This window comes from Maylandia zebra, linkage group LG3 (genome assembly GCF_041146795.1).
Source record: "Maylandia zebra isolate NMK-2024a linkage group LG3, Mzebra_GT3a, whole genome shotgun sequence".
In the NCBI taxonomy this organism is placed as follows: domain Eukaryota; kingdom Metazoa; phylum Chordata; class Actinopteri; order Cichliformes; family Cichlidae; genus Maylandia; species Maylandia zebra.
Genome location: NC_135169.1, coordinates 64083646 through 64155734, shown reverse-complemented (window position 1 = coordinate 64155734; position 72089 = coordinate 64083646). Strand labels below are relative to the sequence as shown.

General features: G+C 43.9%; 2 protein-coding genes and 1 pseudogene across 3 annotated transcripts; all 3 read left to right on the top strand.

Moving 5' to 3' along the window:
• The first annotated feature begins 12939 nt into the window (after window positions 1–12939).
• On the top strand, window positions 12940–33291 carry LOC112431021 (rab3 GTPase-activating protein catalytic subunit-like; annotated as a pseudogene). The gene is made up of 14 exons (XR_013097029.1): window positions 12940–13001; window positions 15667–15796; window positions 16056–16123; window positions 16876–16949; window positions 18639–18727; window positions 18905–19070; window positions 23894–23948; window positions 24258–24608; window positions 25772–25909; window positions 27509–27736; window positions 28860–28956; window positions 31747–31850; window positions 32671–32786; window positions 33084–33291. The product of XR_013097029.1 is annotated as a rab3 GTPase-activating protein catalytic subunit-like (transcript).
• A 6659-nt stretch (window positions 33292–39950) lies between these two features.
• LOC101480494 (kinesin-like protein KIF1C) lies at window positions 39951–53276 on the top strand. Its single transcript, XM_076882084.1, is given in 19 exon segments — window positions 39951–40037; window positions 40168–40316; window positions 41115–41231; window positions 41364–41491; window positions 41861–41940; window positions 42515–42590; window positions 43622–43701; window positions 44238–44332; window positions 46239–46322; window positions 46554–46734; window positions 46878–46954; window positions 47023–47123; window positions 47291–47452; window positions 48544–48638; window positions 48640–48838; window positions 48918–49007; window positions 49082–49115; window positions 49118–49318; window positions 49502–53276. Coding segments are annotated over 19 exon segments (2781 nt in total). The 5' UTR covers window positions 39951–39978; the 3' UTR covers window positions 50275–53276.
• Window positions 53277–56614: 3338 nt separating this feature from the next.
• On the top strand, window positions 56615–64350 carry LOC112431026 (programmed cell death 1 ligand 1). Its single transcript, XM_024799566.2, has 4 exons — window positions 56615–56769; window positions 58431–58772; window positions 63293–63349; window positions 63577–64350. Exons 1-4 carry the CDS (start codon window positions 56700–56702, stop codon window positions 63660–63662), a joined length of 555 nt encoding a protein of 184 aa, XP_024655334.2. The 5' UTR covers window positions 56615–56699; the 3' UTR covers window positions 63663–64350.
• Window positions 64351–72089: the final 7739 nt, after the last annotated feature.

Sequence of the window (72089 nt, the reverse complement as noted above, 5' to 3'; positions counted from 1 at the left end):
CAGACCAGACCAGCTGCACAACACAGACACTTCAAACCTGAGGACAAATCTAAGAGAACAGAAAAAGGAAAGGAAACTTAGCTTAGAACCATGCAGCGCTACAGGAGACGGCAGCACTGCAGAGGTGAGGACCGGCACCTGTTTGAAAGAGACAAATACACACAAACACACACAACAACAGACGAGAAACAAACACAGAGAGAGGAAAAAGTGGTTATACAGAACTTGAGGACATTACCTACATGTAAATATATAAATAATTATACATTTGTTGGGTTTTCTTTAACAATGTCAGAAGGAGAGAGGCACTGAGGCACCGTCTTCCGCCCCCCGACGCTCCTGCTGTGCCTCCTCCTTCTGACAGGAACTGCCTACAGAACAAGTATGAATGATGCCTGAGTGGACACACACAACTCACAAGTTCCTGGCTCTGTCAGCTCCTCTGCAGAGGGTTTCCCTAAGAAGGTGGACCTAGCAGGGTCACCGGGGGACGGGGAGCTGTGCCTCACGGCCCTCACTTCGTCGGAGAAACCCTCATGCAGAGTTCAGAAACTTGTGTGTTGAGTATGTCGCTGTGAGCCTCCACCATTTACTGGTGGGTGCAGCCTGAACTGTCTAGAGACAGACCAGACCAGCTGCACAACACAGACACTTCAAACCTGAGGACAAAAACTAGGAGAACAGAAAAAGGAAAGGAAACTTAGCTTAGAACCATGCAGCGCTACAGGAGACGGCAGCACTGCAGAGGTGAGGACCGGCACCTGTTTGAAAGAGACAAATACACACAAACACACAACAACAGACGAGAAACAAACACAGAGAGAGGAAAAAGTGGTTATACAGAACTTGAGGACATTACCTACATGTAAATATATAAATAATTATACATTTGTTGGGTTTTCTTTAACAATGTCAGAAGGAGAGAGGCACTGAGGCACCGTCTTCCGCCCCCCGACGCTCCTGCTGTGCCTCCTCCTTCTGACAGGAACTGCCTACAGAACAAGTATGAATGATGCCTGAGTGGACACACACAATTCACAAGTTCCTGGCTCTGTCAGCTCCTCTGCAGAGGGTTTCCCTAAGAAGGTGGACCTAGCAGGGTCACCGGGGGACGGGGAGCTGTGCCTCACGGCCCTCACTTCGTCGGAGAAACCCTCATGCAGAGTTCAGAAACTTGTGTGTTGAGTATGTCGCTGTGAGCCTCCACCATTTACTGGTGGGTGCAGCCTGAACTGTCTAGAGACAGACCAGACCAGCTGCACAACACAGACACTTCAAACCTGAGGACAAAAACTAGGAGAACAGAAAAAGGAAAGGAAACTTAGCTTAGAACCATGCAGCGCTACAGGAGACGGCAGCACTGCAGAGGTGAGGACCGGCACCTGTTTGAAAGAGACAAATACACACAAACACACAACAACAACAGACGAGAAACAAACACAGAGAGCGGAAAAAGTGGTTATACAGAACTTGAGGACATTACCTACATGTAAATATATAAATACTTATACATTTGTTGGGTTTTCTTTAACAATGTCAGAAGGAGAGAGGCACTGAGGCACCGTCTTCCGCCCCCCGACGCTCCTGCTGTGCCTCCTCCTTCTGACAGGAACTGCCTACAGAACAAGTATGAATGATGCCTGAGTGGACACACACAATTCACAAGTTCCTGGCTCTGTCAGCTCCTCTGCAGAGGGTTTCCCTAAGAAGGTGGACCTAGCAGGGTCACCGGGGGACGGGGAGCTGTGCCTCACGGCCCTCACTTCGTCGGAGAAACCCTCATGCAGAGTTCAGAAACTTGTGTGTTGAGTATGTCTTTGTGAGCCTCCACCATTTACTGGTGGGTGCAGCCTGAACTGTCTAGAGACAGACCAGACCAGCTGCACAACACAGACACTTCAAACCTGAGGACAAAAACTAGGAGAACAGAAAAAGGAAAGGAAACTTAGCTTAGAACCATGCAGCGCTACAGGAGACGGCAGCACTGCAGAGGTGAGGACCGGCACCTGTTTGAAAGAGACAAATACACACAAACACACAACAACAGACGAGAAACAAACACAGAGAGAGGAAAAAGTGGTTATACAGAACTTGAGGACATTACCTACATGTAAATATATAAATAATTATACATTTGTTGGGTTTTCTTTAACAATGTCAGAAGGAGAGAGGCACTGAGGCACCGTCTTCCGCCCCCCGACGCTCCTGCTGTGCCTCCTCCTTCTGACAGGAACTGCCTACAGAACAAGTATGAATGATGCCTGAGTGGACACACACAACTCACAAGTTCCTGGCTCTGTCAGCTCCTCTGCAGAGGGTTTCCCTAAGAAGGTGGACCTAGCAGGGTCACCGGGGGACGGGGAGCTGTGCCTCACGGCCCTCACTTCGTCGGAGAAACCCTCATGCAGAGTTCAGAAACTTGTGTGTTGAGTATGTCGCTGTGAGCCTCCACCATTTACTGGTGGGTGCAGCCTGAACTGTCTAGAGACAGACCAGACCAGCTGCACAACACAGACACTTCAAACCTGAGGACAAATCTAAGAGAACAGAAAAAGGAAAGGAAACTTAGCTTAGAACCATGCAGCGCTACAGGAGACGGCAGCACTGCAGAGGTGAGGACCGGCACCTGTTTGAAAGAGACAAATACACACAAACACACAACAACAGACGAGAAACAAACACAGAGAGAGGAAAAAGTGGTTATACAGAACTTGAGGACATTACCTACATGTAAATATATAAATAATTTTACATTTGTTGGGTTTTCTTTAACAATGTCAGAAGGAGAGAGGCACTGAGGCACCGTCTTCCGCCCCCCGACGCTCCTGCTGTGCCTCCTCCTTCTGACAGGAACTGCCTACAGAACAAGTATGAATGATGCCTGAGTGGACACACACAATTCACAAGTTCCTGGCTCTGTCAGCTCCTCTGCAGAGGGTTTCCCTAAGAAGGTGGACCTAGCAGGGTCACCGGGGGACGGGGAGCTGTGCCTCACGGCCCTCACTTCGTCGCAGAAACCCTCATGCAGAGTTCAGAAACTTGTGTGTTGAGTATGTCGCTGTGAGCCTCCACCATTTACTGGTGGGTGCAGCCTGAACTGTCTAGAGACAGACCAGACCAGCTGCACAACACAGACACTTCAAACCTGAGGACAAAAACTAGGAGAACAGAAAAAGGAAAGGAAACTTAGCTTAGAACCATGCAGCGCTACAGGAGACGGCAGCACTGCAGAGGTGAGGACCGGCACCTGTTTGAAAGAGACAAATACACACAAACACACAACAACAACAGACGAGAAACAAACACAGAGAGCGGAAAAAGTGGTTATACAGAACTTGAGGACATTACCTACATGTAAATATATAAATAATTATACATTTGTTGGGTTTTCTTTAACAATGTCAGGAGAGAGGCACTGAGGCACCGTCTTCCGCCCCCCGACGCTCCTGCTGTGCCTCCTCCTTCTGACAGGAACTGCCTACAGAACAAGTATGAATGATGCCTGAATGGACACACACAACTCACAAGTTCCTGGCTCTGTCAGCTCCTCTGCAGAGGGTTTCCCTAAGAAGGTGGACCTAGCAGGGTCACCGGGGGACGGGGAGCTGTGCCTCACGGCCCTCACTTCGTCGGAGAAACCCTCATGCAGAGTTCAGAAACTTGTGTGTTGAGTATGTCTTTGTGAGCCTCCACCATTTACTGGTGGGTGCAGCCTGAACTGTCTAGAGACAGACCAGACCAGCTGCACAACACAGACACTTCAAACCTGAGGACAAAAACTAGGAGAACAGAAAAAGGAAAGGAAACTTAGCTTAGAACCATGCAGCGCTACAGGAGACGGCAGCACTGCAGAGGTGAGGACCGGCACCTGTTTGAAAGAGACAAATACACACAAACACACACAACAACAGACGAGAAACAAACACAGAGAGAGGAAAAAGTGGTTATACAGAACTTGAGGACATTACCTACATGTAAATATATAAATAATTATACATTTGTTGGGTTTTCTTTAACATTGTCAGAAGGAGAGAGGCACTGAGGCACCGTCTTCCGCCCCCCGACGCTCCTGCTGTGCCTCCTCCTTCTGACAGGAACTGCCTACAGAACAAGTATGAATGATGCCTGAGTGGACACACACAACTCACAAGTTCCTGGCTCTGTCAGCTCCTCTGCAGAGGGTTTCCCTAAGAAGGTGGACCTAGCAGGGTCACCGGGGGACGGGGAGCTGTGCCTCACGGCCCTCACTTCGTCGGAGAAACCCTCATGCAGAGTTCAGAAACTTGTGTGTTGAGTATGTCGCTGTGAGCCTCCACCATTTACTGGTGGGTGCAGCCTGAACTGTCTAGAGACAGACCAGACCAGCTGCACAACACAGACACTTCAAACCTGAGGACAAATCTAAGAGAACAGAAAAAGGAAAGGAAACTTAGCTTAGAACCATGCAGCGCTACAGGAGACGGCAGCACTGCAGAGGTGAGGACCGGCACCTGTTTGAAAGAGACAAATACACACAAACACACAACAACAGACGAGAAACAAACACAGAGAGAGGAAAAAGTGGTTATACAGAACTTGAGGACATTACCTACATGTAAATATATAAATAATTTTACATTTGTTGGGTTTTCTTTAACAATGTCAGAAGGAGAGAGGCACTGAGGCACCGTCTTCCGCCCCCCGACGCTCCTGCTGTGCCTCCTCCTTCTGACAGGAACTGCCTACAGAACAAGTATGAATGATGCCTGAGTGGACACACACAATTCACAAGTTCCTGGCTCTGTCAGCTCCTCTGCAGAGGGTTTCCCTAAGAAGGTGGACCTAGCAGGGTCACCGGGGGACGGGGAGCTGTGCCTCACGGCCCTCACTTCGTCGCAGAAACCCTCATGCAGAGTTCAGAAACTTGTGTGTTGAGTATGTCGCTGTGAGCCTCCACCATTTACTGGTGGGTGCAGCCTGAACTGTCTAGAGACAGACCAGACCAGCTGCACAACACAGACACTTCAAACCTGAGGACAAAAACTAGGAGAACAGAAAAAGGAAAGGAAACTTAGCTTAGAACCATGCAGCGCTACAGGAGACGGCAGCACTGCAGAGGTGAGGACCGGCACCTGTTTGAAAGAGACAAATACACACAAACACACAACAACAACAGACGAGAAACAAACACAGAGAGCGGAAAAAGTGGTTATACAGAACTTGAGGACATTACCTACATGTAAATATATAAATAATTATACATTTGTTGGGTTTTCTTTAACAATGTCAGAAGGAGAGAGGCACTGAGGCACCGTCTTCCGCCCCCCGACGCTCCTGCTGTGCCTCCTCCTTCTGACAGGAACTGCCTACAGAACAAGTATGAATGATGCCTGAATGGACACACACAACTCACAAGTTCCTGGCTCTGTCAGCTCCTCTGCAGAGGGTTTCCCTAAGAAGGTGGACCTAGCAGGGTCACCGGGGGACGGGGAGCTGTGCCTCACGGCCCTCACTTCGTCGGAGAAACCCTCATGCAGAGTTCAGAAACTTGTGTGTTGAGTATGTCTTTGTGAGCCTCCACCATTTACTGGTGGGTGCAGCCTGAACTGTCTAGAGACAGACCAGACCAGCTGCACAACACAGACACTTCAAACCTGAGGACAAATCTAAGAGAACAGAAAAAGGAAAGGAAACTTAGCTTAGAACCATGCAGCGCTACAGGAGACGGCAGCACTGCAGAGGTGAGGACCGGCACCTGTTTGAAAGAGACAAATACACACAAACACACAACAACAGACGAGAAACAAACACAGAGAGAGGAAAAAGTGGTTATACAGAACTTGAGGACATTACCTACATGTAAATATATAAATAATTTTACATTTGTTGGGTTTTCTTTAACAATGTCAGAAGGAGAGAGGCACTGAGGCACCGTCTTCCGCCCCCCGACGCTCCTGCTGTGCCTCCTCCTTCTGACAGGAACTGCCTACAGAACAAGTATGAATGATGCCTGAGTGGACACACACAACTCACAAGTTCCTGGCTCTGTCAGCTCCTCTGCAGAGGGTTTCCCTAAGAAGGTGGACCTAGCAGGGTCACCGGGGGACGGGGAGCTGTGCCTCACGGCCCTCACTTCGTCGGAGAAACCCTCATGCAGTTCAGAAACTTGTGTGTTGAGTATGTCGCTGTGAGCCTCCACCATTTACTGGTGGGTGCAGCCTGAACTGTCTAGAGACAGACCAGACCAGCTGCACAACACAGACACTTCAAACCTGAGGACAAATCTAAGAGAACAGAAAAAGGAAAGGAAACTTAGCTTAGAACCATGCAGCGCTACAGGAGACGGCAGCACTGCAGAGGTGAGGACCGGCACCTGTTTGAAAGAGACAAATACACACAAACACACACAACAACAGACGAGAAACAAACACAGAGAGAGGAAAAAGTGGTTATACAGAACTTGAGGACATTACCTACATGTAAATATATAAATAATTATACATTTGTTGGGTTTTCTTTAACAATGTCAGAAGGAGAGAGGCACTGAGGCACCGTCTTCCGCCCCCCGACGCTCCTGCTGTGCCTCCTCCTTCTGACAGGAACTGCCTACAGAACAAGTATGAATGATGCCTGAATGGACACACACAACTCACAAGTTCCTGGCTCTGTCAGCTCCTCTGCAGAGGGTTTCCCTAAGAAGGTGGACCTAGCAGGGTCACCGGGGGACGGGGAGCTGTGCCTCACGGCCCTCACTTCGTCGGAGAAACCCTCATGCAGAGTTCAGAAACTTGTGTGTTGAGTATGTCTTTGTGAGCCTCCACCATTTACTGGTGGGTGCAGCCTGAACTGTCTAGAGACAGACCAGACCAGCTGCACAACACAGACACTTCAAACCTGAGGACAAAAACTAGGAGAACAGAAAAAGGAAAGGAAACTTAGCTTAGAACCATGCAGCGCTACAGGAGACGGCAGCACTGCAGAGGTGAGGACCGGCACCTGTTTGAAAGAGACAAATACACACAAACACACAACAACAGACGAGAAACAAACACAGAGAGAGGAAAAAGTGGTTATACAGAACTTGAGGACATTACCTACATGTAAATATATAAATAATTATACATTTGTTGGGTTTTCTTTAACAATGTCAGAAGGAGAGAGGCACTGAGGCACCGTCTTCCGCCCCCCGACGCTCCTGCTGTGCCTCCTCCTTCTGACAGGAACTGCCTACAGAACAAGTATGAATGATGCCTGAGTGGACACACACAATTCACAAGTTCCTGGCTCTGTCAGCTCCTCTGCAGAGGGTTTCCCTAAGAAGGTGGACCTAGCAGGGTCACCGGGGGACGGGGAGCTGTGCCTCACGGCCCTCACTTCGTCGGAGAAACCCTCATGCAGAGTTCAGAAACTTGTGTGTTGAGTATGTCGCTGTGAGCCTCCACCATTTACTGGTGGGTGCAGCCTGAACTGTCTAGAGACAGACCAGACCAGCTGCACAACACAGACACTTCAAACCTGAGGACAAATCTAAGAGAACAGAAAAAGGAAAGGAAACTTAGCTTAGAACCATGCAGCGCTACAGGAGACGGCAGCACTGCAGAGGTGAGGACCGGCACCTGTTTGAAAGAGACAAATACACACAAACACACAACAACAGACGAGAAACAAACACAGAGAGAGGAAAAAGTGGTTATACAGAACTTGAGGACATTACCTACATGTAAATATATAAATAATTTTACATTTGTTGGGTTTTCTTTAACAATGTCAGAAGGAGAGAGGCACTGAGGCACCGTCTTCCGCCCCCCGACGCTCCTGCTGTGCCTCCTCCTTCTGACAGGAACTGCCTACAGAACAAGTATGAATGATGCCTGAGTGGACACACACAATTCACAAGTTCCTGGCTCTGTCAGCTCCTCTGCAGAGGGTTTCCCTAAGAAGGTGGACCTAGCAGGGTCACCGGGGGACGGGGAGCTGTGCCTCACGGCCCTCACTTCGTCGCAGAAACCCTCATGCAGAGTTCAGAAACTTGTGTGTTGAGTATGTCGCTGTGAGCCTCCACCATTTACTGGTGGGTGCAGCCTGAACTGTCTAGAGACAGACCAGACCAGCTGCACAACACAGACACTTCAAACCTGAGGACAAAAACTAGGAGAACAGAAAAAGGAAAGGAAACTTAGCTTAGAACCATGCAGCGCTACAGGAGACGGCAGCACTGCAGAGGTGAGGACCGGCACCTGTTTGAAAGAGACAAATACACACAAACACACAACAACAACAGACGAGAAACAAACACAGAGAGCGGAAAAAGTGGTTATACAGAACTTGAGGACATTACCTACATGTAAATATATAAATAATTATACATTTGTTGGGTTTTCTTTAACAATGTCAGAAGGAGAGAGGCACTGAGGCACCGTCTTCCGCCCCCCGACGCTCCTGCTGTGCCTCCTCCTTCTGACAGGAACTGCCTACAGAACAAGTATGAATGATGCCTGAATGGACACACACAACTCACAAGTTCCTGGCTCTGTCAGCTCCTCTGCAGAGGGTTTCCCTAAGAAGGTGGACCTAGCAGGGTCACCGGGGGACGGGGAGCTGTGCCTCACGGCCCTCACTTCGTCGGAGAAACCCTCATGCAGAGTTCAGAAACTTGTGTGTTGAGTATGTCTTTGTGAGCCTCCACCATTTACTGGTGGGTGCAGCCTGAACTGTCTAGAGACAGACCAGACCAGCTGCACAACACAGACACTTCAAACCTGAGGACAAATCTAAGAGAACAGAAAAAGGAAAGGAAACTTAGCTTAGAACCATGCAGCGCTACAGGAGACGGCAGCACTGCAGAGGTGAGGACCGGCACCTGTTTGAAAGAGACAAATACACACAAACACACAACAACAGACGAGAAACAAACACAGAGAGAGGAAAAAGTGGTTATACAGAACTTGAGGACATTACCTACATGTAAATATATAAATAATTTTACATTTGTTGGGTTTTCTTTAACAATGTCAGAAGGAGAGAGGCACTGAGGCACCGTCTTCCGCCCCCCGATGCTCCTGCTGTGCCTCCTCCTTCTGACAGGAACTGCCTACAGAACAAGTATGAATGATGCCTGAGTGGACACACACAACTCACAAGTTCCTGGCTCTGTCAGCTCCTCTGCAGAGGGTTTCCCTAAGAAGGTGGACCTAGCAGGGTCACCGGGGGACGGGGAGCTGTGCCTCACGGCCCTCACTTCGTCGGAGAAACCCTCATGCAGAGTTCAGAAACTTGTGTGTTGAGTATGTCGCTGTGAGCCTCCACCATTTACTGGTGGGTGCAGCCTGAACTGTCTAGAGACAGACCAGACCAGCTGCACAACACAGACACTTCAAACCTGAGGACAAAAACTAGGAGAACAGAAAAAGGAAAGGAAACTTAGCTTAGAACCATGCAGCGCTACAGGAGACGGCAGCACTGCAGAGGTGAGGACCGGCACCTGTTTGAAAGAGACAAATACACACAAACACACAACAACAGACGAGAAACAAACACAGAGAGAGGAAAAAGTGGTTATACAGAACTTGAGGACATTACCTACATGTAAATATATAAATAATTATACATTTGTTGGGTTTTCTTTAACAATGTCAGAAGGAGAGAGGCACTGAGGCACCGTCTTCCGCCCCCCGACGCTCCTGCTGTGCCTCCTCCTTCTGACAGGAACTGCCTACAGAACAAGTATGAATGATGCCTGAGTGGACACACACAACTCACAAGTTCCTGGCTCTGTCAGCTCCTCTGCAGAGGGTTTCCCTAAGAAGGTGGACCTAGCAGGGTCACCGGGGGACGGGGAGCTGTGCCTCACGGCCCTCACTTCGTCGGAGAAACCCTCATGCAGTTCAGAAACTTGTGTGTTGAGTATGTCGCTGTGAGCCTCCACCATTTACTGGTGGGTGCAGCCTGAACTGTCTAGAGACAGACCAGACCAGCTGCACAACACAGACACTTCAAACCTGAGGACAAATCTAAGAGAACAGAAAAAGGAAAGGAAACTTAGCTTAGAACCATGCAGCGCTACAGGAGACGGCAGCACTGCAGAGGTGAGGACCGGCACCTGTTTGAAAGAGACAAATACACACAAACACACACAACAACAGACGAGAAACAAACACAGAGAGAGGAAAAAGTGGTTATACAGAACTTGAGGACATTACCTACATGTAAATATATAAATAATTATACATTTGTTGGGTTTTCTTTAACAATGTCAGAAGGAGAGAGGCACTGAGGCACCGTCTTCCGCCCCCGACGCTCCTGCTGTGCCTCCTCCTTCTGACAGGAACTGCCTACAGAACAAGTATGAATGATGCCTGAGTGGACACACACAACTCACAAGTTCCTGGCTCTGTCAGCTCCTCTGCAGAGGGTTTCCCTAAGAAGGTGGACCTAGCAGGGTCACCGGGGGACGGGGAGCTGTGCCTCACGGCCCTCACTTCGTCGGAGAAACCCTCATGCAGAGTTCAGAAACTTGTGTGTTGAGTATGTCGCTGTGAGCCTCCACCATTTACTGGTGGGTGCAGCCTGAACTGTCTAGAGACAGACCAGACCAGCTGCACAACACAGACACTTCAAACCTGAGGACAAAAACTAGGAGAACAGAAAAAGGAAAGGAAACTTAGCTTAGAACCATGCAGCGCTACAGGAGACGGCAGCACTGCAGAGGTGAGGACCGGTGTTGTGCCAAAAAGTGATTGTCTGCCAAAAACTGATTTCCAGTGTTTCTGTGTATTTTTTATGTGTAATATCTTTACGTATGTTCATAAATAGACTTCAGTGAACAGGGGATACAAAGGGGTTACATAAAGAATTAAAAAATTATCTGTTTTTTAAGTATCTTTACAACTTGTACTTACATTATAACCAATCCGGTCCTTTATCCCCACTTAAAATATTTTTACAGAACTATTGTAATATTTGCTGCCGTTTCTGCTGTCCTGTTGGGCAACTTACTCTTACAAAATACATTTTTAATGTTAATGAGATTTTTTTTACTGCATAAATAAAGGTTATATAAAAGTCGCTGCCAAAAACTGATTGTGGCTTGTATCTTGTTACACGAATGTTGTTTGTGGCTCAAGATGACTTTATGTCATCCATAAGGGATGCATTTGACATATGTTTAACATATTATAGCCCAACAAGTTACTTATAGCACTTTAAATATGAGCAATCGCTTTTTGGCAAATACCGGAAATCAGTTTTTGGCAGACAATCACTTTTTGGCACAACACCGGCACCAAACTTACCTTAGAAATCTGTAGGGTTGTTTCCTCCGAGACATGTTCGAATCTGTAAACAGCTACTCCAAAAAGGATCCAGGTGTTTCAAAATACCTCTTTGGTGAACGTTTCAATTCTGCTAACATAAATGCTGCAATTAATGAACTAAAAGTCAGTGCTCTTCACCCCTATTTATAGACTTTTGCGGATCAACGGATTAAAGCATCATAGGACCAAATTTGTTGTGAGATTCTAAATATATGTGACATCATCATTCTGTAAGCCGAATAGGGCTTTGGAGCGTGATGTCACAGGAGGCGGGCCACGCCCCCCGCCGCCATGACAGTAGGCCAGACAAAGGATACAGCTTCAGCTATGGTTCCTACGTGTTGTGTAGTTGGTTGCAACGTTAGATCTCACGATCGTGAAGGCAAGACACTGGATAATGGGCTATGTTTTCATCGTTTTCCATCCTGGCGGCAACGTGAGGGATCCCATGTATCCGATATCACCAAACAAAGACGCCAGGCATGGATTGCAGTGGTGAGACGAGCGGATATCGAGTTCTGTGCAATCCCCAGCTTTTTGTTGATTTGCTCGCGGTATTTTCTCTCCGGTGAGTTATAAATTAATTCATATCACTATCCGGTTGTTCAGTCTGACTTCACTAGCCGTGTCTGGGTCTAAACTCCGCTGCAGGTCCATATATCAAACGATCACTGTGGCATTACTGAGAGTTGAAAAACTGTCTAAAGTCTTTCATCTTTAATAAAAATGATCAGCGTTCTGCTCTACCAGGTGTAACAATTGAGTTTAACATCCAGGCATCCACGAAAACGGAATTTATGACATTTAACGGAGTTAGAAGTTAGCAGGGAGTTAGCTCGCTAGCTTCTATCTAAATACAATATAGCATGTCCTGACTGCGGGGTTTTGGAAACAAATTAAAACGTACAGCTCTGTTATCACTTCCAGCATAAATGAAGACAGAAAACTAAACAGCAGTGACGTTTGTAGGGTTACTGAAGTTGGGCTAGCTGGTATATAATGATGTGCTACGTGACCGCTAGCGACACAGCTATGTTAGCATAATATAAACAAGCTAACTTTTTTTCCACTAGATAAAAGTTAATGTGAGTGTTCCTGGTGGTCAGGAACAAATGTAATCGCATGGCAGGATGCTGTAAAAGGACCAAACTTCAGCCAGGAGAACAACTGAGATAATCCATCCACAATACGAGGTTAGTCATTCATATACTGCTGCATGGGCTGGGCTGTAGTTACATCCTAAGGTTTTAAAAACTGAGCTTAAATAAATGATTAGCGGTAATAAAAGCCGAGGGAGGTCAACAGTGATCACTGACTGTTTTAGGAGCTTTTTGAGATCAAATAGAATAAAATAAACATAAAAAAAAGAGATTTCTTTAAAGGTAAGGATACCGTTTGACGAAATCTCTTCTCAATCTGCTGTCCTTTTCTGCTTGCATCTTTTTTTTTCATCTAACACTGACGTTATTCCATGTTAATTATTTTTTCTCCGTGAAAAACACAGCAACTCATCTTATCCCGGGGTGCCAGGAAGTCGAGCCGCGGATCTCAGCAGAAAACTTTTCAAACTGATTCCAGGTTGATCCAGGTATACATTTGAAACAGGTTCTCCTCGGTGACGTGACAGTCGGAACGCATCTGCGTAACCATGGTTACAGGGGGACGCTTTGGAGCTCTGCTGCTCAGCAGCAAAATATTTCAGATCAATATGTAAATACTCCAACTCTAAAACCAAGTAAAATAAATATGCTGCATATGTGTATAGTGCGTTCATGTGTGTGTGTGCGCTGCGTGGTGACGTAGGCGCGTGCATGTGTGCCCCGGTCACAGCTCCTTTCAGCATGGCCGGAGGTAAGTCACTGCCACGTTGCTCTCAGCTAATTAAAGTTTGTTCAGATCCCAAGCTGCAATGTGAATACAGCCAAACCGCCGCGTTTTTGTTTGTCATTAAGAGACTCATTCGAGATAAGTTTTGTGGAGGGCAGAGTTCACTAATATACGCTTATGAGTTTTAGCCGAGAACGCAGCTAAAATGCTAGCATGCTAAGTTAGCCTGATTGCTAGCGGCTACTCGCGGCAGTCTTTTTTAACAGCATGCACTCTTTTTTCCTTCGTCAGGAGAGGTGTACTGGCAGTCGCGTGACACACACAGATCAGACACATATTTCTGTGTTGCAGGTATGGAGATGTTCTTATGTTTTGGAGATGCAGTCTTTCATTCATTGTTTTTATAAGTACAGTGTTGTACTGCCTGTTAGATGGCGGTTATTAATATAATTGTACTGAAGTATAATGTTTGAACTATAAGTACCAGAATATTGGGTCCTGGTTATTGAATTGTATTTATCTGACTGTTTATTTGTTTTTGAATTATTTTGTTTATTGTTCTTATAAGTTGTTTTTGATGTTTTTTTCAGTGACATATTATTTATTTTGTGCTTTTTGTTTTTGAGAGCTTAAGTTAATGTTTTAAAACAATTTGTTGTATTTGATTCATTATATTATTGTAGTGTTAATGAAGCTGCAGACACAGCTGCTTTCAGCATGGCCGGAGGAGAGGTGTACTGGCAGTCGCGTGACACACACAGATCAGACACATGTTTCTGTGTTGCAGATGTGCAGTAAAGAGCCAAAGACCCAGTACTGTCTCCTGCCTCTTACTTTCACGCCAGAACACAACGCAAGAACAACAGGCGTAACACATGAACGGGTTACACATACTGAGGTGAGTTGTTGAGGATATGTCGAGCTGTCGATAAGCACGGCTGTTTCTGTGCTCTTATATACTGTTAGCCTGTTTTGCTGGCGTTAGTGAAGCTGTTTCCAACTGGATGTAACATTGTTGAACTCTGATGATTAATGAATAAACTCTCGATGTGACGACGTGAGCATGTAATTGTAACCCTGTGTTCATTTAGTCGTTTGATACCGTTTAATATCCAGCACATCTATTGGGTGTTTTATAACATGCCCTGGAATCATTTTAAGTTTTACAATGCCGGTGATTTACGACTCTTTCGCGACAGTCAACTGTGGCGTAAACTCTGGCGGGTCTCAGAGCTAGCTTATGTGAGCCAGCAGTGACATCTATACATGCAGTAGCCTTAAAATACTGATTATTTATTCTCCTGCTAGGTAAGAATTTGTGTTTTATACGTTTATTGTCACATTGTGCGCCATGTTATTGTTTCGGTGAAATGAATTTCTACAATGGCGGACTTAGACAAAATAGTGTTACTGTTAATTTGACTCTCTGCAGTGTTTAAATGCTTACATATACACACACACAGTTACTGTCCCTCCACACGTATCAGTTCTGCTTCTATGCCCCATCTTTGTTTACTCTTTCCCACCCAACAAGTGCATAAATAAGATGTTAAAAACGTCATCATCATATCAAACATGATCGATTTGGGGGGAGTTTGTTTGGCACATGCTGACTGCATCCTAATTATAACCAGAAGAGGAGGCGAGAGCAGAGAACGAGAGTGCAGCAGTTTGGTGAAAGGAACAGGTGAAGAAGAGGTGAGTATCCAAGAGACGAGCAAGAGGACGGTTTCAAAGCAGACATTATGGCACAATAAAAGCTGTAAGAGCAGAGATTCATTCATATCTTTACTATTTTTCTTTAGCTTCTACTCCCGCTGCTTACAATAAATCCAAGATAAAGAACAAACAAGAACAACTCACATGGCATTGATTGTTTAGTTCAGTGTCACTCTGTGATTGTTTGACATTTCATATAAATGTGACTCTAAACTATAGCCAATAATATTAAAAAGCTGCTGTTACTGAGTGAAACTTGAAGGATTATGATAAACTTCAGTTCTTACTGAATCTGTAACATTGCTTTTTTTTTAATTGTTAAATGACTTTTGTGTCACTGCACAGTGAAAAGCTCACCTGATGTAGTGGTGAGGCCATGTTCACCACTAGATGGAGACAACCTGGCACAGGTATTTTCTATACACTAAATTTCACCCTGAAAAGCCTTGGTGGGAATTGTTGTTTCATAGAAAGTAAAGGAAAACATGTCTTGAGGTCTTTTTCCAGTGTTTTCAAAATTGTTTTTCACATACACATCAAAACTTCACACAGACAAACACACACAAAATAACAAAATATGTCAAATTATGGAGGGCAGAGAGCGCAGCCTTTACATTGTGTTATTGTAGAGTGACAGGAACTGCCTATGAGCTTCTAATCAAGCAGAAGTGTTGACGGAAAATCTATCAAAGGAAATAATTGATGAAAATCAAAGAAGAGAAATATTTATGTGATGTTCCATTTTCCTGAGAGCTGATTGGCTGTGACGACTCCTTCAAGTACTACATGCTACTTTGTCCTGCTAGTTAAGCCTGCTGTCTGTTCTCAGGCCTCCTCCTGTTTCACTGCCATATATCCACCACCAGAGGGCTCCACTGACCTGCCTGCTGACATCAGAGCACACCCCTGTGTCATGTGACCTGGCAGGAGTAGCAAAGCTGGACTCAGACCTGGCCCAGGCAAGTTCAAAGGCAGCTGTGGTAGAGAGAGGATATGGGCTCAAATTGTGCTCATAAATATTGTGTACTTGTAAATCAGGATTTGTGTGTGTGTATGGGATCAGAACGATGCCACCTTGAAATGAAACCGAAAAAATATTGAAACTGAAATAAATGTACAGCGCGGCTGCGGTCACGGACAAACTTGCATGTGTCTGTTCGGGAATGGCAGATGCTGAGAGGTCCAGCGTTTACATTACCGACTATTTCAAAGTGACAGCCTGAGGTGTTCTTCAGTAAATTGGACTACCAGACAGGAGGACCTGAGGCCCCACCGTATTATTTTCGGTAAGTTAAATGTGTGTGTAAGTTAATCCGTAACTTAGGTCCTTAGGTGAGCACTCGGCTGTAGGGGAAACTTGTTTTGTAAAGTTCGTTTAGCTAACCCGTGCAGGTGAATGAATTTACCCTGACTAAAGAAATCAAGAGAAACGCACCGGGCTGCTCAGTGACTAACCACGGTTACTGTACTTTTATTATGAGTATTATACTGTAAGAGCAACAGGCTGGACTCTGCTTCTGCTCTTGTGCAGAGCTGCTTATTAATAAGAAGCTCGGTATACAGACAAGGATAACACAATACCCGGGCTAGAACGACAACTTCAGTTTGAGGCGCATGTCCTCCTGACATTTGGTGTTTGTGTTAACGATCCAATGGAAAAGCTTTGATGGGAGTGAGCTGTTCACTTGCACTATAGCACACAAAACGCTGCGCTGAGCACTGAGTGTTGCATCCGTGTACACACTGCATTGCTTCATATTTCACTCGTAAAGTAGGAAATGGGTGGAGCAGTTTATTAAAAGGGTAAACGTACATGGGTTTGATTGTACAGCCCAAACAGAGCTGGCACAGGTCTAACAAGCATGAAGGGACAAACTGAGTGTGACATAAGGAAATGCTTACATGTGTAATTATCTTGATTACTGGTGAAGGACTACGTCACATGTAATCAAACATGACTCATTACTTATAAAAGCCCTTTAACTAAAAGTGTATCAGAAACTCTCCTCTACTGTTTACTCTGTTTATCACCCAACAGTGACCTCGACCCTCTTCAAGCTCCTCACTGGTCAATTCGAGTCAGGACGGCTGAAAATCCTCAGTGTTTACTGGGTAAGTTAAACTGATCAGTGGGACACTCAGGGACAGAGACCATGATGCTTTGGGGCAGACCACAGAGGTTTTACTAGTCAGTACAGATTTCAAACACACCGCTACATACTACATGTTGTATTTTTCTGGTTGCTAATACACTTGGATCCATTACAAACATACACATTGTTGTGGGATGTGTGAAGACTTTTTATGGCTTTGTTTTTTGTCCAAACAGCACAGAGGAAACTATTTCTAAGCCAAGAGGCTAAAATTCATGCATCAAATGATGCGCAGCAGATAAGACGGATGTAATCAAGCTTCCGATAGAAAGAACATGGTAAAGGACAAATAAAGTGTCTTTTTTCCTCATTGTTCTCTGTGTGGGCCTCCTACTTCCTCCCACAGTCCAAAGACATGCAGTTAGTGGGGACAGGTTCATTGGGGCTCTAAATTTCCCACGGTGTGAATGTCTGTCTCTGTTTGCCCTGCGACAGACTGGCGACCTGTCCAGGGTGTGCCCCGCCTCTCATGACAGCCCCAAGCACTTTACATGTGATGTAAAGTGGACTTTTCTTTTGTTGCCACGTCCATGATTTAGAAAATGTTACACAGATGTTGTCCTGCTTCGCTGTGCTGAAGCGTGTGCTTCATGGAAAGTTTGAATAAGAAAATATCAGGTCAGTAACTGTTTGTGTTCCCTGTAGGTGAGGCTGTGACAGAGCTCTTTAAACTCTGCTGTAGGACTGAGTCTACAGAGGAGATTCCTGAAGAGGAGACGCTGAAGATGAGGGCAAAGGTCAGGTTCCTGGCTTTACTTGTTGAGTGACCATACTGCATTCTGGAAACGTGCGTAGCTTACTGGGAGATCTGGGCATCTGTGCTGACCCGGGCCTCAGCAATTGAACAGAAACTCTTGGATGTGTTTGTCGTCTGTAGAAAACAGTGATATCAGCTCTGCTTTGTCCAAGCTGACCGAGCCAGCAGCAACTGTGCCCATTTCCAAACTGTCTCCAACATGGTGCACAGTGCCCGGAAGCACATTCGCCGCCATCAACGCATCGATGAGTCGCCCCTTAACACCGAGATACTCAATTCTGTCCTTCTGGTAAGAGTTAATCATGTAACCTGTTTAAAAGGCATTAACTAGTCGGAGTTGACTAATACTTGACTGAGTTTTAATGGTTTCAGCTCATTTTATGAGGAAACTGATTCTGACAGAAGAGGTGTGGATCCCGTGTTAGGAGACGGTGAGCGTGATATTCAGAGCAGCAGAGACCTCGCAGCGTGTGGTAGTTTGACTCGTACTGATGTGGCTCCTCTGCTTCTTTTCACAAACAGTTTTTCCTTCCTGGTCACTGTTGAGCCCGTCACACTCAGCAGCTCGAGCTAAGACAGCCTTGAATCTTCAAACTACAGCCGTAATTGCATTTATGTCTTAGAGTGCTGGCCACAGATATTGATCCCATCTGACAGCAGCTCAGTAAAGCACAAGAGCGTCGTCTTAAACAGGATATCAGGCAGCGTTCTTATTTTTATTGTCTACTTCTGGTCACATCCTGCTTTTGCCACTGAGCGATCAGCATCCTGTGTTTTATCATGAAGTGCTGACTACGTGAGCTGCACTTGTTTAATTCTTCTAACATCTATAAAACAACAGAGTTTCTAAATGACAGACTTATTTATTTGTGTTTGTGTCTCTGTTTCCAGATGCTGCTGTGGAGAAGTCTGACTGTAAGAATAACACTCAGCTGTCCAACTCCAGTGGGACATCGGAGCAAGAGAAAACCTCTGATTATGTATGTTTGCCTCTTCACCACTCGCACACTCAAGGTTACACTCAGGTCAGGTCCAACATAAGTTTCAGAGTGAAGACGGGCTCAGTGCTGTCAGTACTTTGTCAGGATTTTTATTAGAATGTATTAAATTTGGTGTCCTGCTGTTTGATTTCATGCTGGTCTTTTCCCTCGTTGTAGAACCTTTTCCACCAGCTGAAGTCAGCCCCCAGTGACAGTCTGACCTACCGTCTGGCTCTGTGTGTGTGTCTGGTCAACTATTACTACGGTGGGCTGTTGGACACCTCTGGCAGGAGTTTGTCCTTGAGTTGCGTTACCGGTGGGAAAATAACCATCTTATTTGTGGGTGGGTACCTCACAGGCTCGTGCTGCTTTGATTTTAAAGATGTCACACATATTAACATTTTCCTTTTATAGCAGGTAAAATAAGTATTGAACACGTCAGCAGTTCTCTAAGCAAATATATTTCTAAAGGTGCTTTGATGTGAAATTATCACCAGATGTCGGTAACACGGGAACATTAAACACACAGACATTTATTTATTACTTTATACAAATGTTGGTGATGACAGTTCATGGCAGCTTCTGTATGGAGAAACCAGTCCCATCATTGCTCATGACTTTGACCCACTCACCACACAAACAGTCTATAAATCCCGAATGCTCCGTGGATCCTTCCCACAGATTCAGCTCAGGTGATTGGCTGGGCCGTTCCAGCAGCTTTACTTGATTCCTCTGAAACCAACAGTTTCCATTGGCTGTGTTTGTGATCATGGTCTTGCTGAAACATCCATCCTTGTTTCATCTTCATCATCCTGGTAGATGGCAGCAGATTTTAATCAACAATGTCTCCATTCATCCTTCCTGGAGTTAGATTTAATGGCTCAGTCCCTTTTGCAGCTTGTTATAAAGTTTTTATGCATAACTTTTCTAAGCAATCACACATTTTTTTGGGAACATCAAAATCATAATGCTCCCACCTCCAGACTTCAGTGTTGCTGTGGTGTTTTTGGGATGCAGCCACCCAAACACGGTGTGTTTACAGCATTCAGAGAGTTTTGCTCTTAACAAAGGCAGTCGCACTTTTCTCCTCCCCCTTAGCTTCCCTGCTTAGCCTCTTGTGTCCTTGTCTAGTCTCGTGTTTTTTGTATTATTTTTCCCTGGAACACTCTCTCACAGTCTGTTCTCTAAAACCTAAAAGAGGAATTATGGGTTGGATCAACTGGTCCCTGAATGCAATTGACACCCCTTTCTCAACGAGAAGTCTGGGCTCGGGTGAGCCTGAGTGCTGAAGATATCTACCTATTTGGAGCCATGATAACAGGGTTCTGGCTGATCGGAGCTGGCTTGGCCCTGACTTATCGAAGAATTAAGAAAGCGGAACCGGCTGTTCAAACCCCCACAAGGCTGCCCGCTGGGATTCAAACGATGGGAAGAGGCGTGAGTTTCTCAAAATGGGCTCATTGAACGCAGCATGGATAAGATCTTGGAGAAGCTCACTGCGGTCGTTGTTAACTTGTTATTTTCTGTTATACTGCGAGAGTACTGTTGCCCGCGAAGGGTTGTTGTTGGTGTGGAGAAAAATGGCGTAACAAATAAAGCGCTTGGAGTGAGACTACGACGTCGTGTCTTTGAGTTCTCAGAATCGGCTCTCTGAGCACAAGAATGACAACATCACGGAGCGCAAGTTTGATAACATCATGGAGAAGCTCACGGCTCTCCAATGGGAGATTGAGAGACCAGTGTCGGAGTGTTAGAACAGCTTTGAAATTCATATGAGCTGTTCGCGCTAAAGTAAAAACCTCCATCACTTACGCGGATACCCCTTCGGCCCCAGCCGTGGGCTCAAGGCTGGGGCCGAACAACAACTCCCTGATAACGACTGTGTTTAGACTGTTCTTCCCGTTCCATGCAAGGTCACCTGGGTTGGCTGGAAGACTGTTTACTTAGCCTGGCAGGGAGGAGGACACTGTCTCAGCTGAACTCTGGACACACACACACATACAGACACAGACATATATACACATGCAGATGTACACTCCTCCCCCTCCAAACGCCTTCGACGCTTATTCCCCTCCGATGCTGACGGTGGATCAAGGAGACCAGCGCACGCAGGCCCGGATGTACTGTCTACACTGGCTGTCTCTCACCCTTTACCCACCCCTGTTGCTTGTCATGTGTTTCTTTCGTGTATTAACAGTTTTTTCATGTGCAGAGGTGTTTCTGTTCTCAAACTGATCTCCCTGTTGGAGCTCAGTCTGGGGGGAGTTATTTTTTTCTCCTTTCCTCATGTGGTGCATTTTCCATTGTTATACCTCTCTGACCTGTCTTCCCCATGTGATGTTTGTGTCATGTATGTATGGTCAGAAGGGTAAGATGGCGCTGGCAAAGGTCGGCAGCCTTAACCCAATTTCCATCGGGGTCAGCCTTCAGGATCAATAAAGTTTTATTGAATTGAATTAAATGACCAAACTATATTAAAGTTAAAGCGTATCATCATTCATTCGTCAAACTGAATAAAATAGCAATAAAATAGGGTGGCTGCAGCTCAGGCGGTAGAGCGGGTCGTCTACTGATCGGAAGGTTCAATTCCTGGCTTCCCCCAGGCTGCATGCCAAATATCCTTGGGCAAGATACTAACCCCAAATTGCTCTCCGATGCGTTCATCGGAGTGTGTGTGTGTGTGTGTGTGTGTGTGTGTGTGTGTGTGTGTGTGTGTGTGTGTGTGTGTGTGTGTGAGAGAGAGAATGTTACTTAGAAAGCACCTAGAAAAATGTGCTTGTGTGAATGGGTGAATGCACAAGTTGTGTAAAGCGCTTTGAGTGCTCAGAAGAGTAGAAAAGCGCTTTATAAGAACCAGTCCATTTACCATTTAACCAGAGGAGTATTGCACTGGTTGGATGGCAGCAGCCATGGAGGGAGGGTGTAATTGTCCCGTGTTATGCTGGTGTTTTGTATTAGATGTAAGCTTACATTTGGCAGCATTAGTGAACATTATACTGAATGTTACACAGGAGTGTCTCAGGTAGGAGGGAGGCTCACTTGGTCCATCCACTGAGCTTAGTGTTCAGTGATCGATGGTCCAGGGGAAAAGCTGTTTTCTTATCCTGGCTGTCCTGTTTCTTGAACAGGTGCTGTCCAGGATGAGATGAGATTTGATTGGCTCTCCTGAGACAGCGAGTGCTGACCATGTCCTCCAGGGAAGGAAAGGGACAGGCACTATTCTTCTGTGCTGTCTTAATGAGCCACTGAGCAGTTAGCATACCAAGCTGTTAGCAGTAGGTGGGGACACACTATGGTGCTGTGGTAAAAAAGCCACCAAGACTTTCTTCTCCAGATGGTTCCTCCTCCTCAGCATCCTGAGGTGGAGTCTTTGACTTTGGACCATGAGAGGTCCTCAGCTACGTGAGTCCCCAGGAACGAGGACACTCGCTGAACACAGTCTGCTTGATGTGGAGAGGAACGTGTTTCCCTCTGCTGAGGTCACATCTCCTTAGTTTTGATGGCGCCGAGCAGACGGTTGTGTTCATTGCAGCAGCCTGTCAGGTTTTTAACCTCCTGCCTGTTCGCCGTCTTCTCCACTGATGATTGTCGCATCATCAGCAAATGTAACGATGGTGTTAGAGGGGCAGGTAGGTGTGAACTCATGAGTGTACAGGAGAGCAGGCAAAGACGCCTGTGGATACTTTATGAATGCAGATGATAATATTCTGCCAGCGTTTCACAGACTTGTTCAGCAAACTTTAAACACACTTCACGCTTCTCTTTTTTTCTGTGGCTCTTGCGCACATATTGTTTTCTTTGAAACAGTCGTACCTGCTGATTCAGGCCTTTCTGTGGCTCTTCATAACTGGGCCTTGACTCTTCTGATAATTCTTTTCACTGGTCTGTGTGAAATCTTGTGGGAAGCACCTGGTCGTGGCCCGTTTATGGTGAAATAATATTCTTTCCACTTTACCAAAAGTGCGCTGGAACCTTCAGTAGTTCTACTGTGACCACTGCCACCAGCATGTTTTGCAAAAGTCTTGAGAGAGCTCGTTGTTTTTACCCGTCATGAGACGTTTCTTGTGTGAAACCTGAATAATGAGACCATCAGTTGGGACTGAACCAGCTGATATTTGATATTAATTGGCGAGGTCTGTGACGAGTTACATGACTCTTTGGTGGCAGGACTCCTGGGCTGGAGGTGCGAGTCCCACTGAGTCTGTGGATGTTGTTGGACTGTCCTGGTTTCCCACCTCGGGATAAGCAGACTACAGTAGCGGTTTCCCTTTCTAAGAAGTGGGACTAGGGGCTGTGCTTGAACTTGGGAATGATACTCCAAAGCCTCCCTGGAAGTCTGTGACTGGGTCAGTTCGTTAGTTGAACCTGAGGTTGAGGATATATTTTCAGCCCTGCAGCTCCTCTGTCAGATGGTGACGGCATACAAAGTATCTGGTACCACTGTCCTCTGTGTGCTGCTGTTGGTCCGTGATAATGAAAAGTTGTTGTTCTCGTTGAACTCTGTTATTGCTGCTTTATTCGTGGCCAACACTCAGCAGATATTGGCACCAGCCGATTTCAGTCGGGATCTCAAAGGACTTCGTGGAAGAGCAGAACCTATTTGCAGACATTTGTGGGACCTTGTTAGACTGTTGACTTGGACACAGACAGAAGACAGAAACACATTTTGAGACCAGAGGAGATGGATCTGTCAGAGCGGGGGCCCCCAGGCTGTGGAGTGCTTTGCCTCCATCATTATGTTGCCTTGATTGCATTTATTTTTATAAACAGCAGCTTGAGACTCATTTATTTAGCCTGGCTTTGAACTAGATTTGTGCTGTTTCATATTATTGTGAAGCACTCTGTGGTTCTTATCCTGTGCCATATAAATAAAGTCAAATGCTGGATGTCTGTACTTTGTCCAGCTTCAGCTGTCCAGCTGAGCAGACACTTTAGAATCAGGCTTTGGTCTTGTTGTCAGTCATGTTGGATCTCCGTCCGTCTCTAATAACAGACAAATGACCAAAATGTAAAAATCCAAGTACATAATACCAGGCACAAAAGCCCCTGCAGTGTTTGTGCCGTGCTCTAACTAAAACTTTGCTTGAAATTGTTTAAGCAGTATTTGTTTCTCTGTTAACACACTGGTGTTCACTCATATCCATCTCTGTGCTTCCTAATCTGCAGGCTGGCAGGTGCAGCTCCTGATCTTCGCTGTTGTCTTTTGCATCAGAAGTTCCAGGTAGCCACACAGTGCACAAAGTGCACAAAGTGCAAGGACTAATCGAACGATTTAAAAGACAAAAAACAACATCATGCACATTTGTAGACTTGCAACTTTAATTCCAGTGGTTTATCAAAAGTGTTGTGTTAACTTTGATAATTGGAACGATGTTTAGGTGATAAAGAGAAAAATGAATTCTGAGAGCTGATGCTCAGTGTGATACAGCATCTTCAAACTCCCAAACACCTGTTTATGTCGTGTTGTCTGTTGAACACAAGTAGCAGTGTTATGTTTCCATGTGTGAAAAGAGTTTTTGTTCCTGGACAGATGCTGAATTGTTGTATCGAAAGGAAGAAGGCCAGAGATGAATCTCACAAGGTACCCGAGGGGAAAGAAAAGGAACACAGGGTCTCAGGTACCTGCCAGAAGAGCCGCCAAGGACCAGAGTGTGCAACCAGTGCTTCCAGTTCAACAAGAGAGATGTCTCAAGGAAAATCCTGGGAGTCGTGGAGTGACAGCGAGGAGGAATTCTTCGAGTGCCTGAGTGACCAGGGCGAGACTGAGGCGACACAAGCTGAGGGCAGAGCTGAGGGCAGGCTGCACCCCTACAACAACATGACTCAGCTCAACTCTGCAGAGCCTCTCTATGTTCACAGGTCAGAGTCACTGCCTCACTGTGCAAACACATCATATGCTGTTATTTATTCCAAATACAGCATGTTGAAAATAATAGTCGGGGTCACACGGGGTGGAGCCTATCCCATACCATAGGGCGAGAGGCGGGGTTCACCCTGGACAGGTCGCCAGTCGCAGGGCGAACACAGAGAGACAGACAAACATTTAACCCAGGGGTGGGCAACTCCAGGCCTCGAGGGCCGGCGTCCTGCAGATCTCACCCTGTGTCAACACACCTGAATCAGATGGTTAGTTCAGCCTCTGGAGAACTTCCACGATAAGGATAAGCTTTATTTGTTGGTTGCCTGCAACTGAGAATCAGAATCAGAATGGGTTTATTGCCAGATGTTGAGGTTTACAACATTAGGAATTTGCTGCGGTGCTTCAGTGCAAACAATAAGAATTAAAGTGCTATGTAGAAAGAAAGATATGTGCATGAGATATACATTAGATATATACATGAGAATAAGAATAAGAATTAAGAGTGCTACGTAGAAGGATATATACATGAGTGCAGGTGGTGATCAGTGCCAGACATGAAATGATGCAGTGACACAGCGTAGGGTCATGTGTGAGTGGCGGGGACAGTCATGTGGTTATTGTTCATGTGTCCAACAGCAGAGGGGAAGAAACTGTTCTTGTGGCAAGAGGTTCTGGTGCGAATGGACCGGAGCCTCCTGCCTGAGGGGAGCAGGTCAAACAGACTGTGTCCAGGGTGGGAGATGACCTAATCGACCATACATACAATGTACAAACTTAACATTGGGGGATACAGGTCAGGCTAACTAGCAACAAAGGATAGCCCTAACCCAAGACACGTTGAGGAGGTCATTTAGCCATTTAAATCAGCTGTGTTGGATCAAGGACGCATCTAAAACCTGCAGGACACCGGCCCTCGAGGCCTGGAGTTGGACACCTCTGATTTATGCTCTCATTCACACCTGTGGGCAGTTCAGAGTCAGAGTTAACCCAACCCCACTCGCTCCATGTTCAAAGACGTGCAGCTAATAATTAGAACTAAAAGAAAGCGGTTGTAACAGTACAGAGGCGGCCTTTGTGTGACAAAACCATGAAAGCAGATCTCATATAAGTGGTTCACAGAAATGTCATTAAGCTCAGCTGAAGCTGACTGAGTCTGATATCTGTGCATCATGTTTCATTTTCAGGAACCTGCTCCAATGACAGAGGACCTGTTAGCAGAGCAGTCAGAGGTACTGACCAAACTGGGCACATCAGCTGAAGGTACCCACCTGCGTGCTCGGATGCAGAGTGCCTGTCTGCTATCTGACATGGAGTCCTTCAAAGTGAGTCGGACACACTCTGGGTCAGCTGTCTCCTAAGTTTCTTAGTGCTTCCTGTCTAGCATCCACACTTAGACGGACACATCGGAGAGCAGCTTGGGGTTAGTATCTTGGCTAAGGATACTTGGCCTGCAGACTGGAGGAACCAGGGATTGAACCACGACCTTCTGATCAGTAGATGACCTGCTAATGAGCTACAGCCACCCGTTAGCCTTCAGCATTAGCCACATGTTGTGGAAGTTTTCCATTAAATAAAGCCTGCAGACGAGCGGTAGCTAACATTCTTTAATCAAAACAAAGAACAGAAAACCAAGCTTGGTGGAGAGCCTGCATGATCGCGGGGCAGACGGTCAGCAGAGTCTCCCTGAGCCTAGCATGGCTCTCAGTTAAAAACCTTCTTCAGGAACAAAAGGCAGTGCACAGCTGTTTCACACCTTAAGGTCCACACTCCCTCGCTGCCTCCCAGAGTCCTCGAAGAGACAAAAGATTCTTCCTGTGGAGTTCTGCTTCCCCCCAACTTCCTTACTAGACCCCCACCATCTGTCTAACTGCATGAGTGTGAGACATGCTAAAATCCAGTGGCACCAAGGCATCATACAATAACATAATATGAATAATACATAAATAAAAGAAATTCTTATACACACATTAGCGTCAGTGTGCCCTCGAGTTGCTACATGTCTGCTAGTTTTACTGTTCAGGATGTTTTGTGTGTGTGTGTGAACTGCCTGCAGTGAACATAACTGTGCAGACACACACACACACAGTAGTCACAGAGAGTACCGCTGTGGTAGGGTGACCATAAAGAGGACACTGGGCCCAGTCATGAAGAACTTTAATAATACTGTTAGCTTAAAGAAAACGACGTCTTCTCTGTGCAGTTAATGATGAATTAATAAAAAAATGTCATGTAGGCTTTTACAAGTAAACTAGTGTGAAATAAGAGGACTGTTGATCAGCCTACGCTGTGGAAAGCTGTGACTCTGTCACTGACAGTGTGGCATGATGGATGCAGTCATGCTGGGAGAAGCTACGTGAGTGCAGAAACCTCTGATCACCAGACGATCACGTGGTCGTCAGTTTTCAAACAGCTCATTGCAGTTTTATAAATCATCTTCAGAGGTTATTTGAACCTTGTCTTTGCAGAGACCTGCAGACCTGAGGCAGTAATGCTGTGATAATGACCAGCACACAGTGTAAGTCATGCTGCAGCTGCCCTGAATCTACAGTGTTGGTTATTCCCACCATGTCTCTATGTTTCTGATCCAGTGTGGACGAGCTCTTTATTCAGTCTGAACTGGTTTTAATACTAAAATACAATTGATTTGTTATTCATAGATTTTCAGATTTACTCTTACACAAAAAAGTAAAACATTTTTGTTGCCAGATCACACGTATTTACTTCCAGTCCTGAACAGAAGGAAATCGTTTTGATGCCTAAATGACATTTTATGTTCAGTGACAGCCTGGTGTGCTTGGGTCCATGAATGCAGTGGTGTCGTGAGTGGGCCCTGCTCGAGTCGTCAGTGCCAGTATGAGGTGTCAGTGAATATATTTACACATTACTTCATTTAAAGTACGAGTTTGTGTCTCTGTCCACAGGCAGCCAACCCCGGCTGTGTCCTGGAGGATTTTGTGCGCTGGTATTCACCTCGGGATTACGTAGAAGAGGAAGTGGTCGATGAGAAGGGCAACACGATGGTGACGGGGACACTCAGTCCCAGGATGAAGATCCCAGGCAACATGTGGGTGGAGGCTTGGGAGACTGCCAGGGTCACACCTGCACGACGCCAAAAAAGACTTTTTGATGACACCAAGGAGGCCGAGAAGGTCTGAAGCAGGTCGTTCGTTTTGCCACATGCGTGTTTTAAGCCAAACGTGTTTACTAAGTGGATCACAAAGTGTTTTCATGAATGTTTCTGCTGATTTTCAGGATCCGCTTCTGCCATGGGGCCGTTTTGGCTCATGTATGTTGGAGAAGTCAGTTTAACACAGATCTGTGCTCACAGACATGTTGAAGCATTTTCACATGTTGATGAAAAAGGATCTGATGCTGTCACACACGATGTTTAACTGACACACAGCAGCTCTCTGTGGTGTGATGGTGTTAAATGAAGAACAACTTTAAACCAGCTTCTATTAATGATCCGGTCGGCTTTATGGGAAAGGGACAAACAGTAACTGGGGTTAGTTGTTTCCTCACCCAAAGAGGGTCCTGGATTTGGACCCGGGCAGGTCCCTGCCAAGCGTTTGCATGTTCTTCCTGCACATATGAAAGCAGAGCTCGGCGCTCCAGTTTGCACCATCACTGAAAATGTTGCCTGTCTTTTAAAGACATTGTTTATCCAAAAAGAGAAAGTTAAAAATAATGCAGCACGGTGGTTAGCGCTGTTGCAGCACAGCAAGAAGGTCCTGAGTTCAATTCCACCATCAGGTCTTTCTGTGTGGAGTTTGCATGTTCTCCCCGTGTCTGCGTGGTTTCTCTCCGGGTACTCCGGCTTCCTCCCACCGTCCAAAGACATGCAGCTTGTGGGGATAGGTTAATTGGATAATCCAAATTGCCACTAGGTGTGAATGTGCGAGTGAATGTGAGTGTGAATGGTTGTCTGACCCTATGTGTTAGCCCTGCGACAGACTGGCGACCTGTCCAGGGTGTACCCCGCCTTTCGACAGCTGGGATAGGCTCCAGCGCCCCCCGCGACCCTGAAAAAGATAAGCGGAAGCCAGTGGATGGATGGATAAAAATAATGCTCACTGATAGTCTTATGACAGATTTAAAGATCTGGGTATGACTGGTCCCTCTGTGAATAACCATCATAGAGAAAGGTCACCGTTTATCTGGAGTCTTCTTCAGAGGCAGCCTGTTGGCTGTGCAAAAATATTCTGTTGATCTGAAAGAGCAAAAGGAAAACAGAAGCCAGGCAAACTAAACTTTTTGGGGGTTTGTCTTTAGGTTCTGCACTACATGGCGATGCAGAAACCTGCAGACCTGGCCCGTCACCTCCTGCCCTGTATACTTCATGCAACTATTCTGAAGTTGAAGGAAGAAGGTAAGTCCTCACCGTTTGGTTGAGAAACACGTTTATATGAAATAAAATCAGGGAAAATAACTCTGAGCCCACAGCAGGTAAATTACAGTCAGACCGAAATACAAAAAACTAAAGATATTAAAATAAGTACTAAGAAAATGACATGCAACCCGAGCTGTTAATGGAGAAAAAAACCCAGAAGCTGCATGAATAAAAAAGTAGAAATCTTGGACGCTGCCAGCATAATGCACAGGCTTTTGACGGGGCTCGCACACAAACACAAAGCAGAGGATGAAGCATCACCAAATATGTTTCCAAACCAAAGAAGATAAGATGAAGCATACCTGCGCAGCGGTGGGTGATGAGGAGAGGCCGCAGCGAGTCTGTCTTAAAGTGCAAGTTTGTGACAGTTTAAAGCTTAACAAGCTAAGATGCCAAACATCCAGAGCACAAAGACAAGTCAGAGGGCTTTTTCAGACACACACTTCTAAACTGTCGTGCTCAACAGTGTCTCTGCTAAAACTGCATCTGTGCTCTGCTCCTGTCAAGTTGCCTATCGAGTGCTTAATGATAAGGTGCATGGTAGCTGCTTTCCTCTGCAGGTGGATGAAGCCACTGATAGTGACAAAGGAATGACTTCTCTGCAGACAGGCTCCTGGCAGAGCCACTGCAGAGGAACTCTTTACAATCACTGACTGTGAAACGTGAGGACTGTGTGGGGATGTGCAGACGGGGGCGCGACGGCTGGGAAACGAGGAGGGCTGCAAGTGGACGCACTGTATGATACACGCTGGCGTCTAGACAGCTCAGTCCTGAGCTGAGCGATGTAATGACTGATTGCATCGACACAGTCATTACATCAAAATACAACCCCTTTTTTTCGGCACTGAAACGAAACAGGCTCCGCCCACACAGCCGTTCTGTATCACAGCTGTGATGCAAAAAGATTTGGGCACCACTGGTATAGAGTGACTGGAACCCAGAACCTGGAAGTGTCCAGTGATGTGAGGGTAAAGGACGTCTCACTGTGTACTTTGGTGCACAGATGAGTTTGTGGTCGGTTCAGTGAATGCAGCCCATGAGCTGCAGAAAAAGCCCAAATCCTGAGCCCTCCAAGATTTGGGCTCAAGATGTGTTCTGCACTGCAGGCCCTTGGACTCCATCAGGGTTTGGGCCAGTTTTGAGCTCTTATAAGTATCAGAGATGGACACGTGATATTTTCAGGGCTGCGTAGGCATGATGGGTAGAACATGACCCTGGTGTTAAAATGCAGGTAAATGTGATTTAGTTTGTTTACTCTAACTAGCTACCCAACCCTCACTGTGAAAGGAGCCTGGAAAGTTTCCCCAACATGAATTTCTTTCAGTCAAGTTTTCTCCAGTAATGATCAGAAATCAGATAAAACCCACTCTTTATTTTATTCTACACACAATAAATTGATAATTAATCCAGGATACAGAAAAGTCTAGATTTCGTCTTCAGACTGTCACATCTGGAGCAGGGCATAATTTGATTTGGTTTTTAGAAGAAGCTAAAGATCTTTCAGTCGTGTTGCTGTTGTTCCCTGACACCTGCAGTGCAACCATCAATTTAGCTAATGAGAGTTCACGTATAATTATAACAGGTCTTAGTTTCTGGATCGTCTCTAAGTTGACGGTATACTGCTAAGACCAGTTCTGAGTCTAGAGACAGCCAATGAGAGACACTAGTAAGGACATCACTGAGGAGAGTTTTCAGTACTTTGGAGAAACCTCAATCAGCTAACGTCCTGCTGTGATACTCAGACCTTTTCTCTAATTAAACCAGAAAGCTAGTTTTCATTTATTCTGTAATATCCCAGAATGTTTCAGCAGGTCAGAAATGCTTTGGTGCCTATCCAGGTTGTATGCAAATTAATTCTGATTAAGTCTGGACTACAAAATACAAAACATAGCTTGGACACAACAATAATGTCCTCGTTTCACTTCTTTAAAAAATGTATTTTGATCTTATGACACTTACTAAAAGCTTTACTTCCAGAGGTTGACAGAGACGCTCCGTGCTGATAACACGTGAATGTGTGAAGGTTTGTATCATATCTATCTAATAGACTCCAGTTTGTGCATGTAAATGGAGAGTCCTCTTCACACACTGCGGTTAATTATGGAGTTCCACAGGGTTCAGTGCTAGGACCAATTCTGTTTACATTATACATGCTTCCCTTAGGCAGCATCATTAGAAGACATAGCATACATTTACACTGCTATGCTGATGACACCCAGCTCTATCTGTCCATGAAGCCAGATAACACACACCAATGAGTTAAACTGCAGGAATGTCTTAAAGACACAAAGACCTGGATGGCCGCTAACTTTCTGCTTCTTAATTCAGATCAAACTGAGGTTATTGTACTCGGTTATTGCAGATGGCCCCGCCCCTCCCTGAGCCTGGCTCTGCTGAAGGTTTCTTCCTGTTTAAAGGGAGTTTTTCCTTGTGCCAAAGCACATGTGGGTATATTCCTGGACAAAAGGCCTAGTTTCTATTTGCAGATGTGTTCTGTGATCCTCTGAAATAGCTGGATTAATTAACTCCAATAATAATCCATCAAGACTTTGTGGATATGTTTTAATCTCTGTAAAGATTATTATAAAATGTTGTGAAGGTTTTGATTATTTCAAAAGGATCTGTATTAGTGAGATAATAGTTTGCAGGTTTACTCGATTTTAGGCTTTTTCTCATGTTAACAGTAATTGAGGTTACAAACGTGGCAGGTCTTTCTTTTAATCACAGCTTTCTGTCACTCTGGAAACACTGTCATTTCTTCTCTTTCAGAGTCTGCTGAAGATATTCCATCAGTGCAAAAAACCATTCAGCAAGCTACAGTTCAAGCGAGCAAGCTCCTGCAGTCCCCCAACCAGGACTACAAGAAGTTAGAGGTCAGTGAAAACTCGACCGGACTTTCCACAAATAATTCAGTTTAAAAGAAAGTATCATTAGATTCACCCAAAAAAGTTTTGTTTTTAATACATTATTGATTGATTGTTAACTGTGTTTTTGTTGTAGTTGAGTATGTGCTGTACATGAGGTGTACGTAGACTGGACAGTGTGCTCCATGGCTGAGAACTTGGCTGATAATTATTATGGCCATTGATGGTTGAACCATGAAAACAGGGGTGTGGTGCAGTGGGATTGTAGAGGGAGCTGGAGTAACAAACTCCAGTGCTTCCTCAGTGATTTTTTCTAAACCTAGGTAATTCCTTCGGCTGTTCCCACCTGGGCTCAAAGCTTTTATACTCTGCTGATATCGGATGTGTTTATCAGTGATCGAAAACAGAGACTGAGATTGTTATTATTGAGTTTGATCACATGTTAGGTGCATTAAACACCTGCTTTAATACTGTCCTAAAGTCTGAGAACAATCATCACTTCTTCACATATAAAAATGTTCTTCTCACTAGCACTCAGTATCCATACAGCCCCTTTTCTTTGAATGTCACTGTACAGCTGCACAGCTAAACCCCACCATGTTAGTTTTCCTTGATTGGACAGTCTTGTTGTGTAAAAGTATTCTTGGGTTTCTCAAAGTACATTTAAGTATGCCGTGTATCCACTGTGACTCCAAACACGCCTTTTACACCCCGAGACTCAGCCTATGACGTTCCACGTAGGAAAAACCACGTATGTGTATAAATGTGACAGTCTTGCGGTCTCATGCTGTCAGGATTGAGCAGACAGTTGTTCTTGTCCTGTGTGCAGGATTTCATTAACCAGCTGCTGAGCATGGAGACAGTCATCACTCAAGCTCGCTCGCTCAAGGCCAAGTTCTCCGTTCCTGAGGACGACAGCGGAGAGGCTGCTGATGAACTGAAGAAGTGAGTCGCAGAGTTTGAGCTGCGCTCACTGACAGCTTTGTTTGTGCTGTTGGTAACATGTAACCGTCTTCACCGTCACTACAGATAGTTAGTCAGTAACAGGTTGTCACGATGAATCTGTTAACGTTTCACAAAGACGGCGTCTGAAGGATCACAGTCAGTTCACACGTTTCTTTCTCGCTCATGTTGGTGGTCTTATTTTATAGTTTTGGTGTCTTCAGGTTTCACATGTTCTTATTTAAGTGTTTTGTTTTGTGGGAATATTGTAACATTTTCCACATTGTGTGTTGTCTCTAGGTTTGTGAGCTCCCTGCTGGAGGAACCAGAGGTGGTAGTGACAGGAGCAGGCCAGGGCCTGGCTGGCAGTATAATCCACAGACTCTTCATCAGTGCTCAGAGGGTAACTCTCACTCTGCCTCCGTGTCCTTCCCACGTCTTGCTGTCAGTTTCATGTATACAGTCATGTATTTGTCATCTATAGAGACATCTTTAGAGGTACACACACACACCACACTTATTCAATATCAGCATCAAGAATAGGTCGGTGTCCCGGTCCTAGAACAAGACATGAAGTCAGCGCTGTTTTATTTATATATACTTCATGTGGATGAAACTGGAAGGACGTGGTCAGCACTGATGTAAAGACGCGGTGTTTTCTGTCAGTGTCAGGAGAGTCTGCTCTATTGTAACGTTGTTTCTTCCTGAAACACACAATTGCTGCTGCTGTGCTGTGAAGCACGTTCAGAGCTATAAGAACCAGTCTGTTTAACTATCAATGAAAAATGAAGAATTATCAGTTTGACTGTGTGACAATTCTGCAGGAACAAAGTTGTGCAGCTCTCTCCACAGTGGAGCAGATCTCATCTCCTTCCTGTCTTTGACGCTTCTTTTTCTCTTTCTGCAGTAACAACTATTAATGTGCATTTGTATATGTTTACAGTGTTAGCAGAAACAAAGCTTTGGTGGCCGTGACTCCAGAGATGGAGCCGAGTATCTAATCGAATCATCGGTTTGTTCTTTAAGCCTTAAAAGTGTCCATGTGCTCCACACTGGATCCCAGATTGACTCTGATGCATCAACTGGAACATGAATCCAAAATCCTGCTCCTTCAAGGTCTTAAATAATCAGGCCCCATCTTATCTTAATGACCTTGTAGTACCATATCACCCTATTAGAGCACTTCGCTCTCGCTCTGCAGGCCTACTTGTTGTTCCTAGAGTGTTTAAAAGTAGAATGGGAGGCAGAGCCTTCAGTTTTCAGGCCCCTCTTCTGTGGAACCAGCTTCCAGTTTGGATTCAGGAGACAGACAAAACTTTCCTCTTTGATAAAGCACATAGTTAGGGTTGGATCAGCAACCTTAATTAGTCTGCAATAGACCCTGTGCACGAGAAAATGCTAACTTCCTGTTTTAAGATCGGATGCAGGGTTGTACATTTCCGGTAGCTTTACTTTGCGGTCAATTGCTGCTGCAAAGATGGACTCCAAAATCATGTCCAAAATATGAGAACAGAAAGATGGCGTTAAGTTACAAAGAGCAGAAGGTGGGAACACTCACCACTGCTGTGTCATAAAAAAAATCAAATGATCAGTTTTGACGTTTGAAGCGTGCAGATCGATTGGTGGTTTACATCACTCAACACAAGCAGAACTGCATTACAGAATCAGAAGCACATCTCTGTATAGTGACAGTTCTTATGATTTAAACAGCATTCAAACTACAGGTGAACAACAGTCAAAGGTTTCCCTGCTAGTCAAGTACACACCTACACAGCATGTCAACAAACCGTGGTAAGGGTCTCTATGCATGAGTATTTACGAAGGGTATGTTGTGACGTACCTTCAAAATTACAGCGGTCCCTCGCTATAACGCGGCCTCGCTGGTTCGCACATTTTTTTTTGTGCAAGTTTGCATGCGCACAGCGCTTTGTGTTCTGCGTCCTGATTGGCTGCAGACTATTGTTGATCTCCTCCGTGCCGTCTCTCCTGTGCAGTACAGAATCACTGATTCATTGATTCATTAATGATTCACTGATGTTGAATTATCTCTCAGCTGCTCTGTTCTCATGTGCTGGACCTGAAAACACGGTTTGATCTTTGGTTTCTGTAATACTGGACTTATTTGTCTACGAAGGTTTGAGCTTTGAGAGCTTAAACAGGAGAGAAACGTGTGAAAATGTTCATGTCGGTCTGAGTGTATAAAGTGTGTAGTGACGGGTTTTACCTTAAAACATCTATAATAATTGTAAAAAATAAAGTTGGCTACTTCAGATTTCACCAATCGCAGGTTATTTTTAGAACGTAACTCCCGCGATAAACGAGGGAGCGCTGTATACAGATACTGAGAAGTATAAAATTTGAATCCTGTCTCTCTCTGAGGCGCGGGGGGAAAAATATCGACAAGTCGATCAACATCATCTACAGATACATTCGACATCTCGAGAAATGTAAATCGCCACTTGATTCGTCCATTTGGTTGAAAAACCCGACCATGAACAAGGAGCGAATATCACACCAGAAACTAAGCGCTATGCGCCGGAAGTAGCATATGCTAAGGCGCACAGGTCTAAGTTCTCCATAATGCACTGGGTGTTTCTTCTTCACTCAACATGTGTTAGTAGACCTCTCTGCATTCAGTCCGTCTGCCCCTCATCTATCGATGGATGTTTGTTAGAGGCTTTGGTTCCCACTGTCGCTCACAGACGGTCACCTAATGTTTCCTGTGTAACTGCAGGGTCTTTGCCTTATAACATAGAAGCAGCTTGAGGTAACTGTTGTTGTGATGCTGTGTGTGTGTAATAAAGCTCCCTTACTGACAGTGGGTCACCACAGCTTGTAGCTCCATGTATTTGATGCGGCACGTTTGCCCTCGCTGACACAACCTTAAAGGGATTTGTGTGTATGAATAAAGTTTATTGTTCATGCAGTTCATTGCCGTATGTCTGTGAAAGGCTGAATGAGGGCTGTAGCTCCCTCAGCAGCTGTGGAGCGATGGAGATGTGGTTGGTTAGACACGCTGCTTTAGTTTACACTACAAACCACACTCACCTGTTTACACTCCTTTTGTGTTACAACCACCTTGTTACACTCAAACACCAGATGATGCATCTGAGCCAACTAAGGATTCACTGAGACTGAAGAAGCTCGAGATCATAAGAATTTGAGGCTCAGCTGATACAGTATCATAGGAGAATCCAACCATTGTATGTCAAGAGACTATAGACAGTGAAAGCTCCATCTGGAGGAGGAACGACGTGGTTCAGAGCGTTGCCTCCTGCAGCTGGTGACATGTTCAGATTTCAGCTCTGTCGGTTAGAAAGTCTGTTTTTGTTTTTCATCTGTGTGTTGCTCTTTCATCCTTTTCTTCTTCCTGTTTCTTGCATCAAGCTGGCTGACTTCACCACTGATGAGGTAACCATGAGCAGTAAGCCTCGTGTCGCTCACAGTTACATTTAACATAGTGCGATAAACACACTCAGTCATTATAAGGTACATCCTCTAAAGCAGGGGTGCTCAATACGTCGATCGCGATCGACCAGTCGATCGCAAAGGTAGTATTGGTAGATCGCATGGCATTAAAAAAATAGATGCCAGCCTATCATCCATCCTGTCACTTGATTGATACAGGGAAGCCAGTCAGATGACATCAGATTTTTTCTGACGCTTAGGTCGCTGCGCATGCGCAAACAGCGGCGCGAAGTGTAGTAAAACTGACAAGCTAGTCAGCGAGTTAACTCCAATTTTTAGCTCTCGGTTTTTTCTCTTAAACCTGGCCGTCAGCAGCTACTGTCCGGACTATGCATCCCTGGCTGATTCAATTCAGTGCAAGTCATCAGAGTAAACTCAGGTAATGACAAAAAATTTACATAGTTAATTGTGTTGTGAAATATTGGATATTGCGGTTATGCATGTATATACATTGTAGATATAAAGAATCCTCAATATATTTATAAATAAGTATATGTTTTGGATTTTTGTAGTGGGTAGATCATTTTGACTTGGTCATTTTATAAGTAGCTCACATGCGGAAAAAGTGTGAGCACCCCTGCTCTAAAGGTTCACATAACAGACAAACAGGATAATAAAAATAATCTGGTTCTTTGCAGCGTCCTCAGATGAACGACACACGACATTATTACACGTCTCAGTATTTGTTGCACTGAACACAAATATAAACACAACACTTTTGTTTCCATGAGCTGAACCGGATCCTGACTGGTTTTGCGACATGTGTGTCATTGTGCTACACATGTACGGCATATTTCAGAGTGGCCTTTTATTGTGGGCAGTCTCAGACACACCTGTGCAATATTCATGCTGTCTAATCAGCACCTTGACATGCCACACCTGTGAGGTGGGATGGATTATCTCAGCTAACGAGAAGTTCTCACTAACACACATTTAGACAGATTTGTGAACAGTGTTTGCGAGCAATGTTCCCTGTAATGTTTCACGTGTCTGAGCGAACACACAAACTCCCTGAGCGTCCCTTGGACCACTGTGAGCAACAGCAGACGTGTGCACTGTGGTCACGCCAGCACCCAAGTTACATGTTTATTAAAATAATCAAATTACAGCATTTATGTTAGACTACTCTTAATTAACTGCTTTAGCCCACTTACAATGAAAATTAAAACAATCTTCTTCATGACCTGTAGCATGTTAACACTATTGGAAGGAAAAATAACTTGAACTTCAATTTTGAAAACACAACTTTCTTTCTTTTTTTTTGTAAAGCTCTGACTTGTATTATGAGTCTGTGGTCTGGGAGAGAGTCTGTAACTCTGTCTGCAAAATACAGTAAATAATGACCAATGTTGGGCAGTTAATTATATAGTTACTTCTTCAAAAAAGTAACTGAGTTTTGCAAACAAAGTTTTTTGCAGCTGTTTACCTAAAAATGCAGCCAAGGTGTTTTTTAAACAAACATTTCAAACTATTTACAGAACAATCAGCTGTTCTGCATCAAATCTGATGCCACACAAATTATTTGTGTCACTCCAAAAAATAATTTCTGTCCACTATGAGATGAAGGAGAACAACAGCCTGATACCTGCAGGCCTGACAGCAGCAGATGTATCACTGCTGTAACACCTGTAAACCATTGTTCTGACACACACAACAAAACTATTGACTACACTACACACTGACTACACACTGACTACACACTGACTACACACTAACTACACACTGACTACACACTGACTACACACTGACTACACACTGACTACACAAGATTTGTGCTAGTACACCTTAACCTATCAGGACCAATAGTACACCTTAACCTATCAGGACCAATAGTACACCTTAACCTATCAGGACCAATAGTACACTTTAACCTGTCAGAACTAAAACTACACATTAACCTGTCAGGACCAATAGTACACCTTAACCTATCAGGACCAATAGTACACTTTAACCTGTCAGAACTAAAACTACACATTAACCTGTCAGGACCAATAGTACACTTTAACCTGTCAGGACTAAAACTACACTTTAACCTGTCAGGACTAATAGTACACTTTAACCTGTCAGGACTAAAACTACACCTTAACCTGTCAGGACTAATAGTACACTTTAACCTGTCAGGACTAAAACTACACTTTAACCTGTCAGGACTAATAGTACACTTTAACCTGTCAGGACCAATAGTACACTTTAACCTGTCAGAACTAAAACTACACCTTAACCTGTCAGAACTAAAACTACACTTTAACCTGTCAGAACTAAAACTACACCTTAACCTGTCAGGACTAAAACTACACTTTAACCTGTCAGAACTAAAACTACACCTTAACCTGTCAGGACTAATAGTACACTTTAACCTGTCAGGACCAATAGTACACCTTAACCTGTCAGAACTAAAACTACACCTTAACCTGTCAGAACTAAAACTACACCTTAACCTGTCAGAACTAATAGTACACTTTAACCTGTCAGGACTAAAACTACACTTTAACCTGTCAGGACTAATAGTACACTTTAACCTGTCAGGACTAATAGTACACTTTAACCTGTCAGGACTAAAACTACACTTTAACCTGTCAGAACTAAAACTACACCTTAACCTGTCAGAACTAATAGTACACTTTAACCTGTCAGGACTAAAACTACACTTTAACCTGTCAGGACTAATAGTACACTTTAACCTGTCAGGACTAATAGTACACTTTAACCTGTCAGAACTAAAACTACACCTTAACCTGTCAGGACTAAAACTACACCTTAACCTGTCAGGACTAATAGTACACTTTAACCTGTCAGGACCAATAGTACACTTTAACCTGTCAGGACTAATAGTACACTTTAACCTATCAGGACCAATAGTACACCTTAACCTATCAGGACCAATAGTACACTTTAACCTGTCAGGACTAAAACTACACCTTAACCTATCAGGACCAATAGTACACCTTAACCTATCAGGACCAATAGTACATTTTAACCTGTCAGAACTAAAACTACACCTTAACCTGTCAGGACTAAAACTACACCTTAACCTGTCAGGACTAATAGTACACTTTAACCTGTCAGGACCAATAGTACACCTTAACCTATCAGGACCAATAGTACACCTTAACCTATCAGGACCAATAGTACACTTTAACCTGTCAGGACTAAAACTACACCTTAACCTATCAGGACCAATAGTACACCTTAACCTATCAGGACCAATAGTACACTTTAACCTGTCAGAACTAAAACTACACCTTAACCTATCAGGACCAATAGTACACTTTAACCTATCAGGACCAATAGTACACCTTAACCTATCAGGACCAATAGTACACTTTAACCTGTCAGGACTAAAACTACACCTTAACCTATCAGGACCAATAGTACACCTTAACCTATCAGGACCAATAGTACACCTTAACCTATCAGGACCAATAGTACACTTTAACCTGTCAGAACTAAAACTACACATTAACCTGTCAGGACTAAAACTACACCTTAACCTATCAGGACCAATAGTACACTTTAACCTGTCAGGACTAAAACTACACCTTAACCTGTCAGGACCAATAGTACACTTTAACCTGTCAGGACCAATAGTACACTTTAACCTATCAGGACCAATAGTACACTTTAACCCCACAGACATGTATAGAGTTGCAGAGTTAATATCAGGCAAAGTTTAAGTACCTTAAAGGTTTGATGTGTGCTTCTTTCAGGAGGAAACTCTCGCACAGCAATGATTGCTGCGCTAAGTCCTGCTGACATCAACTACGAAGAAACACTGAGCACTCTGAGGTCAGTTACTTGGTGTAATCTGTCTATGAGGCTTTTTATGGATCAGTTAATGTGTTTTCAGGCAGCGGGTATGTTGCAAAGCTGGCATAGTCAGATTAATATAATCTAATTCGGTCCGGTTCGGTTCCAGATATGCTGACCGTGCCAAACAGATTCGCTGTAACGCTGTGATCAATGAAGATCCAAATGCCAAACTGATCAGAGAGCTGAAGGCCGAAGTGGAGCGACTGAGAAACCTGCTGTTCTCTCAGGGCCTGCAGGAGCTGCTGGACAATGCTGGTATGCACACATACAGAATAATGAACCTTATCTGCTTGTTCAGTCTGACGTTCGGGTTCAAATTCTCTTTCAGATTCTTTCAGCTTCAAAAACAGGATCAGTGCGTCTGTTCTTGCAGGTCTTACAATAAAGTTTAATGTCAAAACAAACATGAAAAAAACAATTAATGAGATGATGCTCTGACTGAAGTATTTCTAAATACTCTAAATACATCCACAACATGAGGTTAATCATTAACTTGCTGCTGTGTGGTTTTGATTTCTTGGTATGAAAAAGTCCCGTTCCTAAGTGTCACATGCACATTGATTCTTTTCTGAAGCATTTAAATATCTGGTGTCTGCGATGCTGTGAATCCATCATGATTATTTATAAGAAAAAGCTTAGAAATGTGCTGCGCATCAACACTGCTCATAAAAAGCTGGAGAAGCAGAGAAGCTCCTCTCAGACAGCAGAGTTCATTTCTATTGTGAACCTTATGCATTGCTAAACACGCAAACGCTGTGGATGTGATACTCAGACTGTGCTTCATATAAACATGGAATGCAGTCTGTTTACGGCCTAATAAACTGTACACATCACATGCTGTTGTTCTTTCATTTGGACCTGGTATGAACAGCACGTCTATGTGCAGTATGCTGTAGAGACGGTTATTTACAGACAACAGCAACTGTGTGTGTGTGAGAAGATATTTACAAGCTGTCGTTACATAACCAGGATTGCTGAGATTCCAACATGTTAGAAATTAAATCTCCTCCTCTTCACCACTTCTTCTCTGCTCTCTTTCTGTGTCTCTTAAAGTCAACAACAACAACAACATCAACGGCCCCGGTGGTGTCGCAGGTGCGTCCCCCTCCCCTCTCCAGCTGGCTCTCACATCCAATGGGATCACGCCTGAGAATGGCTCCGCCCCTCCAGGTCACTCTATATGTTTATGTGGATTATTGGGAATCCAAAAAGACTGTGCCTTTGTCTTTACTAGTTTAAATTTAAAAAATACAGAAGTGGTTCATCATGTTTTCATAATTAAATGTTTTATTTCCTGTGCAGGCGCTGAGCCGGCATCTGAAGGTGACACGCCTGCTGACCGTGATCAGCTGATTGAGGATGGAGAGGAAAGGGTGGAGGGAGAGTCCACAGAGAACATCAGCAAAGAGGAAGCAGCTGAGAGACTGATGGTAGGGCGAGACGTTTTATCACCTCGCACTTTTCCGGGTCATAATTCCATCATATCTAAATTTGAGAAACATATACTCTTAGATCCAGTGTGACTTCCACTGTCAGAGAAATCTATTACTTCTTTGATAGTTTTCTGGAAATCGATTGAAAAGAATGAGAAAAAACAGACTTAAAACTTCAGAACGTGTCTGGGAATCCTCATATTTTTAGTTTTTCTCAGTTTAAGAGAAATTCAGCAAAAGTTTTCTGTACATCTGTGATTACACTGCAAACAGGAGTTGCTGAGCACTATTTCACCTTCTTTGAATGAGAATGAAGAAGTTTTATTGGTATATGTTTACAATACATGTGTGTGTTTTTGCATGTAGGAAACAGAGAAAATCATCGCTGAGCTGAACGAGACGTGGGAGGAGAAACTGAGAAAAACAGAATCTATTCGTTTGGAGAGGTTAGTTTTATTTGAATCTGAGCTTTTTACATGTTTGCCTCTGTCCGTAGTTAATATAGTGAACATGTTTTGGTGTCACCTGTTACTTTCTTAAACGTAACGACGATATCATGAACATCAGCATTTATGCCGCTGCTGAGGGCAGCTCTTTTTCTCCTGAGCCACTCAGACAAAACCTCAGGGCAGGTGTAGAAGTGGAAAAAGTCTCATCTTTTCAAGCTGCTGGATCGTCCTCTGTATTAGCTTGAAATCTTGGCGCTTCTGCACTGACACTGATAAAAAACAACAACTCATGTCTGTGACCCGGCAACAGCTACCATGCGAGGTTTTGTGTCAGCAGAGTGACACATCTTTTGGCGTTTCCCACTGTTCATGAAGGCAAAAAAAGGTTTAACGACCCTTTATCCACTGTGGCAGACGAGGCTCATGGGAACTGTAGTGTTTACAGCACAGGTGGAAAAGCTGAGTGTGTTTGTTCACTAACTCACAGATGAAAACATTTGGAAACACGAACACAGAGGGAGAAAAAAAATGGATGATGATTGATGTCTCTGTCTCTCGCTCGCTCCCTCAGAGAGCCCCTGCTGGCAGAGATGGGCGTGTCCATAAAGGAAGATGGAGGAACGCTGGGCGTCTTCTCTCCTAAAGGAGTGAGTGTATATTTAACCCTTTCTCTCTATATATACTGTTGTCAGTCTGTTCTGTGTCTGCAGACATCTTTGCAGAAAATGTTATTATGTAAGCTCTGACAGTCTGTGGGACTGGTTTAGTAATACTTTAACTTTAGGATTGTGTGATCCCTGGCTGCTGACACACGATATGCAGGTATTTGTTAGGAGCTGTAACTCCTGCTGGTATTTTAAAACAGTGTATTTAATTTTTGGATTCACCTTTATGTCAGGTTAAAGCTACTCTTTGAGTTGGTGTGTTTTGTTAGAACAGCCGATAAATTGATTTTACAATCAATCATATAGCACATTTTTAAGACCGAAGTACACCAAAGTGCTTTCCAGTAAAATCACAATAAAATATAAATTACAAATATATAAAATATAAGATGATTACATAATCTAAATACAGAGCCAGATGTAATTTACTTCATGCCTGGGAGTGTTCGTCCAGTCAGAGCCGAGTGTCTGCTGCTCATAAGCACCTGTGTCGACGCGCACTCAGCTTTAGAAGTGATGATGTCACTGTTTGATTTTAAGTCTCTCTGGTCTTTGCAGTAAAATCGCTGCAGTCTGCTGAGCAGATGTTTGAAATCCAGATTAAAACTCAGAGACGATAAATCGTGCAGCAGCTTTTCTCTCCGTACCACCACCTCACCGAACATCTTTAACTCTTTCCCTCATAAAGACGACATCTGACAACCTTTAATGACTTCAGGTGAACTTCGACTCAGTGTCAACATTCACTTTAGTAGTGTTGTCTTCATTCATGGTGTGTTGTTCACTTTGGTAAATGATGCTGTTTATAAAAGTGCTTATAAAAGGATCTGACTGAATGCAGTCCTGGCTCCAGTCACATGTTTAGTACTAGTTAAAAGTTAACAGCATCCAATCGTGTTTAGTGTTTTCTATCTTCCACTCTCACTGTGTGGATCCGCCTCACTTTTAAAGGGGGAAAAAGATGACCCCATCATGTAAAACTAAAGTTAATGTAATGTCTGTGTGTGTTACAGACGCCTCACCTGGTCAACCTGAATGAAGACCCTCTGATGTCCGAGTGCCTCCTCTATTACATCAAGGAGGGAGTGACCAGGTCAGCAGTGATTTCATCATCGGTCATTTAGTTCATCAGTTATTTGATCATTTTGTTGGTCTTTGCTCAGAAAATCTGATAAATTGAGTCTAAAGTGTGAAACGTTTTAGCCATCCTGTGCAGAGACCAAACGTCAGAGACGCCTCAGCTCATCTCCATGTGAAAGCAACAAATTACACACAGACACAAGTCCATCACTAGTTTAGCTGCTTTACTTCATTAGTAGAAAAAGTAATGACACTGTTTACATGTAGTGCATGCAGAAATCTGCTCGTGCAGAGGTTACCACACCGATAATGATCCACAGAGTCATCGTGGAGAACAATGAGTTTCATTACGTATCTTATCAGACACGACACTCGCTGTTATCTAACAACTACTTTATGATCTTGGACATCAGAAGCTCCTCCGTTAGTTTTATTGCAGGAGAAGTTGCACCTTCATCTTTATTCCTGGTGGAGTTGTATAACTAGCTTGGCAGGTGTTTACATTAGTTTTTTCATCTGTCTGTGTGTGTGTGTGTGCGCGCGCGCCAGGGTCGGGCAGCAGGACGTGGACATTAAACTGTCGGGTCAGTTCATAAAGGAGATTCACTGCGTTTTTGTCAGTGAGACCAACGAGCAGGGAGAAGGTGAGATTTTTACTCCTTGTATAAACCTGGTCACATGTCTGACACTCTGATGCCTGATTGGCTGTCTCTGCTCTGCTGCACTGCTGTTTTGTGGTCACACAGCTTCATTGTGCGGAGTTTAAGCAGCCTCAGTCCTGTGGTTTGATCAGCTCCTGTAGTTCACTGTGCAATAACCTCATTATGAACCATGGGTCCTTCAGTACTTTATACACACCAGAGAAACATGTTCTACACGTTACCTGAAGCTGTTTAACATCTGAAGTTATAAAAGAATAAAAATACAAACTACATTTGTACAAATTACTTACTTATCATCGTTACTACCTGCTGCATCATAGTTGGCCTCTTCTACAATCTGCTGCCATAGATCTCCTGTTCCAGTGCTGGAAGTTTTTCTTTTTATTAAACGTGGTGTGAGTTTCTAATGATGTAGTGAGCATAGCTGTCAGTAATCCTTGTGAGCAGTCTGCCCTACACACAAAGCACAGCGCACACTTTTTGTTTCTATTATAGGATCTATATGATGTCATAAAGAGGTCATATCAATAGTATACCTGTGAGCACACCTGCGGTCTGTTTGGGGGAGTCTGCCGTCAAAGAAAGGAGCTACAGCAGCTTGTTTCAGACAGAGGGGCCAGTGTGACATAAATAAAAATGATTTTAAACTGGGAGTCATGCTGAGCTGCTGTGGCAGTGTGAGACTAACAGAAATAAAAACATGGATCTGGAAATGCATTTTTAATCAGATTTGATTTGCATCACTCCTCAAAGTAAAGTTTCTGACATGTTTCAGCAGCAGCCGGGGTTAAAGTCAGACCTGCAGGCAGCTGAGTTGATCATTAACATGTGTAAGTCTGGAATGAGTCACAGTGGCAGACAAATGTGCTCTTGACTTCTGTCACATTACACCTCCTGATTCCACTGGCTTATAATCATCTTTAAATATTGAAAGCACACTCGAGCCTCTCTGAGAAGGTTTCTGAAGAGTTTGAGACCAGAAGGACAAAGAAGGTCCTGCAGTGCTTTTATGTACCACATGATGGCTCCGCATGATGTGTGGATTCGAAACTTTGCAGCCAGAACATGCTGATAAGAAAAGTTTGAGCACTTATATATGTATATATAGATTCAAGGTGAGCGTCTCACCTTAGAGGTCTGGTCTGTGTCCAGGCTGTAGTTTTTTGTTCTCGGACTGTGTGTAGAGTCTGAAGCTGCAGCTCTCTTCCTGTTTTCATTAAAAGTTATAAACAGGTGTGTGTGTGTGTGTGTGTGTGTGTGTGTGTGTGTGTGTGTGTGTGTGTGTGTGTGTGTGTGTGTGTGTGTGTGTGTGTGTGTGTGTGTGTGTGTGTGTGTGTGTGTGTGCGCGCGCTCAGTGAGTGACTCTTTCTTCTTCTCTTTCTGTGAAAGCTGCCAGGAAATCTGTCAGGTATTAGTCATTGCTACTCGTCATGGTGACATCATCCTCATGTTCACACCCATGTTTCCTGTGCCTTCCCCGCCTCCCTCCTCCTGTCCCAGACACCCCTTCCTCACCCTCTGTCTGTATATCTGTGTGTGTGTGTCTGCTGCTGTTACCCTGTGCGCTGTAGCACGATCCCTGGTTTCAGTGCATGTCTGTATGTGAGACCGAGAGGCCTCTGTAGTTGTGGACATACCCCTTTTCAGATCCAGGTCTCTGTCTCTGGATTGTGGATGAACCTTTCTAGTAATGTTACAGGATACAAGCCCAGATATTAAGGTCCATGATAAAGCCTCCGTCACTGCTGCGAGTCCTCCCATCAGACTGTTTCATGCTCATGTGTCATATCAGACAGAGCCGGTCTCCTTGTGTTTCACAGAGCTGTGTTTCAGTTCTCCTGATGAGTTTTTCTTGCTTTGCTTGGACTGTCTGTGTCTCCCTCTGCAGTGGTGGTCACTCTGGAGCCGTTAGTTGAAGCAGAGACCTACGTTAACGGGAAGCAGATCACCGATGCTGTCGTATTAAAACAAGGTACAGAAACACACCCGGCAGCTTTTCTTACGAGTTCACTGCGGCTTTAAACAAACAGGAAGCACCTGCCATTACACTGCTCCTGCAGCTGTTACATCAGGTTTCACTTTAGTTTACAGCTTATTACACACGAACATGAAAAACAAAGCAGGTTTGATCGATGGAGTAAACACACCACCCAAAACCTGCAGGAGACCTCAGACTCCGTTTCCTGTCTGTTTCCGTCTCTAGGTAACCGCATTGTGATGGGGAAGAACCACGTGTTTCGGTTCAACCACCCGGAGCAGGCGAGGCTGGACAGGGAGCGCAGCGCCACGATGGAGCAGCAGGGGGAGCCGGAGGACTGGAACTACGCGCAGAAAGAGCTGCTGGAGAAACAAGGCATCGACATCAAGCTGGAGATGGAGAAGAGGTAGATGCACCTTTACTAGACCCTGAAGTGTGGTTTTCAGATAGCATCTGTAGACACACTGTAAACCACGTCAGATATCAGAGCTGTTTCCTGATTATTGATCGTCTGATTGGTTGGTTGGTGTGTGTGTGTGTGTGCTGCAGACTGCAGGACGTGGAGACTCAGTACCGTAAAGAGAAGGAGGAGGCTGACCTGCTGCTGGAGCAGCACAGACTGGTGAGTTTCTCCTTCAGGTGAGCTCGTGTGGTGACTGCTTCAGGTGTTTTACCTTCTCTGTGTGTGCAGTAGCCTACGCAGACAGCGACAGCGGGGACGACTCGGACAAACGATCCTGTGAGGAGAGCTGGAGGCTCATCTCCTCCCTGAGAGAGAAGCTGCCAGCCAACAAGGTATCAGCTCCTCATAATCTCCTCGTTCATAGCTCCTCATGTAGCTGTGACATCCCATAGAGACCTGATAGGATCGTGAAGCAAGCTTTTCTGCTGACAGGGACAGTCATTGGAGCAGATTAATGTACCTGTGAGCTGACCTGTCTCACCTGTATGTCTGTGTCCAGGTGCAGTCCATAGTGAAACGCTGTGGTCTGCCCAGCAGCGGAAAGAGGAGGGAGCCTCTGCGAGTGTATCAGATCCCTCAGAGGAGGAGGATCAGCAAAGACCCCAAACGGGTGACCATGGAGGACCTCCGCATGCAGGCCGTCAAAGAGATCTGCTACGAGGTCTCACAAACACACACGTGATATCAGAGTGTTCTCTGACTGGTTTCAGAGGGACAGATAAACATTTTAGAAGTTATTCTCATAAATACTCTTATATCTCTACATTCAGGGGCAAAGGGTTAAAACTTTACCTTTAAAAATACACTGGACCTTTCAAAACCCAAACCCTCCTGGAGATGGCTCCAGGTGGACACTTGACACTGGTCTGTAGTGTTGGACCAATTTGGTCCATGACTAAGTCAGACAGACTCTGTTAGTTAGACTCCATAGCTCCAGTCAAACGCAACAAATAAGTGGTAAATTGTGAAAATCATACATGATGCATTTTCCAATAAAACCAGGATCACTAGATTGTTACAGACCTTGCTGTGTAACCATAAACTCTTTAAAAAAGGTAGTCATAGTAAAGCCACATTACCTTTTCCTTTCCAAATTTTGAAGCCTGGACTGTAGCATTTAAGAGTTAAAAACATGCATCCGTGGACTGTACGGGAGTGTCACACTGACACTGGTGCCTGCGATTAAGTGTAAAGAAATAAGTCCACTCACTAAAACTGGAGCACAGAGTTCTCGGAGGGTTGGTAGTAGAGCTAGTACCCATGGCACAGTGTTGATTGGTCTGTTCAGCCTGTGTGAGGTAAAATATGTGATCGTCTTAAGATATCGCACCAGAACATACAGAGGCAAATTATAAACCTGAGTGGGTTCAGATTTGCCCATTTTTGTGGGTTCTGTGCACTCAGGCCCTGCTCTACGGTGTAGATGCCACTGAAGTCCATTGCTAGGTTGTGGTCACGCAACCTTACAGTGGACAGGTGCATAGATGCTAAAAATGGGTTATTGTAACCAGTCGATATGAGGTTCCTAGGCCACATGATTATGTCATAGTGTCTGATGTAGATAAGAACCTCGGGACCCTAATATGTACCTGCGTGCCAAGTTTGGTTGCTCCACTCCTGATTGTTTAGCAGTCTGTGGAGAGATTTGGAGAACAGTAAAATTAACCAGCACAAACAGTCCAGAGGACATTAGAGGAGGAGCTTTTTTTTCTTTTTTTAAACCTGTTCCTCTGTATGTGGCGCCCCCCTCAGGTGGCTCTGGGAGACTTCCGTCACTCCCGTCAGGAGATCGAGGCGCTCTCCATTGTCAAGATGAAGGAGCTGTGCCGCATGTACGCCAAGAAGGACACCAACGAGAGGGAGGGCTGTGGCCCAGGACGTCTGCGACACTGTGGGCATCGGAGAGGAGAGGAGCCCTCCCGCTGAAGAGGGGGGAGGAGGAGGAGGAAGTGGTGGTAGTGGAGGAGGAGAGACAGGGGAAGGTGGAGAAAAGGCAGGCGTGTACGACTTGAAGGCTCACATCGATAAGCTGACAGATATTTTGGAGGTGAGTTATGCTAATCTTGTTTTCTTCACGACCTGAGAGGCGCTAGAGGAGCAGAGCTAAATGTGTGCGACTCCTGCAGGAGGTGAAGCTGCAGAACAACATGAAGGACGAGGAGATCAAAGCTCTGAGAGACAGAATGATCAAGATGGAGAGCGTCATACCTCTTCAGGTATGTTCGCACCTCCTGTCCCGCCCCTTCAACCCATCACCACCAGAGTTAACCGTTGTTTGACTTGTTTCCAGGACGACGACTTGAACGGCGAGGGAGGCGAGTCCCCTCAGAGAGAGAGAGAGATGGAGATAGGGACGGGGATGATGAATGCCCTAGCCATCCAGAGGTCAGAGTTCAGCGGCTGATGGAGGAGGACCCGGCGTTCAGGAGAGGACGCCTCCGCTGGATGAAAAAGGAGCAGCAGCGCCTCCTGAACCTGCAGCAGCAGAACATCACCAAGAAGCTGCGAGGACAGAACCAAAGCCAAGGTGAGCTCGGGGGTGTGGCCATACCGTGATGGCGAGGGTTCCAATAGAAGTCACTGCAAACGATCGTCATCAATAAACCCTTCAAATGATTGTTTATCTGTACTTAGTCGAGTCGGTTGCTTATGCTGTGACCATCTTTAATTTACAGTCTGTGCTCTGTCCCTAACTTTACTCCTCCCCCAGCTCCAGGTCAGAACGCTTCATCCCTCCGCAGGAATGCAAGCTCAAGTTTCCCTTTAAGAGTAACCCTGCCCATCGGCTGTCATGGGGACCCGCCAGTGCCGCTCTGCAAGCTCTCGGTCTGGGGGAGGGAGGAGGAGGTGATGGTGTTGAGCAGAAGGAGAATGGAGGAGGAGAAGCTAAAGGTTCTCCCTCACCTCCACCTCCCCCACAAGGTCAACTGCCTGGTCTCTTGCCCCTCCCCTTCCCAGCTCAGCCCCCTCGCATGCGCACCCCAAGTCCTCATCGCGCCTGGCAGCAGCGTAACCAGGGCAACCAGGGTGGCTATCACTACAACAACCAGGGCAACAACCAAAACCAGCAGCGTCGTTACCGCCGCAACTCCCTGGACAGCTCGCCACAGGGGAACGGGAGCTACGACAATGACCAGCACTTCAGCAGTGGTGGCAATGGTGGCCACCAGGGGTGACCAAGACAGAGGAGGGGATTTCGACCTGGGCCAGGTGGGGAGAGAGGAGGAGGAGGCAGAGGAGGAAGCAGAGACAGGGACAGAGACAGAGATGGAGGCTTCCATTATAATCAACGCCAGCACCATCAGTTCCACCACCACCATCCCTACTACAACCCCCACAATGCACCATTCCAGCCTGGACCTCACCCTCACCCCCATTACCACAGCCTGCCGCGCTCAGGGGCTCCACCCCTTCCTGCTGACATGCTACTTGGCATTATGCCACCGCCGGGGGCGTGGAGCTTCAACACTCCGCCCAGGATGAGGCGGCAGTTCAGCGCACCGGACCTCAAAAACAACAACAAGGAGACGCCGATCTGACCTCTGACCTCCTGAATACGGAGACTCCTGATTGGCTGCGGGACACAGGGCAATCCTGATGCTGTAGAGAATCGGCTGAGAGTGTGCGCGCGTGTGTGCAATTGAGCACTTTTACACACCCTGTATCCTCTGTCCTGCTGCGTGTGTTTGTGCTTGTGTGTGTGTGTGTGTGTGTGTGAAGCTTGAATTAGCAAAGGTGAGCTGTTAGCGACACTGACGTGCAAAAAGTGATTTTGAATTTGTTTTATTTTATTTTATCTGTTATGTTGTTCTGTCAGACTTTGATCACGTAGTAATTTAGCCTTTTTTTATTTTTTAAATTTCACCGATGGCTGGTGTTCGGGTGTCGATCATCGTGTTAACAAGGTGCCTTAAAGCCAACGTGTCTGCTGGTGAAGCTAATTTTCTTTTTAAAGATCAAGTATGTTTGTTAGTAGGGTGGTGTTTCTGGGTTAGAAGAGTTTTTTTTTTTTTTTTTTAGTGTTAGCAAGTGAAGAGTAGGTGAAATTGTGAGCTTAGCCTAGCCTACGCTGCATTCAAGTTCCATGGGAATTACAGATTGTACAGCTTGTTTAACTCACTTCAACCCTCAAACTGATGATTAAGAGTTTAATCTGGAGCAGTTCCCAAATGGTGATTAATATTAAAATGAAGTTTATTTTTACTCGTTTATTTAATCATAAATACAATAGAGCCCACTGTGCTTGTATTTAGCATCTGCTGCAAACCAAAAAAAAAAGTATACAGTTCAACAACTTAAATATTGATTTAAATTTGAGAAAAAAATATGCAGAAACATATATATTACATGTGAGTACATTTTCTCAATATTTAATTCTTTGAAAAACACACTGATAATGTTGCCTTTTTTTCCTGTCATATTTACCACCTGTGATCTGTTTTTGATTGAAGCTTGAAACTTGTATTTACATCTTCTCCCATGTGATTTGAATGCAGCATCGCTGAGTGCTACAAACCAAAGAAAGCGGCTGTGTGGCGCCTCCTAGTCAGGGTAAAAGCATCAGTGCAGGAACAATAAGTGCCAATGTGGCTTTTGTAAAAACGCTAAAACACGCAGAGTTCCAAAAATGGAGAAGCAGGCGAGAAAGGCGAGTGCAGATGCCCCCCTGAGGAAGAGGAGGTGCAGAGAGGAAGAGGAGTAGGTGGTGCGCTTGTCTTATCTGTCAGATGTTTGTTTTTAAGAGCTGTGTGTGTATATTTGAAGTGTTAAATCTGATTTTAAACACATGAAACGTGCTGACGGTAAGTTCACCGTCTCTGGCAATCGTGGGAAATGCAAGTGATGCGTAACACATGATGATGCCCCAAGGTGGGAAATGTGGGAGCTTTGAGACAGAATCCTGAAGGGATGGATTAGTTTATGTAGGGCTGGATAAGGAAGGAATTCTGGGAGATGTATTGAGAAGCAGAAGGTTTTGAGGAAGAGAAGAAGAAGCTGATATACAGTAAGCTTTTTTTTTTTTTTTTTTTTGAAGAAGTAACAGACACTACAGCATGTCGGGTGTGATACAAGATTCGTGCTGTAAGGACGCGACACTTTTTACTTTATGTCCAATTCAAAAAGGATGGGAAAATTCACTGCTGCCTTCCTGGCACGTCAGGATCCTGGAAATTGTGGCCTCCACCTGTTTCAGGTTGCTTTTAATTTCTTCTCGTTTTTCAAACATGACATTTGCACACACATACTTTTGCTGGTGTTGTGTTCACTTCACATGTGTAAGACAGGAAACAAATTTCCAGCTTCCTGCGTCCCAGCGAACGCAGCACCCTATGTGCGTTTTATTCGCACTGAATTAATGAAGACAAGTTTACTGCCAGGAGGAGCTGGGAGAGTTGGCGATGCTGCGCACACTCCACCCACTCAAAGCAGAGGATTGTGGGAGTTAACAAGTGGAGCAACTATGAGCTCTGTGACTTTTAAGGCTTTTTCATAAAAAGGTTAGATCCAACCAATGGCAGTGCTCCTTCCCGCTGCAGGAGGGAGTCAGCGCCATGACGATGACAATAATTGTGATGAAAACAAAAGAAGTGATTGCAATTGGCCTGAGAAGCATGATGTCAGCAGAATCTCTGGAATTGGTCAATCACAGGACAATCGCTAATCCTGCTGCCACTGCCGGGCCTGATGGGAAAATGTTTTTTTTATTTTTATTTTTTAGATTTGTTTTTTTCATTTCCAGCTTGGGCCTCTGATTGGCTGTTTGTTTTTCCTTTGTGTATCACATCATGTACTGCGTATTTTAACCAACCTCCATGTTTGACCTTTGGTTTATGATGTCATCAGTCATCTTCACTTATTAATATAATTATCCTAAAGTTATACGTGTCATTAATATTTGGTTATTGTGGATGCTGCTAAAGGGAGTTTCTTTGCCCTCACACAAACCGTTGAGTTAGTGTGTGTGTGTGTGTGTGTTGAGCGTCTGTTTGTGTGTGTTTGTGGGTTAATTTAGAATCAAACAGTAAAGTTTGTTTTACTTCATAAAGCTGATTTTAGTCATTATTCTTTTTCTTTGGTTAGTTTTGTTGTTTTTTGAGGTGGAATGGGGGAGGGACTTAGAGGGGGTGGGGTGTTGCCATGGCAGCCATGACTCGGCAGAATTCCAGAACATTGTAGAACTCCCCTCACTGACAGGCTGTGCCCATTCCCTGCACCTCTGCTCTAATCATGACCTCAGAATCTGTGACATTACGGCGCAGTGTCGCTTCAGAACTCGAAACACGGATATGGATATGATGACATCATAGTGTAGCCCTCTTCCTGTTGGCCCAGACCCCCTCAGTTGCTTTTTTGTTATTGTTGTTTTTTCTCTCTGTATGTGTTGGGTTGTCTTTTGTTGTTGTTTTGTTTGTATCAGGAACCAATCTCAGGCTCTACCTGCAGACAACATGATGGCAATAAACTGTCTCCAAGATTCAAAATAAGGCTCACTTCTTGTGTTTTTATTGGGTCTTCATCCACAAAGGATGGCTATGGAAGCTGAGAGGTGTCAGGGCACTCAAACATTGTCTTAAAACTGCATAATTTCTAGTGGCCAGCAGGGGGCATCTCCTGGTTGTTAAATGATTTCCATGACTAAAATGAGCCTGCTGTTTACTGGTCCAGATCCACTGCCTGTTTGAGAAAATAACTTTTCGTATTAGTTTGTGGTAGTAACGGAAAATTGTGAAGTAATAACCCAGAAGTCTAATTTAAAAACAATGTGTTTTTCCAGGGTGCAAACAAGTTTCCCCATATAAGAGTTGCTTTAAATGAGTCCTAGAATAGAAGAATAGAATAATGATAACTGAGATAGAATAGAAAGGACAAAACAGAAAGTATTTTTCGTTGCAAAGATCACAAGCAAAAAGAGCTGTTCATTTATGCATTTTGTGTGTGTGTGTGTGTGCGCAAGGGCGTAGATTTGGTTTTGGCATTGGTGGGGACGGATGATTCAACCACTGAACCCTGCCCTGTTTCTTTTTTTTCCCCTTTTTGTCTTTGCTTCTTGATGAAAAAAAAAAAAGGGAGAAATATACTTGCTTACATATGTTATTCTACATGCTTTTAAACCATTTAAAATTACAATTCATAGTTTTATATGTGAATTATATAATGTTAAATTACTATTAAACAAATGACGAAGTATTTTAGGCTTTAGTTTACTTCAGCCATATTCCATATAAATCAGGTATCATACAAAAATAAAAACCGCTTCAAATACAGTCATGAGAATAAAAGAATATGACTTTAAGGACTTAACAACATTACTTCAGTTATAGTACACCAACATCTCTGATACATTAGCACTAAGGGAACACTGAATGACCTGCTGGTTTTTTTCCATAAAACTACTCATCTAAGATCACCACAAAGTAAAAGATCTCTCAGCAAAACTATGCAACATTTTAGGCACTATAGCCCCGATCAAATCAGTGAGCTGGGATTTTTTATTCTAAACATGAACTACTGTTACAGCAACAGACATGGACTACTGGTGCCCCACACAACAACTCAATGTCCACTATGTGAAGGAGCCAAACACATGCCTTCTCCTCTCGTTAGCTGAGATAAACTGCTGGCCAAGGGCGTAGATTTGGCATGGACGGAAGGCACATGTCCCCACCAATAATTTGATCTCTTCGAGTAAAGAAAAACAAAACCGATAGAAAGAAAAAAATCTATCTGTCAACGTCTCATTCGCCCAGCGGTGCAGAAAGAGTTAAATTACGTTCTCTACTGAAGTCCTACGTCATGTGACAAATATGGCCAATGTGATTGGCTGTGCCTATCAGGGAGCTCTGTTTAGTTGTAGCAGCGGCAAGCCTGCGCTGTGAGGAGGATGGCAGCACAAAGGAAGAACCTGGATATAACAAAGTATTTTTCAAAGAAACCTGTAACTCACTTAAAGCCAAGTTCACTCATAAAATGTGTCCGTCATAATAACGTTACAGGCTATGCTAGGCCGTACATGCCAACCCTCCCGATTTTTCCAGGAGAATCCCGAATTTCAGTGCCGCTCCCGAAAATCTCCCGGAGCCACCATTCTCCCCAATTTCCCCCGTTTTTCCACCCGGACAACAAAATTGAAAACCCATATCTCAGATTGGCGCAGCCAATTCCAGTTTCCAACAATAGCTGCTACTACTGCAGCTACTTAGTTTTAATATTACTCTCATTACTGTTTCTGGGTCGCAAAATAGACGTTTAACATATTTTCAGGCGAGAATGTAGCTGTGTGAACTTCAAATATCTGAGCCGGTGTTCCAGATCTACTGGCGTTTAGATCAACTGGCGTTGGTCGAACAGATGTGTGGCAGTCTTGCGTTTCAGGAGCTGCTACCGACAAAAACCAGCAAAAAAACGCCAAATGTGTCACCTGTGACACGTGTGAGGTTGTCTCAAACACACTCAGTCAGTCTTGATGCTGTTGAACAACAAAATGTTTACAAATGTGGCGAGTTCACCTGGTGATATCCTCATGCGTGACGCGATCGCGAAAACAGCAAACAAGTAACACCACGCCGATGTTGTTCACAGGACAGCAAGAGTAAACGATCGGGAGACTCTTGTCGTCGTTATCGTTCCCCTCGCACGGTTTATTTCTCCGAATTCAGCGTTTTTGCTTCACAACTACAGCGTGCTGTTTACTTTGTGCACTAACATGGAGTCGAGTCAACCAGCGCCACCTCTGGCCAAGTGCCACAGCCTACAGCCAGATCAACCTGTGACACACATCTGCACCACGTTTGAATTCGTGTCATGCACATTTGTACCTTTCAATTGTGTCTGTTTGTGCGTCATGCAAATAAACCTTTGAAATGAATGAAATGATATCATGTATTTATTATCAGCCTACATTTGTACAAAATGCCAAATGACATTTACCGTTGAAAAAATAAAAGAAATAAAACCCCATCGGCCCATAAAAACGAAAAATCACGAGCGGCCCATCGGGCCGGTATCGGGCATACCGGGAAAAAGCCCGGTATGCCAGTCCAGCTATGTAAGCAAGTATATTTCTCCCCCCCTTTTTTTTTTTTTTTATCAAGAAGCAAAGACAAAAAGGGAAAAAAAAAGAAACAGGGCAGGGTTCAGTGGTTGAATCATCCGTCCCCACCAATGCCAAAACCAAATCTACGCCCTTGCATCGGTGCAAATTATAAGTCCGTATCATAATGTCTGTTGTTTTCGTGTTTGTTGGTTTGTTTTAAGTTTTTTAATTTAGCGAGTTGGTTATTAGATGCCGCTTCAGCCAGCCAGTGAATCCTCCGCGCCCAGCCCTTGCGCACCTCGCAAACGGAGGGCGCCCTTACTCCCAGCAATTGGGCGATAGAAAACCGATCGGCGCCTGTGCCATTCCCAATATGCGCTGGCTTGACGTCGGGGCAGCATGAGTACCAGTAAAAAAAAAAAAAAAAAAATCTTTTGCTGATGCCCGTGATGCCGCCCCCGTCCGCGTCGTCCGTATCAAAAACCGCTACTTCACTCACAACAGGATAACTTTAAATTAATGTTAACAATGTCATTACCATTACACTGTCAGCTTTAATAAGTATTTTAACAATGAATCAACATTTATTTGAAGACTGAGATTTAAATCTTGACCATAATGATAATCCTGTTAAAGAATCAACATTAATTTAATGTGATTTTGCGATCTGGGTTAGGATGTTTCAACACTTCTAAAGTGCAGTGATTTTGAAACACTGCTCAAAGTGTAGTTGAGACCGCCTTTATGACGGTTCTCAGATCAGTATCATTTTTCACTGAATTTTTTTATGAGCACGTTTATACAGTGAAAATTCCAGAAGACTCAGACATCTAGAAAAAACAGAGTCAGATCAGCAGAACTCGAGAACACAGACATGTCTCCTGTAACTGCGACACTCTGCGGGACTCTGCTGTGTTTCAGCGTCTTTGTGTTTGTATCTGCAGGTGAGGTTTTATAATTTAAATTGTTATAAATTAAACGATATTTTCCTGTGAGATAAACAGTGTTCAGTAGAGTTATTTTCATACTGGTTCAGTTTGTCCGTGTGTGCAGAGACTGGGTGGAGTCATTAAGAGTCTAATGAGACTTTCTCTTGTATTTTCTGAATATTACATTCAGTTGTCAGAACGTGATTTTATTCTGTGCAGCTGGTTAAAGAACAGCAGCGTGTAGAAACACTTTTAATCGTCTCTTTATGGTGCTGCGCCCTTTTTTTTAATCAGCCTGCTGTCCCTTAGGACAAAGTCGGGGGATCAGAGCCAGTTGATATATCTGTTACCGTAATCTGTGATTTTCACCTTTATTTAAACCTCAAGTTAAACCATGAATTGAGTCGAGTTTAAATGGGAAAAAAAAGAGGTTTCTATAGCTTAAGAGTCAGATCAGCAGCATCTCTGCTAACTGCGTCACTCTGCTCCACTTTGATGTTTGTCAGCATCTTCGTGTTTGCTGTAAGCTTTAATTGTAAGGCACAAATCTGTCTAAAGACGAATAAACAAAAGGTGGTTTACATGTTACTAACCAAAATATTATTATTAATATTATTATTAATTTCTTGTACATTGTTTCAGTGTGTGTAAACATGACGTGAGGCTTCTTTCTCTCACACATTATGTTCACTTATTATCAGCACATGTTTTTGTTGTATGGAAGCTAACATCTTGTAGTTTCTGACACTTTGCATGTTTATCATGAGGCTAAAATTCCCCCTCAGTCGGTCACAGGTAACTTGGTGGATGTTCAGAGGTTCATTAAATCCAACATGACTAAAAACTCAAATGTTAAAGGAAATAAACAAAATATTTAAACTAAATCATTCTGATCATAATTGTACTTTGTGTCACGGTACTGGGTCGTGCGACCCAGTGTTTGAGTTTTTATGTATCTTTTGTATTCATTTGTGTTCTAGTTTAGCTCATCTAGTTAATTTCTAGGTTGCAGTTTAGTCCTTTTTTTCTTAGTTGTTTCTGTCATCTCCCCCTGTACTGTCTCCCTGGTCCATGCGTCTATGTCTGTGTGGTCCTTATTGTCAAGTTTGTGTCATGTCTATGTCTCCATGTTTCCTGTTTTATTTCGAAAGAGTCTGGTGTTCTTTGTTCATTGTATTTAGTTTCACTGCCCCTGTCCTGTCATTAGGTTCATGTGTGTCAGCTGTTCTTGCTCATGTGTTTCCACTTCCCCTGCTCATCCCTGTGGGTATTTAGTCTCTGTGTTTCATTCAGTCTGTGTTGCATCATCTGTTACCATTCCTGTCACTCTAGCTACACGTCATGATTTCAGATTCTTTTACTGGTCATGTTCATAATAATCAGATCCTTTCATGTTTTCATAGCTTTTTCATGTCATGTTCATAGCTCATAGTTACAGTTATAGTCCGAGTCTTAGTTTGTCTTAGTCTTTAGTTGTTTCCCAGTTTAGGCTCTTTGTTTAGGTCATTGCCTTAGTTTATGTTTGGCTCACTTTGAGTTTAGTTAAAGTTTTGCCTCCTTCGTCTGTGTCCGCACCTGGGTACTTCAAACACCCTCCACACAGTCTGCCCCCACTGACCGCGACACTTTGACCTTTAACCTTTAACCTCTCTGCTCTGTGTTGTTTCCTCTTTCAGACCTGAAATTGATCACAGCTGAATCTGGACAGGACGTCACTCTGACATGTCGAGCTCCAGACAACAACATCAATACTTTAGAATGGAGCAAACCTGACCTGGGAGATAAGAATGTCTATTTGTACCAGAATGGCCAATTCAAACCAGATCACCAGCATCCATCTGTTAGGAACCGGGCGGATCTGCAGAACAGACAGATGATGGATGGAGACGCGTCTTTGATTCTGAAGGATGTGACAATTGGTGACACTGGAACATACGAGTGTCGTGTCAACATGGAAGGAAAAAACCGCAAGGACGCTAAACCCGTCAGTGTCTTCTACCTCCATGTTGATCCTCCAGGTGAGTGAGTAGAGTTGAGTGTGTGTGTGATCAGAGGTGAAGCTGCTTCCTGGTTGTTGATGTTTGTTTCTAAAGATGTTGTTGATGAAAGTGGCAAAAGTAATACCATTATATAAATCAGGAGATAAGCATAGTTTTAACAATTATAGGCCAGTGTCTCTTTTATCACAGTTTTCAAAATTGCTAGAAAAACTCTTTGCACAAAGACTTGATAGTTTTATTGAAAAATATCAACTAATACATGAAAACCAATTTGGATTTCGTAAAAATAGGTCAACGGCATTAGCGTTGTTGACTTTTATTGAAGATATTTCATCTGCAACACATAATAATAAATACACAGTGGGAGTATTTGTTGATTTAAAAAAAGCTTTTGATACGATACAACATTCTATTTTGATTTCTAAATTGTATAACCATGGAGTGAGAGGAGTAGCATTGAATTGGTTAATGAGTTATTTAGAGAATAGGTTGCAATATGTTTATTATTTTGGCAATACTTCTGAAAGACTGAAGATTGTATGTGGTGTTCCTCAAGGTTCTATTTTGGGACCTAAACTCTTTAATTTATATATTAATGATATTTGTGACGTATCTAAAAGGTTAAATTCGATTTTATTTGCAGATGACACAAATTTTTATTGCTCTGGAGAGAATTTGAAAGACTTGGTTGAAATTATGACTTCTGAGATGTTAAGAATAAAAAAATGGTTTGATGTAAATAAATTATCTTTGAATCTGACAAAAACGAAATATATGATATTTGGCAATCGTGTAAAGGAGGATAAAGTCATTATGTTTATAGAGGAAGAATTGATTGAAAGAGTTACTGAATTTCGTTTTTTGGGTGTAATAGTGGATGAGAATTTGACATGGAAATCTCATATTGAACATATTAGAAAGAAAATGGTCAAAAGTATTTATATTTTGGGTAGTATAAGAGATTTATTAAATTATAAAACAATGCGTATTTTATATTTTTCTTTGTTTTTTTCATATATCAACTATTGTGTTGAAGTTTGGGGGAATACATATGAGAATACCATAAAACCTTTAAACCTATTACAGAAGAAAGTTATACGAATAATTCATAATGTTAAATATAGAGAACATACAAACAAATTATTTATAGAATCAAAATTATTAAAATTAGGAGATTTAGTGAAATTACGGACATTATTAATTATGTTTAAGGCTAAAAATAATATTTTGCCTTTTAAGTTACAAAGAGTATTTTTGATGTGTTCAAGGGGAGAAGAGAATAGAAGGAAATTTTATTTTAAACATCAGTTAGCCAGGACTACACAAAGATTAATGAGCACAACGGTTAGGGGTATAAGACTGTGGAATTTACTTCATTATAATTTAAAGAATTGTATAAATTTACAATGTTTTAAAAAGTGTTATATGTTTAAAACGATAACTCAGTATGAAGAATGCGAATGAATGTGATGTTGGTTTGGGATTCGACCGGAGAGAAATGTCAATATTAGTTTGTTCCTGATTTTTGGTGCCCACCGGTGATATAAGTTCGAAGGTAGATAGGGGGCAGGGTTTAATAAGAATATTTTCTTCTTCCTGCTCCTTTTCACACATGGTTGTTGTGTTTTGTTGACAGAAGATGTGGTTGTTTTGTTTGATTTGTAGTACCAAGTGTGAAATAAATAAAAATGAAATGAAATGAAATGAAATGAGACTTTGTAGAAAGCAGCTGGTCTGAGTGATGTGATCAGAGTGCAGTAGATAATGTCTGACAGCAGTTTGAAGACGAAATGGATTCTGTTCTGTTCTTCACTCATCACCTACCTGACAGCTGACACCTCACACCTGTTGTTGTTGTTGGATTTTTGGGTTTTGTTTTTTTTTTGCTTGTCCCGTTTGGATCTATAGCCATCAGAATTGTTGTCTGAAGGCCAAGAAAGATGCCAAGCGGATTTACTTTGCCAAGTGGATCATCATGGCCTTGCCATATTGGTCCATTTGATTGACCTTTATTATAATTATGTATTTATTTTATTTTATTTTCGGTTGTTACAGACGGGACAGACATGACTGGGGGATAGAACAGGGAGAAAGAATGAAAGAAAGAGAGGGAGAGAAAGAAAAAGAAAACCCCCAAAACACTTAGATCACCTGTATGGGGATAAGAAAAAAAAGAAGAGAAAAGAGCAAGATAATAAATACAACACCATCACAATATACTACCTAACAGTAGATAACAGTAGATACTAAATATTACATGTTATTATGCAGTACACAATAGACAGAGGTCGACAGCGCACAATGTGCTTTGAGGTAGCAGCCAAAAACGGTGTAGCTTGTGTCTGTGAACACCCGTGTGCACACCTGTGTGGATCAGCACGCTTGTATTCAAAAGGTTTCTCCATGTCCATGACTGGCTCTTATATAGTGCTTTTCTACTCTGTCTGAGCACTCAAAGCACTTTATACATCTAATTCATTCACCCAATCACACAAGCACTTTTTTCTGAGTTTTTAAGTGCTAAGTAGTCTACCATCCATACACATTCACACTCCAATGGATGCATCGGAGAGCAACATGGGGTTAGTATCTTGGCATGCAGACTAGAGCAGCCTGGGATTGAACCACTGACCCTCTGGTTAGTGGCTCTGCCACCTGAGCTACAGCCACCCCGATCTGCTAGGGAGTGTGGAGAGCCATAGCCCCGTCCCCTGAGGGCATGAAGCACTTATGGAGGAGATCCAGGCCATGGACATCCAGAGACCCCAGAATACGAGGACCCAAGGAGGACCACCAGGGTGGCAACCGTGCCACCCTCCTGGGAAGAGCTGCGGAGAGCCCCAAACGAGACGTCACCCAGCATGCAAAGGAGAGGAGGCGAGAGGGGGTTGCAGTGACGTGTCCGCGGGCTCTGCCAGCAGCCAGCTCTACCAGAGGACCGGGCCTCAGGCCCAGAGGCCTGAGGGCACCCCACCCCCCTGAAGGGGCTCAGACGGGCCACAGGCGCCAGGGACAGCCAATCGGTCACCTGGAGTGAGTCGGTACATACATGAGTGCCCAGCCCCAGACACCAAGAACCACCAACACACCAACGTCTGAGGGCATCAGCCACTGGCAGGGAGTGTGGTGAGGGAAGATAGGCCTCCATACCTCGGAGAGCCTGAGATGTTCCCAGTGAAGTCTAAGACCCAAGCTGACATAGACGAACAGGTGCACGGAGACACAAACATGCATTCCCACCCGAATATACAAAACCAAATACTCGGCACTCACCCAATGGAGACAGACACAAATAGACACTTTACACACATTCACACTCCGCAAACATACCCTATATCCCAGGTCCGGGTACAGTTTGCCCCCAGACCCAGGAGATGTAACCCTTCTGTCTGGGGTGGAGGAAAGCAGACCGCCTCCTTATCGGCAGTAGCAGGGAGGCCCCGCATCCCAGACCCCAATCTGACGGCCAGCACCTCCTCCCAGCCCCAACGGTGAACAAAACGGGGGTGAGTGAAGACCCCAAACCTTCCTCCGCCCGTTCATATGTAGTGTTGCTGCGTGCTGTTCTAAAGTGCATTTAAAACACAGGAGGGCATGGTGCTTCTTGCCAGAGAGCAGCACGGCTCCTCCATCAGTGTCTATATGCATTTAAAATTGAGGGTAGGGCACCAGCACCAGAGGTGGGTTTGAATACACAGACCATCCTCTGGACACTGTGTAACGTACCCATGCCCCAAGGCCCTATTTGTATGTGTTATGAGAGTATGAGTAATGTGGATGTCTAGGTTACGGAATAAAATTGAGGCACAGGCAGCCAGAAGGGGACAGAGGGGGAGTGCCTCCCCTGCACCCTGGTGACACACCTGCACCCCAAGCCCTGCGTATGTGTGGGTGTGGTGGAGCAGGAAGAGGGACTCAGCTGACCCCAGTAGGCATCCCCACACTCTGGAACCCACCAGGGCAAGGGCCAAGACTGTTATTTTTAAAAACTCCCACCATGCTGTTAGAGAAGAGCTGATGTTGATGCTTTTAAAGCATTCATGTCGTTTGATGTTTGAGCTGATAAATGTTAGGTCTGAAATTTCTAGATTATTACATAGTGCCTGTTCTACAGGCTGGGCTATTTATATGGAAACACCGTAATGGCTACCATGGTCACCACCCATCTTGAGGAGTTTGCCCCCTTACATATACTAATGTGCCACAAACAGGACTTTAATATCACCAACCATTCCCATGTTATTACGGTGTATCCATATAAATGGCCCACCGTGTACATCTATCCGGGGTTCATCTAAGTAGGTGTGTTTTAACCATCTAGAGATGAACTGAAGCCTGTTGGCTAAAAAGTAGTGATTAAAGTTAGTCCGATCTAGTCCTCCTTTATCCTTGGTCCTTTTGGTTTTTAAGCTGATATGCGGGGGTTTATCTTTCCAAAGGAATTTAGAAATATACGAGTCTAGAGATCTGAACCAATCTTGTGATGGCTTACTTGGGATCATTGAAAATAATTTTTTTTCATGCCTTTTTCTCATCAGGAGCACACAAAGACAATAAACCTGTTAAAATTGACCCTCCACGTGTTGTTCCTCCAGGTGAGTGAGTAGAGTTGAGTGTGTGATCAGAGGTGAAGCTGCTTCCTGGTTGTTGATGTTTGTTTCTAAAGATGTTGTTGATGAGACTTTGTAGAAAGCAGCTGGTCTGAGTGATGTGATCAGAGTGCAGTAGATAATGTCTGACAGCAGTTTGAAGAGGAAATGGATTCTGTTCTGTTCTTCACTCATCACCTACCTGACACCTCACACCTGTTTCTCACCTGCAGCTCAGAAAGGAGGATCTGGTGGACTGAAAGCTGGTCTGGTAGTTCCTGCTGTGCTTCTTGTTGCTGCTACTGTTGTTGGTTTTTGAAAAGAAACACCAACAACAGCAGCAACAAGAAGAAAACAGTCTCAAGGTTCAAATGAGCGTTCTGCTGAACAACAGAGCGGACAACCTCTTCAGACTTAAGATCATCAACCAATAAACATCATAGACGTCAAACACTCAGAGTTTGGATTTCTTTCTCATTTCTCTGATGATCATCATGTTCAGACTCAGACCAACAGTGTGTGTCTGTGCTGTCTGTCAGTGAACCTGAACTACAGTTTATTCATCTTCATGTTGTTCATGAGATTTACTGACACAAAGTCAAACTGTGTTACAAACATAAATGAATTTATATGATATTATCTCAGAATATATGCACGTTTTGTTTTTTAGCTTCATGTTCAGCGGCTGGTTGTAAGAAAAACTAAAGATCAGCTGTTACAGTATAATTGTTGTTCTGTGAATTATAGACTATTAATAATCTGGCTCATTGTTCAGCTACAACCACTTTGGTTGACATTACTTATTATTCTCTTTTTGTATAAAATGTTGAATTTTACAGCTTACGGAGCAAAATTGTGTAAAAGTAAAAATTTGTGTAGTTACAGACTCATATTTCTTCTCTGATCCTGAACCTTTCTAACCCCTTTCATTTAACATTTCCTCCAGTGAATCTTTGTAAATCCAAATTTCTTCATCTATGTTAATAAAGATTTACATTTATACCTGCTCAAGGTTTTCCAGTGTTTCTGTCATTTGAAGGTTTTGATTTAATTTCTGTTTATTATTTTGTTACAAACTTATCATCAATTAGAAACTTCTAAATATGTAATCAGTTTATACCTCTTTTTATATTTTCAGTTTGTTTCTCTCATCAGTGTCATGTGGAAAACTAAACTATTTCTAGGTCATCGTATTCGTCTATGTGTTTATACAGCTCTCTGCATTTAAAATCATTAGCTATTGTTAATCTCTGGCTTTCTTCAACAGCATGTCTTTTGTTCTTTTTGTTTTTCCTTCTTTGGCCAGTTGGGATGAGAGAAGGCCCTCCCTCACCCTACATACATACATACATACATACATACGTGTGTGTGTGTGTGTGTGTGTATGTATGTATATGTATATGTATATATTAGGGGTGCAACAATATTCGTATCGATATTGAACCGTTCGATACAGTGCTTTCGGTTCGGTACGCATATGTATCGAACATTACAAAATTTTTAATTGATTTTATCAACTTTTCTTCTGACGATGCTATCTCTTGTGTGTGTTTGTGTGTGTGTGTGTGTGTGTGTGTGTGTGTGTGTGTGTGTGTGTGTGTGTGTGGGGGGGGGGGGGGGGGCTAGCGAGACAGAAGCTAAGCTCGTTGCAACATGGCAACTGCCTCAACGTGACACGAAATTTAACCTCCCCCACCCTCATTCAGATCTGGCGTTTGGAACTATCTTGGTTTTCATGTGAAGCATGACCCTGATATTAAGCGAGTCATGGACAAAAGTAAAACAGTATGTCGGATGTGCCACGCAATGCTCAATTTGTGGGAACTAGTGCGTTAGCGCAGTTAGCTTGTTAACGTGTTGATGCCGTCCAGCCCCACGCACGGGGCGATCCGCGGTAACTTGTTAAGGGAGATTTACCGCATTATGGCGTTAACGTAATTTTAACGAGATTAATGCTGAGAGCACTAGTGGGAACACAACGATTATGACTGCACATTTACGCCGACATCATCCTAGTGCAAAGACAAGTGGAAGCAGACAAAAACAACAAGCTTGCTGCAAACTTTACCCGAGTCATTTAGACAGCTGTTAGCACATGATTCTCCTTACCCGAGTCAGCCCAGAAGAAGCGTATAGTATAGCTTTTATTTTGGAAAGAGACATTTCTCTGTAATAAACTCTCTTTTCCAAAGATGAGTGATTTCTCGATCAGATAGATTTTTTTTTTTTTTTAATTATTTTCTTGTTTCAGCAACATTAAATTTAAAAACTGTACTTTTGAGTTAAAATACTGTATATATTTATAATCTTAATAAATGACAAATTAAGAAGGCACGAACATTTTTTTGCATCGAAAAAATATCGAACCGTGACACCAAACTATCGAACCGAACCGAACGGTGAATTTTGTGTATTGTTGCACCCGTAGTACATATATATATTAGGGCTGTCAAAGTTAACGCAATAATGCGTTAATGCAACAAAAATATTTTAACGCAGAATTAACGCACTCACACACACCGGCCTGTGACCTTAGGCCCGCACCGTTTTTTCAGAAAATAGGAAGCAACGCGGCAGTTATAGATGTGAGCAGAAATGGATAAAAAAAGGTTCTTTTGAACGGCAAGTTTTAAGTTCCAAGCAATGCCAGATGGTTCTCTTGACAAGGCCAAAGTAATTTGTATTTACTGTCAATGTGAACTGAGTTATCACTGTAGTACGTCCAGTCTCAAATACCACTTGCTAGCCAAGCACACAGCTAACGCAGAGAGCCGTCATCCCTCTCGCTAAAGGGAGTTCACGCTGGATAGTTTTCAAAGGAGACTGTCACTACCCGATCCGTACCGGAAACTCGATAGGTACCCCGCATGTGCAAATCTTACGTCACTTCCTCTCTTTGCCAACATTGCGACATTCAATATATTTGAATGATACGGTTAGCGCCCAGTTAGCTCCTAGCATTTCTCAACAGCTCTGCCTCCTTTTCGACTGCCCGGGACATTTAAACAATGGATAATCCGTATACAAACAAATTCATGCTTTTCTCCTCAACAGAGAGCGTCCCCCGATTGAACAAAAGCTCCGTAAAATAATAAGAATGGCGCCTAATTACAGACTTAATAATATTGACTTAGCAATGTGTCAAGTGAAGATTCATCAGCCAGATTAAGTGTTTACTGACAATTGACAGTGATAGTGGACATCATCATCACTATTCCAATCAATCCTCTCCACACAGACAAGCATAAAGACACTCGACTACCACTAAATCAAAATTAACACACGTTTGTAATGATGCTAATTCAGTTTACAATACGGTTCGTTCGCTCGGTCAGCAGGGGGCGGTATCCTCGTACACTGGGGAGTAAACTGCCATTAAACGAACAGAAGAAGAAGAAAACCCCTGCACATGCGCGGTACGGATCGGGTAGACCCGATTTGTACGGTCTGACTTTGCACATGCGCAGTAAGGATCGGGGAGTCCTGATCCGTAACTATCTTTTTATTATTTTTATTTTTCTCTACATTATATTAAATGTTTCATTATCGGAAACGTTTTAAGAGACACTTATTATTCTTAACATCTTAACAGATACTCTGACCCGTAACTATCGTAAAACGCTTCGACCGGAAGTAGACACCGTTCGCGCATGTGGGGTACCGATCGGGTTTCCGGTACGGATCGGGTAGTGACAGAGACGTCTGGACAATTCTACAACCAACAAACTTTCAACAGCCATAGCAAAATGGGTGGCTGCAACTTGCATGGCAATTAACATTGTGGAGGATGAGGGGCTACTTGAAATAATTCGCATAGCATCCAATAACTGCACATATGAATTGCCTTCGAGAGTCACCACTGTAACCAACATACACAACTTGTATGAATATGAGAAATCCAAAGTCGAGGCTTTGGAGCAGACCAACACAGTTGCACTCACCGGAGACTATTGGACTTCTCTAAGTAATCAGTTACCTTGGGGTAACAGCATGTAACGTCGGGTTGCGTTTAGTGGTTGAGAGGAGGCGGCAAAACACTTAGCAGGCTAGTCAAAAGAATACACACTCACGCTGGCATCGGAAATTCCACAGTGTGTTCTTTAATACACGTTCTCTTTGTCAACCATATAAGCCCGGTTGAACGACTGCAGCTTAACAAACATAGCGCAGAGTGTTTGTACAACCCATAACGTTGCAAAAGAAAGGTGTCTGGGGAGGTAAAACATAAAATCCGTCCCTCCTCATGCTCTAGCGTGCAAGCACATGTCCACACAATCAGAATTAGAATTAGAATTCAACTTTATTGTCATTGCACATGCACAGGTACAGGGCAACGAAATGCAGTTTGCATCCATCCAGAAGTGCTTAGCAGAGAGAGGGCAGTGGCGCATACTGATGACAACATTAACCCTCGACTTGAGTTGTCTTAAAGAGACACCACACCATTGTGACTGTTACAAGCGCATTATTTTTCACCAGAGTGGGAACTTCAGTCGCATGCTTTGACAGTTATGAAGACGGAGGAGAGGCAGATCGCTGACATGTGCGCCGAGCACTTTATGCAGGTAAGACAGTGGGGAATTGAACATAAAGTCAGCACGCTGACCACTGACAGTGCACGCAACATGGTTGCAGCAGCCAGGCAGCTGCCATTTTAGCACATGCCTTGCAGCCTCCATACAGCCTCCATCGAGCCATCACTGTTTCTGTACAGAACAGTCCATTTAACAGCGCATTGGCAAAATGCAGAAAGGTCATAGGCCATTTCAAGCATAGCTCACCAAACGCACTGGAGCGCGAACAACAGCAAATTGCACATTTTCATAGGAAAGAGTCACTTATGCAGGACGTATCAACAAGATGGAACAGTACCCTGGATTTCAACCTTATGTGAGTGAATGTAACAAATTCTTAATAAAGTGTATTTCTCTGAGGGGAGAAGTTTGTTTCCTGCTCAGTGGTGCTGCCAGCTTTGTGTCACCAGTCGCGAGTGATGGAGGTCTCCGAGGATGACCCAGCTTACATGGTTAAGTTCAAGGAGACCTTGAAAGCAGAAATGGAGAAGCAAAAGGAAAAAACTAAAATCGTGTGGCTCAGGGTTGCAACAGCACTGGATCCTAGGTTTAAGGATCTTAAGTGTCTGAGCAGACCTGACAGGGCTGAGGTGTGGCGCTTGATCAGTGCGTTGCTGAGGGAGAGGGAGAGGCCTTCACAGCCTGAACAACTAGCAACATATGAGCCATCTAAGAAAAGATCAGCTCTCATGCTTGCCTCAGACTCGTCATCTGATGAAGAGGAGGACTGTAATGAGAAATGTGTGGAGCGATACAGGGCAGAGCCGACTATTGACATTGAGGACTGTCCCCAGAAATGGTGGTCCAAGCAATAAGAGGCACAAACTGAGATGGCCTACCTTGCATGCAAGTACTTGGCAGCACCTGACACATCCATACCATGTGAGAGGTTATTTTCACTTTCTGGGCATGTTGTTCAGAAGGAGCGAGCTGCCCTGTAATCTGAAAATGTCAAAATGCTTGTCTGTTTGAGCAACTGGTTCAGTGCAAAGAAACAAAAGTAATAGGGACAACCCATGCTCTGTATGTTTTTAGTTCTTTTTTTCCCCCTTTCTCCTTTGTGGTGTTTCCATGTTCATGTTTTGTTAAGAAAACAGACAAAGGAAGGAGGTTGCGTTGCTCAGCCTCTGCTAAATACAACTGGAGAGCAACAAGAAGTACAGTGGGGCAAAAAAGTATTTAGTCAGCCACCGATTGTGCAAGTGCCCACACCTAAAATGATGACAGAGGTCAGTAATTTGCACCAGAGGTACACGTCAAATGTGAGAGACAGAATGTGAAAAAAAAATCCATGAATTCACATGGTAGGATTTATAAAGAATACTTTGTAACATAACCTTTGTTGGCAATAACAGAGGTCAAACGTTTACTACAGGTCTTTACCAGGTTTGCACACACAGTAGCTGGTATTTTGGCCCATTCCTCCATGCAGATCTTCTCGAGAGCAGTGATGTTTTGGGGCTGTCGCCGAGCAACACGGACTTTCAACTCCCGCCACAGATTTTCTATGGGGTTGAGGTCTGGAGACTGGCTAGGCCACTCCAGGACTTTCAAATGCTTCTTACGGAGCCACTCCTTTGTTGCCCGGGCGGTGTGTTTTGGATCATTGTCATGTTGGAAGACCCAGCCTCGTTTCATCTTCAAAGTTCTCACTGATGGAAGGAGGTTTTGGCTCAAAATCTCACGATACATGGCCCCATTCATTCTGTCCTTAACACGGATCAGTCGTCCTGTCCCCTTGGCAGAAAAACAGTCCCATAGCATGATGTTTCCACCCCCATGCTTCACAGTAGGTATGGTGTTCTTGGGATGCAACTCAGTATTCTTCTTCCTCCAAACACGACGAGTTGAGTTTATACCAAAAAGTTCTACTTTGGTTTCATCTGACCACATGACATTCTCCCAATCCTCTGCTGTATCATCCATGTGCTCTCTGGCAAACTTCAGACGGGCCTGGACATGCACTGGCTTCAGCAGCGGAACACGTCTGGCACTGCGGGATTTGATTCCCTGCCGTTGTAGTGTGTTACTGATGGTGACCTTTGTTACTTTGGTCCCAGCTCTCTGCAGGTCATTCACCAGGTCCCCCCGTGTGGTTCTGGGATCTTTGCTCACCGTTCTCATGATCATTTTGACCCCACGGGATGAGATCTTGCGTGGAGCCCCAGATCGAGGGAGATTATCAGTGGTCTTGTATGTCTTCCATTTTCTGATGATTGCTCCCACAGTTGATTTTTTCACACCAAGCTGCTTGCCTATTGTAGATTCACTCTTCCCAGTCTGGTGCAGGTCTACAATACTTTTCCTGGTGTCCTTCGAGAGCTCTTTGGTCTTGGCCATGGCAGAGTTTGGAGTCTGACTGTTTGAGGCTGTGGACAGGTGTCTTTTATACAGATGATGAGTTCAAACAGGTGCCATTCATACAGGTAACGAGTGGGGGACAGAAAAGCGTCTTACAGAAGACGTTACAGGTCTGTGAGAGCCAGAGATCTTCCATGTTTGAGGTGACCAAATACTTATTTGCCACCCTAATTTACGGATAAATTCTTTACAAATCCTACCATGTGGATTCATGGATTTTTTTTTTTTCACATTCTGTCTCTCACAGTTGAAGTGTACCTCTGGTGCAAATTACTGACCTCTGTCATCATTTTAAGTGGGGGAACTTGCACAATCGGTGGCTGACTAAATACTTTTTTGCCCCACTGTATAGCCAAACTCTTTTTTTCAAAGACACTGGAAGTATTAAGGTATAGCCTAACTGCACTTTATAGGGTTATGTATTACATTCCCCACAGTTACATATGCATTTTATTTATTGTATTTTTATTTTTAATGTGTATCGCGTCTCCCTGTTTTCATCCCACTTAGATGAGAATATGTTTTGTAAGCCTTAAGTGTCTAATGGTAAATTAAATAGTTACATCGGGATTTTTCATTGTTTTGAATTGTTTCAATAAAAATAAACATATTTGCATAAAGCAAGTGTATTTGTTCACTCCCATACTGTTAAGGGTATTAGAAACACGAAGAGTATCCTGTTAGTTTCTTTCGAACAGATCTTAAGAAAATCTGTGATTAATTTGTGATTACTCTTGAGTTAACTATTGATAAATATGCGATTAATCGCGACTAAATATTTTTAATCGACTGACAGCCCTAATAGATATGTATGTATGTATGTATGTGTGTGTGTGTGTGTGTGTGTGTGTGTGTGTGTGTGTATTTAGTAGATCCACCGTTTAATTATAGCCTCTAAACACTTCCTGTAGGTTCCAATGAGAGTCTGGATTGTGGTTGAAGGTATTTTGGACCATTCCTCTTTACAAAACATCTCTAGTTCATTCAGGTTTGATGGCTTCCGAGCATGGATAGCTCTCTTTAACTCACACCACAGATTTTCAACAATATTCAGGTCTGGGGACTGAGATGACCATTCCAGAACATTGTACTTGTTCCTCTGCATGAATGCCTTAGTGGATTTTGAGCAGTGTTTCAGGTCATTGTCTTGGTGAAAGATCCAGCCCAGGCGCAGCTTCAGCTTTGTCACTGATTCTTGGACATTGGTCTCCAGAATCTGCTGATACTGAGTGGAATCCATGTGTCCCTCGACAAGATTCCCAGTCCCTGCACTGGCCACACAGCCCCACAGCATGATGGAACCACCACCATATTTTACTGTAGGTAGCAGCTGTTTTTCTTGGAATGCTGTGTTCTTTTTCCTCCATGCATAACGCCCCTTGTTATGCCCAAATAACTTAATTTTAGTTTCATCAGTCCACAGCACCTTATTCCAGAATGAAGCTGGCTTGTCCAAATGTGCTTTAGCAAACCTCAAGCTCTGTTTGTGCTGTGGGCGGAGAAAAGGCTTCCTCTGCATCACTCTCGCATACAGCATCTCCTTGTGTAAAGTGAACCGAATGGTTGAACGATGCACAGTGACTCAATCTGCTGCAAGATGATGCTGTATGTCTTTGGTGCTGGTCTGTGGGTTGACTCTGGCTAGTTCAATAGCAGTTCAATAGTTGACATTAATCTTACAGAGAATGTGATGATTTTATGGATAATTAAAGTCAGTCATATATCCACAAACACAACAAGCTGAAAGTCAGTGATGCTGTTCGGTTTGCAGTCCTGAATATCACGGCAGAAGCAGGATTCTTCTTCTTGTA

Coding starts and splice junctions, on each gene's coding strand:
- LOC112431026 (XM_024799566.2), top strand. CDS start 56,700: ATGTCTCCTGTAACTGCGACACTCTGCGGGACTCTGCTGTGTTTCAGC. Junction 58,773..63,292: donor CCTCCATGTTGATCCTCCAG/GTGAGTGAGTAG, acceptor TTTTCTCATCAG/GAGCACACAAAGACAATAAA. Junction 63,350..63,576: donor TCCACGTGTTGTTCCTCCAG/GTGAGTGAGTAG, acceptor TCTCACCTGCAG/CTCAGAAAGGAGGATCTGGT.